General features: G+C 46.6%; 3 protein-coding genes across 5 annotated transcripts in view; 1 reads left to right on the forward strand and 2 right to left on the reverse strand.

Moving 5' to 3' along the window:
• Positions 1–1,166: 1,166 nt before the first annotated feature.
• LOC133339459 (centrosomal protein of 89 kDa-like) lies at positions 1,167–35,082 on the reverse strand. Its single transcript, XM_061547627.1, is given in 24 exon segments — positions 1,167–4,878; positions 9,902–10,071; positions 15,631–15,720; positions 16,281–16,422; positions 16,941–17,108; positions 17,347–17,506; positions 18,051–18,178; positions 19,029–19,141; positions 20,687–20,770; positions 21,027–21,077; positions 21,862–21,980; positions 23,807–23,870; positions 24,680–24,763; positions 25,824–25,877; positions 27,731–27,849; positions 28,708–28,744; positions 28,927–28,952; positions 29,380–29,458; positions 30,321–30,442; positions 31,157–31,215; positions 31,664–31,810; positions 32,741–32,850; positions 34,916–34,965; positions 34,968–35,082. Coding segments are annotated over 24 exon segments (2,424 nt in total). The 3' UTR covers positions 1,167–4,745.
• A 5,319-nt stretch (positions 35,083–40,401) lies between these two features.
• Positions 40,402–53,730, forward strand: LOC133339475 (troponin C, skeletal muscle-like). Its single transcript, XM_061547628.1, has 7 exons — positions 40,402–40,528; positions 44,812–44,826; positions 46,301–46,352; positions 48,537–48,680; positions 50,409–50,523; positions 52,387–52,523; positions 53,375–53,730. The coding sequence occupies exons 1-7, from the start codon at positions 40,526–40,528 to the stop codon at positions 53,410–53,412; spliced, it is 504 nt and encodes a 167-aa protein (XP_061403612.1). The 5' UTR covers positions 40,402–40,525; the 3' UTR covers positions 53,413–53,730.
• A 15,226-nt stretch (positions 53,731–68,956) lies between these two features.
• The window catches only part of LOC133339491 (cytochrome P450 1A1-like), an 11,088-nt gene continuing 7,955 nt past the window's right edge, over positions 68,957–72,089 (reverse strand). For all 3 annotated transcript variants that reach the window (XM_061547630.1, XM_061547631.1, XM_061547629.1), the window contains one exon: positions 68,957–72,089. This exon is cut by the window's right edge and continues 538 nt beyond it. The gene's annotated coding sequence lies outside the window, so the exon portion shown is untranslated.

Below are 72,089 nucleotides of genomic sequence, written 5' to 3' on the forward strand. Positions count from 1 at the left end.
GAACTTGGTGACCTTAATAAACACACTAATACATACTCAGTAAATGTTAAAGCGATAACGGGGTGAACCGGGGACCTAAAAATATAACCACGAATAAACTCTGGGAATGTTAAAGCGAGAATGAGACGAACCTAGACAACGATGCCGAGTTAATCTAAGTTAATCTTGCATACTTACACCACACCTGCATAACTGCATACGATTAATTGCCTTCTTCCGATCGATAACCCACCCTCGTCACCGAGGCGGGGTCTGGTTATCATAACGACTTGTATTATCATAATTACACCCACTCGCATAATTAATCCGATTACCTCTCGAATTGGCATAATTAAAATGTGCGTAATTACATAAATTAACATATTTCCGGATAATTACACATTTGGCCAAATTTCATTTAATTATTATTATTTCCACTGAATATTCATAACCCACATATACAACATAATAATTTCACCCACGCACGCATACAACATAACAAATTTTCATACCCAACATATACAACAGTATATACCGCTACAGTCAGTCAATACTGCTACAGTCAGTATATACTACTATACAGTCAGTACATACTGCTACGGTGAGTAGCTACTAGAGTCGGTAGATACTATTATAGAGTGAGTAGATACTGCTATAGATTTTGTAGTTACTACTATAGTCAGTGGATACACTATAGAGTCAGCAGATACTATACAGTTAGTCGTTACGAGTATATAGTCGGTAGATACTACTGTAGGCCCAGTAAATACTACTATGGTCAGTAGTTATTACAGTCACTAAATACTACTACACAGTCAGTAGCTACACATGGCTCAGTAGATACTACGGTACAGTCAGTAGATACTACTACAGAGTCAATAGATACCACTTCCTCTGTTGTATGTAAGGTGTTGTTAGTATATATACCTACGAGGGGTAAAGATATTTTTTGAGGGGGGGGGGAGACCACAATTTTCGGAAACATTTTGACATCAACTATTTACCCCACACTTTCTACAACTTTTTGGACTTGTGAAAGCCTCTTATATATTTGTTGGTGGAAAAATGTACAAACAGCCCACCGGGCTTTGACAATACCTTAGTATCTGTGTATATATATGTAAGGTTTTTAAGAAAGATATTTTTCACCCGGGCAAAGCCGGGTACTTCCGCTAGTGGCCTATAAATTAATGATTTTATATTAGTTTTTTTATTAAGGAAGCTTCAAACTCACATCAGGCAGCCAGGGATATACACAAAGAAAGCATCACCGAGTCTTTATGTCTCAGTATTATGAATGTATACCATAATGGAGAAACCCCGTGCATACGAGGGCACGCAAACTCCACACAGACTAGTTTGATACCTACTTTATGTGCTGCCCAATACAGGCAGCACCTGATTGCCATGAATGTGTAATGGCCAGTCGATTTATTTCACTTCACACAATACCTCAATTCAGGCCGGTGTACAGGTAATTGTGGGACCCAAGAGCAAACATTTCACAAAGGGCCTAAGGAATGTTTCACCAGTGAAAACTCACAGAGGGGAGTCATCAGCGAAATTCCATTTTTTTTTACAAATTATTATTGAGTTGGAGGGTGTCAAGGAAGCGCAAGCCAAAGTGACACACATAGGAGAGAACACTCGAGTGGAGCCAAGTGTGGGGTAAAGACGGCTGCCACTTGATTTTGTTCCAAGTCAAGTGTAAGCTCTTTGTGAGCATTAATGTATGGGTTTAATGTGAGCAACATCATTATCAGCAATTCTATTCACACTTCCAAAAGCCAGGTTTCCTGGGGGGCCTTATAGATTGGCTCCGGATAAAAGCAGTTACTTTTACTGTAATTTTTCCCCTATCATTCAAGTAAGAATACCTCCATGCTCATATGAGTGTGGGACCGTATTCATCTCCATGATGAAATTGTGCCAGTAGTGGAAATTCCACATTCCTATGATGGAAGCCAGTTTCATGAACAGTGGTTCAGTCGACCACGCCAGATTTAACATTGAAAGCACCCGATTGCGAGTTCAGTGATATAAAAACAGCACCACCTGGTGTAACATGGATGAAAGTTACTATACACATGTGAGTGAAAACGTGGCTGGAGTTTTCTAAACCAAAATAAGCTTAATGAAGAGACTACAGCCGTTTAAAGTGATGCTGGGTGTTATTTCTCAGTCAGCCTTGGTCTTTCAAAACTGTAAAATTTACTACAATAAAGTTCACCGCAATACCGGCACCAGATCTCGGTACAAATCAATTCCAGTCATCCGAACAAAGATGCCAATTCCTGGGCTGTCCGGGTCAAATCTGAAAGGGTGGCCACCATACTGGGGGCATGGATATCCATGGGTAGTTATTCCTGGCAGAAACAATGCATTTAACAACATCAACAGTCACTAGTAACCACAAGCGCCAGGTTGTAAATATGTGTAAGCACTGCGACACATACAACATGATTCGCAATTATGACAGTTAACATCAACAATTTTGTGAAGCAAAAAGACAAACACGATCATGAATTCACTCTCAATCACCGGTGCAAAATCACCAGATTCCATTGGCATAGCATAGTGTGCATCACATTACACGCACATCTTTAACGTCTAATGAATAAAATAAACAACTTTACTCAATTTCATTTGCAATTAAAACCATTTTTGATTGCAATAATATATAAACTTATTGTAAAATTTCAAACAATGTCGCACGTAACAATCTACTTTATTTTTCACCTTCAATTTGATGTTTTACATTTCAAAATGCGAGGTATTCAATAAATGTGTTTGGCATAAATATATAAGCATTAATCAGTATTGATAATCAGCTTTCTTTGATTGTTGTGCAATTCAAGCATATTCATTTTCAATGATAAATGATCACAAATACAATTCAGTTTAATGTGTTTCTGTTGAAGATATTTGTATTAATCTGTGGGTCAGGTAACCTTGTTGTCTTGTGTGACCTTTTTAGGTCACGCACGGAAGTAGTCCTCAGATAAACGAGTACACTTATCGACCTAGATTTAGAGATATACAAGGTGATTAAAAAATATTTGCCCCGATTTTAAATCGCTATATCTCTGCAACCACGAACCGCCCATGAATGAAACTCTTACCACTTGAAAGGGCGGGGCATAGAGAGGGCGGGGCATATAGTTTCAAATTATTACTGCTAGATGCCTCTCCCAGCGCACAAACAGCCCCTAGCCTCAGTCATTCGCAGGATGTCGACCCCGCAACACACAAGGGGCGTTTTGCGTTCTGCAGTTCAGCAAGACTGAATCCGTAATTGCGGTGCAACATGCGTTTTAACGACGTTTTGGCATTGATCCGCCAATGTCAAAGAGCATAGTGGCACAAAAGACCGTGTTTTTTGTGCCACCATTAGCAACTAATCTGGATGACCTCAAAAACAGAATCACGGCAGCACTGACTTCAGTGGAAGAAGCCACTTTGAAAGGTGTTTGGAATGAATTCAACTATCATCTCTATGTTGTCCGTACAGCAGGTGGAGGGCACATAGAGCAATTATAAAATGGTTAGGAAAACTAAATAACTCATTAAACCGTGTGTAACTTTTTGTGTAATTGTAACATGTTGCCATCGTTAAATATTCTGTTTTGAAATTGTGGCCATCTGTTTGAAACACCTTGTATATCATTCAGCAACATATCTAAATTAAAATTGTAACCTAGACCAATTTAATAAAACTCTTCACAATGGCTAACTTTCTAAACAAAAGCGGTGTCTTTTCGATTTAAAGCTTTCGTGACTGCAGGGATTCATCTTCTTGGTTCTTTCGGTAAAGTCACGTAGAATGGAAATAATAAAATAATAAAAATAAAACATAATAAAATAATTCTCACGACGTTTCGGCCACAACGCAAGCAGCCGTCCTCAGGTGAAGAACAGGTCTGTCGAGAAGACAGAGTCTGTCTTCTCAAGAAGATGAAAAAGCGGTGTCCTAACATGAACCCTGATCCATAATTTGTCCCGAATTATGAGCCTCATCTGGTCAAATAAAAATAGTTTAGTTTTTAGTTTACTTTAGAATAAAATCTCTGATATTTTTGAAACAGCCCAGTTGTTGTGCTGTAGCACCCAACACGTAATGAAAAGGAGCATCGCTTGGTTACCAATCTGTCGTTGAGTGTAACATGGCAATAACGGGTGTTGAACGGCAGACTCATTGGTCCTTGAATGCTGCAACCCCACTGAGAAAGCCATTTAAAAATAAAACGCATGCAACTACATAATTTAATTGGCAAGTTTGTCATCACCAATATTTTGATTTACGACACAAACCAACTTAGTACATTCAATATTTAACATTTTACATTGAGGCAAATGTTCAAGGTAAGGGGTGAGTGATGTCGATGTTATCGTATGGGTTAAACAGCAGGACTTTAGCAAAGTAACTAGAAAATAAATGTTGGACTTAATTTATCGGTACATGTGGAGAGGATGCTTAATATATTCTGTTAGGATAGGATAAGTACCATGGAAGTTCAGAATAGGAGATGACAGCAAAGCACTGTGTGAAGAGTAAAATTTGGGGTAAAAGTGCAGGAAAGAGCTCAGGTAACCAAATGGATGCACTGAGGCCAGTGATGAAACAGAAGATTGTGAGACGCTGCCACAGTGTCACAGGTCAGAGGTCGACGATGCAGAAGGAAAGAAGCAAAGATGAAGTGTGGTGACATCAGTGGCAACGGCGACGATGGCCTCTTGACTCTTGAGCGTTCTCACGGAGCTCGTGCTTAGCTCCGCTGTGTGGGTGATGGCGAGTCACCATACGTCTCCTTGCCCAGAGTGTCCCACAGAATGCTCTGGAGGTGGGCATCCTCCCAGGTCTTGATCTTGAAGACGACATCCAGGTCGGTTTTGAGCTGTCTGCAATGGAAGGCAAGCCAACCGTTACGCAAGGAGATTTGTCTGAGTTAAATTTGCTTCATTCCGATTTTGTTTGGCCCTGTTACTCCATTCTGATGTTTCCCATGCAGTTTACTCAAGCCAATGAGTTTTGAGGGCTATGCAGTGGCACACATGCACGTTTGAAGGAAGTGAGATGGTACCTTTGAGAAGCAACTTATGCATTTATGTGCACGGCTCTCAATTGGACACCCCAATGGCATTCGCTACTAATTAGAAACACATTTTATGGACTTTTTTTAATGCAGAACAAACACTACTTAAGATTTTTAACAATTGAATGTCACACAATATTTTTTATGGAGGGCTTTGTTATAAGCATTTATTTCTGAATGCACCACTAAACATAATGTTTACATGAATGATGGATCTCCATGAGACTTGTTTTAAATGTGGAGTACAACACATACGGCCATCACTGGGAGCTCAATGAAGGCCAAGTCTACCCGAGGACATCAGCACAGTGGCTGGAATAAAGCAAGTGTAGTGACAGAACGGTCACTACTGTGTTGGCCCGTACGAGGGCTGGGGGCCCCAAGGGGGTGCCTGGGGGGTCACGTGCTGGAGGGATCCGGACCTTCCCAGAGGTGGGGGAAGTGAGGCGTGGCCTGGGAAGTGAGGCGTGGCCTGGGAAGGGAGGCGTGGCCTGGGCGGAGCCGGCCACGCCAGAGAGACGAGATATAAGCGTGGTGTGAAGGCAGAGCAGGGCTGTTCCTGAGAAGAATGAAGACACCTCGTGAAGATGCCAGAAGAGAAGACCTACAGTGAGCGGACTGCCAGCAGCCACCTGGCTGGGTCACGCTGGAGCGGCTAAAATACAATTGTGTGTTAGCTAGTGTAGGTCGGTGGTCACCACCCTATGTGTAGAGTAAGAGTAACTGTTGAGTAAACGTTGTGTTAATTAATAAATGAGTGTTGCCTCCCAAGAAGTGTGTGCGCCTAAATTGAACCCATTACATTTGGTGTCAGAAGTTGTGGAAAAATAAATATTGCTAGGTGTTATCCTAGGGAAGTAAAATGGGCACACGAAAAACAAATACAAAACTCATCTGGACGTCTTCGTACGACGGGGATGGTGTGACGACCGTCCTTCGGACAGCCCCGGGGATGGCAGCCCCGGTGACAGAGAGAGAGAGAGATGGCGCTGCACGCGGAGCGGCGGGACTTGCATCGCACTGCTGCTTCGCCGCCATCGGGAACGGAGCGACGGAGCCGCGGCGAGAGGACACCATCGTCGCTGCGGTGACTGGCGGGGGAGGCCCGGGCATGCGGGCCACGCGGTGGGCCCGCCATTTCGGCGGCTGGTCGGGGCGCGGTTCCCGCCAAAACGCCGTTCCCGCCATTTCGGCGGCTGGTCGGGGCGCGGTTCCCGCCAAAACGCCGTTCCCGCCATTTCGGCGGCTGGTCGGTGCGCTGTTCCCGCCAAAATGCCGTTCCCGCCATTTCGGCGGCTGGTCGGGGCGCTGTTCCCGCCAAAACGCCGTTCCCGCCATTTCGGCGGCTGGTCGGTGCGCTGTTCCCGCCAAAACGCCGTTCCCGCCATTTCGGCGGCTGGTCGGGGCGCTGTTCCCGCCAAAACACCGCTCCTGCTGCCGAAATGCCGCTCCCGCCGACATCAACGCCTGCGGAGGGGGAGTTCCAGCCTTCTGCTCGAGCGCGAGAGGTGGATGGGTTCGCAAGAGCAGGCCGTGTTCACCATCAAAGATTCTTCGGGCCAATCCAGTGCTCCACCTTGCCGCCCTCCGCTATTCACAGTTTGCCAGGCGAGTTGTGACTTGACAAGCACCCGGCCCCAATAAAAATAATAATAATAACTTCACCCATCTTGCGTGTGCCGGGTTGCGATCGCGGGTGTTTTTTTTTTACTCGCTGGGTTGCGGAACGTGTTCGTCCGGTTGTGTGCGTGAGAAATTGACGCGGCGATCAGTGTTTGTTGTTAATTACGGCGTCGAGATCGGTATCTTCTGGGGGTAGTTAATGATTAATTCGTTGTTGGTGTCCCGAGCTCCGTTGATATCCTGTATGTTGCCGTGTTAATGACTCGTGTTGTTACATCGTTGTGTTGCGAAATCGCCATTGTTATTGTGTATACTGTATGGAGTTTCGCTCGTGATTGTCACTTGTAACTGTCAGAAACTTTGATCGTCATTGTTGCCAATGTACAGACCGTATGGAGCTTTGCTTGAAATTGTTAACAGTGTATGGACTGTTGGGTACTTGCTGGTGATTATTTACTATGTACGGATTGTCTGGAGTATTGATTGTGTGTGTTGCCATGTGGGGACTGGATGGAACATTGCGCCAAATGATTGACTGTACGAACTTCGTATACTGCATATGCTGTATTAATCAATTCGGCGATTCTTGGCGTTTGTGTATAGTTTTTTTTAATTCGAATGCCCTGAGTCCCATGGTTAATGTTGAAGGGGATTTTGAAATTACAGGTTCGGTTTGTTTCAAACTCACTGGTTGGTTCCTGTCCGTTGTTGCACAGATGATGTTTTTTGTGCGGGAATGCTCCTTGTGTTCTACATGGATCGGGGGTGCGTTTCCGTTAATTGCCGTCAAATTGCGTTGCTCTCTCCACTCGGTTGGTACAGCTGCATTGCTGCAATGCGAGTCTCGGAGATGATGTGTACGGATACGGCATGTGAGGTGTATTGTTGTGACCATTGAATATTCGGGATCGTCACAAATTGTGCGTACCTGTTCGGCATTGGATCAGTTCTGTGGGGGATCATAATTCAAATTGTATGTGTTGTGATGGTGTTAAATTGCGATGGTGACATGCTGCCAGGGATTTGGAATTGTGGTGCTGGCTGTCACTTATCTTGGGGCGCAGATCCTGACCAGGATGGCCCAGTGAGTGTTGCGTGTCTAACATGAACGTTGTGGTCCCGTCATGCAATGGCTGACGGCTTGACCTGACAGCCCGGAGATTGAAACACTCCTTGGTATGTCTAGCCTAGTGGGCTGTGTGCTCACGTGGCTCGGAGTGTGTGGTCCCGTCATGCAATGGCTGACGGCTTGACCTGACAGCCCGGAGAGCGAGACACTCTGTGGCTTGTCTAGCCTTGTGGGCTGTGCGCTCACATGGCTCAGGGAGGGTGGTCCCGTCATGCTATGGCTGACAGCTTGACCTGACGGCTCGGAGGTTGAGACCCTCTGAGGCGCGTTGAAACAGTGGGCTGGAGATTCGTAAGGTTCGGGTGGAGTTGGCCTGTTACGTTGAGACTGTTTCCCTCAGTTGTTAGGGTGCATGTTGTGCAGTGAGTGAACGATGGGTCGTCTCAGCTCGGTCGGTACAGCTATATGCTGCGATGCGAGTCTGGGAGAGAGACTGGGTCGTCTCAGCTCGGTCGGTACAGCTATATGCTGCGATGCGAGTCTTGGAGAGAGACTCGGTTAAAATTCCACCGATATGGCCTACGTGTGCTACTGGTTGCGACGCCGCGCGGTAAGGCGGTGGGGTGGTAACAAGGAAATCCCCCCCCGATATGGCCGACGCGTGCTACTGGTTGTGACGCCACGTCGGAAAGGCGGTGGGGTGGTAACATGGAAATTCCCCCCCCGATATGGCCGACGCGTGCTAGTGGTTGTGACGCCACGTCGGAAAGGCGGGGGGGTGCTAACGGGTGACTGTCATTGCATGCGTGATTCTAACGGTGGGGGGGCTGTGATGGAGCGTAAGTGGGTTAGCCGGTTTTCATGTATATTTGTTGTTAATTCCCCGTTTTCTATGCGGTTCCCTTTTACCCTCGTCGATTCTGTATATATTACGTGATTGTATTTCTTATCGGTCGCCGGTCATTTATTGATGTTGCTGGTTCGGAGGCACACCTTTTCGATGTTCACAGTTGTGTTACAGCCGGGGACGGCTGTGTGTTTATACAGGGGGGGGTGATGTAGTGACAGAACGGTCACTACTGTGTTGGCCCGTACGAGGGCTGGGGGCCCCAAGGGGGTGCCTGGGGGGTCACGTGCTGGAGGGATCCGGACCTTCCCAGAGGTGGGGGAAGTGAGGCGTGGCCTGGGAAGTGAGGCGTGGCCTGGGAAGGGAGGCGTGGCCTGGGCGGAGCCGGCCACGCCAGAGAGACGAGATATAAGCGTGGTGTGAAGGCAGAGCAGGGCTGTTCCTGAGAAGAATGAAGACACCTCGTGAAGATGCCAGAAGAGAAGACCTACAGTGAGCGGACTGCCAGCAGCCACCTGGCTGGGTCACGCTGGAGCGGCTAAAATACAATTGTGTGTTAGCTAGTGTAGGTCGGTGGTCACCACCCTATGTGTAGAGTAAGAGTAACTGTTGAGTAAACGTTGTGTTAATTAATAAATGAGTGTTGCCTCCCAAGAAGTGTGTGCGCCTAAATTGAACCCATTACACAAGTACCACCTGTGGCAGCGCACACACCTGTACTTCAGCGCTTTGGACAAGGGGTTGGTGGGTGACGCATATTTAATCATGCGCCGTGAAACTAAAAAACACGCTCGGCAGTGAGATGGGCAGAATATAGCAGCGCAGCAAGTTGGATTTCGGCTTCTAACGTTATTGTCACCCCTACGCAATGCTGGGTTTAATCAAGGCAAATAATCATGGAAAAACAGATCTCCGGACTCACTGAGGCAGTCTTAGACAAGAGGCATTGCGATTGTTCGTTGTAATTCAGCCCAGCACCGCAACCACCACCTGCCGCTGGAATGTTCAACTTCCACTTGCTCCTAGCTGCCAACGGCGATGACTTCTACCCCCTGCTCATATGAGCAAGGAGGAGGTACTTTGGTTTGAGTTAGATGCGTTCTGTCCCACTGTTGCCTGTTTCACCATACACATCGCTCTGACGTTGTTTGTTCTTGTTCTTTGCTACTGCACTGTGGATCTCTCATGCTAAAATAGCTGGGTAACTGGCTAAATGGGACTGTCCGTCTAACAAATAAACAGGAAAGCCTCTGTGGATGGCGAGGCTCTTTCTCAGGAGGGTGTCCATACCGTTCTTGGGCCGTGACCTCATCCAGGGCACATTGCCTCTGCTGCAGCAGAAACTGCAGCTTGCGGATCTTCTGTTCATACATCAGCCGCTTCTCTGCCGTGTCCCCCTCCTGCTGCTTCAGACTCTGGGAGAGCTTCTCCATGCTGACCAACATCTGCTTATTGGAGTCCTGCACAAAAACAGACACATTGCAAGTTTTGTAACAATTGCCTTTTTACTTTTTTCCCCACCACATTATATGCCAATTGTGCTATGGGTGTCATATCGTGAGATCAAGACATCTCCATTTCAGAGCTCTTGCAGTAAGAAGTGCATTGCCTTGTATCAGAGAACAGACCCCAGAAGGCAACACCACACAGCGGAGATAAGCACAAGCTCCCGAAATACTTCTAAAATCACTGCACAAGCATGCAGTTATTGATGATTTGGCTGAGCCAATCTACTCATATCGTACGTGAGAATCCGGTTTAATATTGGGTGGATGCCCTGCATTGAACTCAGAAACACTGCAGTGCTTGCTCGGTGCTCTGATTTGGTATTGGAAGCTGAGTTTCCCAGCCTAACGTTATAGTGTGATTCTGATATTCAACAGACACTATGTTGCAGTCGTAAATCTCCCTCTGTGCATGACGTTGTTTGTCCATAAATTCACCATTCATAACATGCAGTAGGTGTCTGGTTGGCAAATATATGGCTGAGGCACAGAAGCCCACGGGGGAGGAGGGGGAGTGTTTACAGTTTATAATCTTTATAATGAGCAGGTCACCCCTGGAACTTAAAGAGAAACCACCACTGTAAGCAAGGGGTTAAAACACAGCGTGACCGTACAGGTGTACAACGGCCGAAAATATAAGGTTAAAATAATCTTTGGTTTTTCGGTAAAGTCACGTAGGTAAAAAATAAAATGAATGAAAACAACTAAATTAAATCACGACGTTTCGGGCACAAATCCTTCTTCAGGTGGGGACAACGTAGCGAAAGCACAACCGCTTAAGTGTGTCTAAGAGATGGCTGTGACGAGGAACATATAGTCGTTATAATTCCTCGTCACAGCGAAACGTCGTGATTTAAATTAGTTGTTTTCATTTTTTTTACTTTTACCTACATGACTTTACCGAAAAACCAAAGAGTATGAATCCTTGCAGTCACGAAAGCTTCAAATCTAAAGTTAAAATAATCTTTGCCGAACACAAGATGTGTTCGGTGTCCGTGATGCTGCTTGATGCCAAAGGCACGGTTAAACTCGACCCAGTGGTAATAGAGGAATCATTATTGTGTAGGTCCGTGTGCGCTCTGTCACACATTGCTGACATTTTCAGTGGTCCCCCGCTGGTTGTCGTGTGTGCTGAGAAACTACGAAATGTGTGATCATGGTTGTGGGCGCACACTACCTTTAGAGCGAAAGTAATTTCCATCTTCAAAGCGAAGGGAATGCAGCAAATACATTTTGTTGCTTTACTTTAATGTTCTTCACAGTTCATTGATGAGTATGCAGAATATAATTTGGATACGAATCATTTACATGCAAGCACACATCAATGTTTCAAATCGCATGTATATGAAGTACCGGTGAAGACACTTGACGCCGAGGTGGAGGCACACGGATATTTATTCAACACAACTCGTATGTGACATACAGCACTGGAGGGGGTATCGGCCCCCTCACCCGACTAGCTAAGGATACACTTCCTGGCTAAGTCCTAGCCTACCTCACAGTCCTCCACTACTGGGCTAGGGGAGGCTACTTGGCCCGACACTGGTAAGTCGGGCCGGTACCCGGAGTCCCAGACCAGCTCTTAGAAGAGCACCGGCTCTGGCTTCGGGACCACGCCGCTGGCTCGGTCCTGTTCGGCCCTGACAAGGACATCGAACGAGGGAGTCCAGGGCTCTATCTAAGACGTCTTCAGTCTTCTTAGTTAACTATAACATAACTGCTCCCGAGCCCATATAACGTCCCCTTTTATACCCAACCCTCCTTGAGGGGTGGGGCCCCGGGGGATCATAACGCCAAACCAGCCCCCCCCCAGGGTGTCTGGCTCGGACGTCGCAGAGGGCATCTCCCTGTGCACACACGTAGCCCCGCCCACTGTGTTTCTTTCCCATAGACTGCCATACATAACGGCCCTCTCTCTAACATCCCTACATCACTCCCCCCTACATAGCTCGCAGCCGTCCCGGCTGCCAACATACAGAATGACAATAAAAATGAATTTTTACCGTAACCGCGCGTGTGCCTCACTAATTTTCAACAATAACAAGAACGGCAACAAGAACACAAAAAAAATGCAACAGCAAGAAGAGAAAACAACCCGACGCACCCCCCCTTTGATAAATACGAATTCCGTAAAAAAAACAAGCTATATACAATTTGCAGGAAACCCACCATACACACAACACACAATGAACACAACCTATATACATGAAAACTGGCTAACCCACTCGAACTTTACGAATCTCTAGCTCACTGTTTCAACGCGCCTCAGAGGGTCTCAACCTCCGAGCCGTCAGGTCAAGCCGTCAGCCATAGCATGACGGGACCACCCTCCCTGAGCCATGTGAGCGCACAGCCCACAAGGCTAGACATACCACGGAGTGTTTTAATCTCCGGGGCTGTCAGGTCAAGCCGTCAGACACAGCATGACGGGACCACACTCCCTGAGCCACGTGAGCACACAGCCCACTAGGCTAGACATACCACGGAGTGTTTTAATCTCCGGGCTGTCAGGTCGAGCCGTCAGCCATAGCATGACGGGACCACACTCCCTGAGCCACGTGAGCACACAGCCCACTAGGCTAGACATACCACGGAGTGTTTTAATCTCCGGGCTGTCAGGTCAAGCCGTCAGACACAGCATGACGGGACCACACTCCCTGAGCCACGTGAGCACACAGCCCACTAGGCTAGACATACCACGGAGTGTTTTAATCTCCGGGCTGTCAGGTCAAGCCGTCAGCCATAGCATGACGGGACCACCCTCCCTGAGCCATGTGAGCGCACAGCCCACAAGGCTAGACATACCACGGAGTGTTTTAATCTCCGGGCTGTCAGGTCAAGCCGTCAGCCATTGCATGACGGGACCACAACGCTCATGTTAAACACGCAACACTCACAGGGCCATCCTGGTCAGGATCTGCGCCCCAAGATAAGTGACAGCCAGCACCACAATTCCAAATCCCTGGCAGCATGTCACCATCGCAATTTAACACCATCACAACACATACACCTCACATCCCGTATCCGTACCCCTCATCTCCGAGACTCGCATTGCAGCAATGCAGCTGTACCAACCGAGTGGAAAGAGCAACGCAATTAACGGAAACGCACCCCCGATCCATGTAGAACACGAGGAGCATTCCCGCACAAAAGACATCCTACCATCACAACACATACACCTCACTTCCCGCATCCGTACACCATATCTCCGAGACTCGCATTGCAGCAATGCAGCTGTACCAACCGAGTGGAGAGAGCAACGCAATTAACGGAAACGCACCCCCGATCCATGTAGAACACGAGGAGCATTCCCGCACAAAAGACACCCTCTGTGCAACAACGGACAGGAACCAACCAGTGGGTTTGAAACAACCCGAACCTGTAATTTCAAAATCCCCTTCAACATTAACCAAATAACACTCGCACAAGCCAAAATGCAAAAAGAACAGAGGGAAAAACCGTCCGCGAGGAACACAAAACCGGAGAGTCAAGGTGAAAAAGTCCCTCCCAGCAGTGTCTCCATAGTCGGAAGCCTCTCTTCAATCACGGACCCCTCTCGCTCTCACCACCGATGCCCTCCCCCTCTCTTCTTACTTCAATGGGGGGAGGGAGGCCCGTAATCACAGGGCTGCAGTGGTACGCCGCCAGGCCGGCACACAAGGCCCACAAGGCCGGCACACAAGGCGCAAAGCACACAAGGCGCAAAAGGCGGGAACGCCGGCACGTTGAAGTGGCGTGAAACGCCGGCATGGTGCAAATGGCGGGAACGCCGACACCGCCGAAACGGCGCGAACGCCACAGCCAATTTCGCCATCACTCACCAACACCCGGCCACTCCCTTGCCACCAGCAGCTGGTCGAGTTGACGGGCGACGTTGTTCCAACTCGCCGTCGATGGCGAGCAGCCCGGGCCCGCAGCCTCTGATGGAGTGCAGCGGTTGTTGTAGATTCCTGCGGGCAGATGTCACCTCCACTCGGCTGTGCGTCGATGCGAGCGGCCGATGGGATCGCCCGTCGCGGTGGTGATGACGTCGCAGCCTCAGCGACGGCGATGCCGGAGTGGATGTGTAGGCTGGCCACGCCCCGAACAGCTGCAGCGTCGATGGCGGGAGATTCAAACTCGGGCCGCTCCGAAATGGCGGGAAGGCGCCCTGGTCGCCGGCCCGCCTCAGCCCGTGTTGAACCACCGGCCCCCAGCCGCGCGATGGTCTCCAGCGCGGCGGCAGCGGCACACAGCAGCCCCGCCAGCCTCCCGTGAGCCAGCCGCAACGCGTCCGGCCGTGGTCCTTCCTCACTCAGATGCCCCGGTAAGGAGACATCAGGCCCCGGCTGCACCATGGCTTGTGTAGCCGTCTCGGGCTAGACGATCTCGGCAGTATCTTCCTCTTTCGGTACTTTGGGCCGCGCTGTCTTCCGCGTGTCCATGTTCGAGTTTTACTTCTGACACCAGTTGAAGTACCGGTGAAGACACTTGACGCCGAGGTGGAGGCACACGGATATTTATTCAACACAACTCGTATGTGACATACAGCACTGGAGGGGGTATCGGCCCCCTCACCCGACTAGCTAAGAATACACTTCCGGGCTAAGTCCTAGCCTACCTCACAGTCCTCCACTACTGGGCTAGGGGAGGCTACTTGGCCCGACACTGGTAAGTCGGGCCGGTACCCGGAGTCCCAGACCAGCTCTTAGAAGAGCACCGGCTCTGGCTTCGGGACCACGCCGCTGGCTCGGTCCTGTTCGGCCCTGACAAGGACATCGAACGAGGGAGTCCAGGGCTCTATCTAAGACGTCTTCAGTCTTCTTAGTTAACTATAACATAACTGCTCCCGAGCCCATATAACGTCCCCTTTTATACCCAACCCTCCTTGAGGGGTGGGGCCCCGGGGGATCATAACGCCAAACCAGCCCCCCCCCAGGGTGTCTGGCTCGGACGTCGCAGAGGGCATCTCCCTGTGCACACACGTAGCCCCGCCCACTGTGTTTCTTTCCCATAGACTGCCATACATAACGGCCCTCTCTCTAACATCCCTACATATATACCACAATGTTAAAAATTTTTTAAGTCCTTTGTTAAACCACAGTTAGATGAAGACCTCCCCATGCTGTATCAGTTATGGAGGTTGTTTGACCATACTTCATCATGCTGTCGGTGAAGGGGGACCCAGGACCAGATCAGATATCACTTGTAACTGATGTTAGCTGAGAATCACTCAGGTTACCCTGTTTCATTACTCTACTCTCCGTAAAATAAAAATAAAAACCCTATGAAGCTTTTTGTTCCAAAAGGCTATATATTTTAATACACAAAATATGAGCCAATAATTTTTTTTTTTAATTACTTGCAAATTTCTTGATTGGTGAAACCCACGCGGCGACATTTCCCCCCCGAGGGATCGACTTAACCGTGGCCGTAGTACCCACAGCACGGTAATCTGTGCTCAGGGATGTTAATCAACACACATGAAAAGCGGTGATTTTAAGCGGCAGTGAGCGAGTGTGGGCCGGCTCTCACCTGTAACTTCTCTGGCTGTTCACCGTCATCGCTGCTCCTCTTGATCAATTCCTTCAGCGTCAATCGGTATTCATCAGCGATGGTCTTTGCCTGCCGAGAGAGCAAAGGGATTGCTCGGGTGTGGGTGAGGATCTGGTGTAGGGTAGAAGTGAGACTCACGCTGAGTGATAAGTGTCGTCAGTGAAGGTGTTGACCATGACGACGAGGACATTCAATATAACATACTGAACTACGATGATACAAATTAAAATATTGTGGTTCATCAGAATCAGACCTGAATCTTTATTTAGACTCGAGGAATCCGATGAGCTATGAAGCTCTTTTTCACAGATGTCCAGTATGATGAGAAGGGGACGTGAACCCAGACCAATTAGGTACCCCACTCCACCGTCTGCCAGGACTTGTATCCGAGTTCAATCCCAAGCTCAAATTTCCCAACCTTTCTTAACCTTGCTCAATTCAGGACATGTGTTGACACATATTTAGTACGAATTTGACAATGCTGTTTGTTGCTGGCTACTTGACATTTCGGGTCTTTGGGCCCATGCTCAGCGAACGTGTGAATAAAAAAAACCCGGTACATTATAAAGAGTGAGACTTTTGAGGGATCGTGAGCGCGCGAGAGTAAAAACATGCAACTCACGACTTACCAAGCGCTTGACTTTGGATTTTTCTCTCCGGGCATTCTTGGCCACACGAACCATGGCAGAGAGGTGCAGGGTGGCTGTCTCATCTACGTCACGCACTTCCTCCACTTGCCGAGTCAGCGTGTTCGCCGTCTGCTGCACAGACCTGCACACCGCAAGTGTTGGAGACGGATAGACAGATATATGGAGAAAGGGTTACAGTTATGTTTATTGTTGGGGACAAATACAGTTAAGGCAGGGATAGGGTGAATGTGGTGGTATGACCATTGTGGGTTTCAACCTGCACGAGAGTGTTGTCATAACCGGGTTGCCGGGACAAGGGCCAATTATAATACACAAGATGTTTGAATTTAAATACTCTGTAAAATAATGACGCTAAAGTCCATGGATTATCAGATTTCTTCATACTCACCAGGTGTTTACGTGGTGAATGTGCAGAAGGCACATCAACCAGCCACTCACAAGAAGTGGTTTCTTCCTCCAACCTTTGAGGCTCCATACCCTTAGCAGGGTCAGCTTCCCCCTTTTAACCACTTCTGCAAATTTGTGCCAACTGATGTCGATCCCACTTAGGACTTCATCTCTATTCTCGGCAATACATGTATTGCACACTGGCATGTACTGCACATTAGCCCCCTATGCAAGGTCACAGAGCCGTCACACCTCAAGTTCTTCTTGATCAGGTTGAGGTCATTGATCAGCTCTTTATTGTCGGCAGACAGCTCGGCATTGTCCAGCGTCTGTCTGCGCGCCTCAGCCTGAGCCTCCACGAGCCGCTTCTTCAGCAGCTGCTCGTCAGCCATGTGCCGGTCCACCTCCTCCTTGAGCTCTCTGTAACAAATTGCAACCGCAGCTCACTCGAGCCCACCAGTGGGACAGCTCGACCCTAGTTGTGTAGTCACGTGGTGTCCGCGCGACGCGACCACCGCAGGGCTCCGCGCACGCTTGTAAGATGGGAGGTGCGGCATCGGTAATTGTCGACGTGCGATGCACGCAGGTACAGACGGCGCTGCCTACGCCCCCGTCGGTCTGTCCCGCTGTCCGCCCCCTCCTGGCGCCCGCCGCGTACCGCGTGAGGGAGGCGACCAGGTGCTCGTGCTCCTCCTTGCTGACGCGGCCGGCGAGTCGCTCGGTGAGCTGGGCCCGCAAGCGCCGCTCGCTCGCCAGATCCTGCTCCAGCGCATCCCTCTCGTCCTGCTTGGCCACCAAGAGCCGCGTCATCTCGCCCACTGGAGATCGCGCAAGCACAGCAGTTCGTCACGACAGGAAGGTCTGTATCACTGCATGGATCGCAGAGCTGGGGTTTAACATGGCAACCAGAAAACGCGTGCAAGGCTTGATAGAGTGGCAGCCGAGGAATGGTAGGCGTCGGAGAAAGCGTCAGCGAAGGAGATTGAAAAATAAGATGAGTTGATGTGCAGGTGCTGGGTGAAATATTACATCGCAGGATCGTGAGAGGTGATGATGGAGGTCTCATGTGTACAGTATTGTACGCTACATGAATGTTTTAAATTCTATGCATTTACGCGGGAAAATATCAATCATATTTTACATTCAAAATACTTCCCGTTTAATGTTTTGGTTGATGTAGGGTAACATAAGACAAAAGGAGGGGGGTGGGGCGTCGTATTACGAACCATGAACCAAACCCTCATCATCCCATTCCCCTTTGAGTTTGCGGATCGCGGATTTGCCGATTGCGGCAATCTGCAAGAACGTAACCCCCCCCCCCCGCCGCCCCCCGTTGACGGACAAGGGGCTTGCTGCGTTTACTTGCGCTCTCGTGCTTGCGGCGCATGTCCTCGCACGCCTCCCCGTGGGCTCTCCGCTGCAGGCCGAGCTGGTCGAGCAGCACCTTGTTCTCCTCCACCACCAGCTGGGCCTGCTCCCGCATGAGCCGCCTGTCACGGGGTCACAACCGTCACAGCGGCGTGAAACTCACCGCCACCCGAGCCCTCGCGTGAGTTTCACTCCCGTCTCCCGAGACCAAATCTTGTCCAGGAAACAAATCGGCATTGTAAGCGATTAGGGTGTGTGGTGGTGTATACAGTTAAACATTATATAAACGCACAGGTGTCTTGGCAAAAAGAGTACTTTTAGTAACGTTGAAGGTAGGTCTGCCCAAAATATAGTTACTACTGGCCAAGACTAATTAGAGAATCGATCAAAATTGAGAGAAATAAAAATAATTTTAACCGTTCGGATAGTTACAGGCTTAGAAGCGATTTATCAAATAATACAGTTAAACTGAATGACCATACAGGTCACCATACGTCGATGGGGATGACCTGTGAGCAGGCAATAAGAGATACTGCTATTTCCGTGCACACAAACAACCTGGCGACCGTAGTTCGATTCCTACTCACGGCCCAGACCTGTGATGATTATCTAAACTGATGTTCGTAAGTCGAGGAATATCCTGTATACATAATTATGTATATAGAAAAAAAAAGATTTGACCTGAAGAATAGAAGTTTTAAGTGAGCAACATTTCTCCGATACTGTTATTGTAATTTTCTGGACAGGTGGCAAAGTGGCAGAGGCCTTGACCCACATTTGGAATCGTTGTGAATTCTAATTGGAGTCAGAAATTCAGCTCATCATCCTTCAGGGGTCACTAAGCCGAGTATCTAAGCGGAAAGACAAAACTGGTTCAGGATGAGCATCGGCCAGTGACCACTTGCTTAGGAAAATCAGGCCGAGGTTCGGCTTGCTACCACGGGGAGCTCGCGATTCCCTCCTCATCCTCACCGCTCCTCAGCACGCTCCTCGCTCTCCGCCAGCAACTTCTGCAGCTTCAGCTGCAGCTCCTCGTTCTCGTCCGCCACCTTTTCCGTGCGCGTGCGCAGGGCCTGCAGCTCCTCCTGCAAGAATTGTCAGCCGGTGCGGCGACAGAAACACGACTGTGAGAGAGCAACTGGCGGCACACACACGCGCGCACTCAGGTGTTAAGACCCAGAGTGGACTACAAGTGATGTTAAGAACAATGAACCAACCAAACTCCATCTCCCTTCTCCCTCCATGGTCTCCCTTTATAAGGTTGGACATGAATCCCTTATTAAGCGATTTCATGCAAACAATATTATTTTTACACCATTGGAACCTCCTTTGCCAGTAGCTAAATATGATAATTGTTTTTTTACCCTTTTATCTGGCAACAAAACTGACACCTTTTTTACAAGGAGTCATGTTTGCATAGACCACAATATCTGCAGTCGGAATGCAGACAAAAAACACAACTCTGATAATGTTATTATATTATTTTTATATTAAGCTGGGGTTCTTCTCTAGACATTGGATGATAGTCAGTATAACAGATAGGCTCTGAGCCTATGGGTCTCTCCTGTGACATGGCAGTATATATTAAAAAAGACTTCCCTTCATCCCAGCTATTTAATACGTTTCATCGACAACTCAATATCCTTTTGCATTAGAATGATATATGAATTCTGTCATGTAATCTACGAGCTAGAATAGGGCTGGGGCCAATGAAGGGAGTCAAGATGAAGTGGGACCTTAATGAACTGTGAACCAGTCAAAAACGTGGCTTTTGGGTTGAGAAGCAGAGTGCACAGTTTGGGATGCTGTATTTGGGTGTTTGATTTGTAAAGAGGTGTAATAGTAACTAGTAACAACTTTTTAGTGCTGTAACCATTGCAAAAGTGCTGTATAGTTTGGGACTCGGAGTAATATCTCAGGTGGGAGGATTAAGTCCAATGTGAGATGAGCATAATGCGGACTAGTGCTTCCCAAAATAAGGCAAGCTTCTGCTGGAACCGCAAATATATATCCACAATGTGGACTTATAACATTTCATACACGGAAACCACCATAACTATCTAACATTCAAGGGAAACCTTAAACAACCTAACACAGAGTTAAAATTGTTAAATATTAATTTTAACAAAAATATTAAATGAGGCTGAACACGTAGGTGAAGCTAAATATTTGCAAAATATTTTTTTTTAATTGCATTTTACTCAAAAACAATACGACACAATGCAATGTTGCTGTACTTAGCTACTTAATGTGACTGCCATCTCAAGATGCTGTGAGTCGGGGAGGTTTACATGACAGAGAGAAGGGGGCCACGATGTATTGTGAATGAAGTAGAAGACATTTGATGGTGAGAGGCAGGAGGTGATAATCAGAGAAGGGGAATGTCTGCACTAAAACAGGGACACAAAGTTGGCAGTGCAGACCATAAGAGTGGAGTTTCATCAGCCAGAGGGGCAGCAGAGGAGAAAGAGTGAATGCCCACTGAAGGATATCGACAAAAGTTCTTGGGCCCTGGAGCAGAGGGTATGCAATGGGTAGCCAAGTGGGCTGAGAGAGAAGAAGTTGACAGGAATGAGCAACATGCAGGATTTTTAATTGAGCCTTTTAATTGTGGTCAGTCGGCACTTTACCTTGAAAAGGCAAATTATGTCTTCCTTCTCTTGAAGGACAATGTCATACTCCAGGATGAGAGGAGACAGCGTCCTCACATCCACCTGTACACACAAAGCCCAAGTACATTGGCAAAATAATAAAACATCACTTAACCTGTCCTCTGTACATTAGAAAATAATTATTCTGCCAATTCATGGCAGAATTGTAGCCAAATTGGTGGAATTTATGGAAATGTGCCCATTTATCGTGTTAATAGCTACCATTCCCTCAATATGCAGGGGGGTCATGTTAATTTACAACTGTGGGTCTGGACTCTGTTATAGATTAAGAAAATAAGTAACTAGGCAGAAGGATTACCAGCCAGGGAGGGATTGGTCCTTTGAAGCGCAGAACATTTGGCGTCTTATTCTGTGAAATGAAAGGGCACCATTGCATTATAGGTAACAACACAGCAACAACGATGATTAGAATTCTAATTATTGAAAGATTGCAACATTTGTGATCTGTAATAATTATACAACTATGAATGTATGTTTTGCCATTCCACTTATAAATTGAGAACCAAAAATAGTATAAGAATGAACGACATACCTAAGAGCAGCAAAACATCCCTATCAACATTCTAATTTGTTTTATTTGAGAACGCACGGCTTGACCTGAAGAGCAAGAACATTTCATGCAGTGTTTGGATTGTTGTGTTTGCTCAATAAAGACACGTATTGATGGATGGATGAATTACACTATTTTTCATATCATTCTGTCAACTTAGAATATCAATAATTAAAATATCTACTGAAAGATATGTATTTTCTTCATCGACATCACCACACACTTATTGATGCAATGCGAGGTGTTTGTCAATCGTTCAGCTTTGACCCGGGGAACCCAAAGTGGCGCAAGGACGAGGCCCTGTGTACACGGGCGCCTTGCTGTGTACACGGCGACGGTGGAGGGATCGCACGCGAGGCGCTGCGAGAGCAAATACATTCATATTGACCGCAGTTTATGAAAGGCAATGTATACAAGATAAACACGAGTACACTATCTATTCTGTTTGCTAGATGTTAGTCATACAGCAGCACATTATTAGATTAGCCCAGCAAGTCAAAGGGTCTCCATGCTCAAATAAGCGTGTGGACGTTTTATGGCCAGCGATGGAAATTCCAGACTGGCAAATGAGGCAAAGGGTCACCTCTTCTCTCGTGAGAGGGCGGAACGTGGCTTGGTAGCGGCTCAACACCACGTTCAGCCTGTGCACTATCTCGTTCAGGGAGACCACCTCCTCCTGGGCACGGTCATTCGACTCCTCGTCTGCCGACGGCATATCCATAGGCAAGCTGTTAGTGCGAGCACGCGTGTGGGAATCGGCAAAAGAACGAGCAGGTCTCCTTGCTCCGGCAAGCACGCCTATAGAGCACCAACAGCCGCCATTCGCCACTAAGTGGCGGTGATGTCACCATGGTGCCTGTGCCAGGCCAAGTGCACTTCGAGGCCACGTGAAGTGTCGAAGGCTCGCTGCTGGCAGGAGGTCACAGGACAGACCCAGCTGCCATGGGTTGACTGACTGAGATGACTGGCAGATGCACCACCTGTGCCCGCTACTGTGACAACTTGCTGCATTTTAACTGCCCGGCGCTCCGTTCGTTGTTGTGAGCATCGCTCCTCTGCCCTCCTTTATTGCTGGAAGGCGAGTGCCTCCAACTGCCCAGAAGCGTCCTTCACGAGCCTCCTCCATACGAGACATGCCCTCAAGCATCCGACACCTGTTGTACACAAACTGCACGCCCTTCTCAGTTCAAGTCCAAAAGAGTACTTGATCATATCCACCCAGTGTGAATGGCCCACACCTGTGCAGATCCCCACTCAAGCCGTGAGCAATCGAGCGAGCCGCACAATGTGCAGGACTGCCAGTCCTGAGCACAGAAAGCAGGTAGGGTAGCCCAGCCTGTATGAAGGTGAGATGTGCAAGCTGTTGCGACTCTGGTGGCTAATAATTGCTTCTGAAAAATGCTGGTGATCAATTACAAGTTGCCCCCTTTATGTATATTTTAGACAATCAAAACAAGGGAATATTTCAGGAACTGCAATGGCAACGGAGTACGAAACACAGTCAATAATAAATCCACTTGTATCATTAACAAGCAATGGTTGAAACACTGATATATAGAGTAGGTTTTTTATATATATCTTAGGACTCATTGAGTCTCAAGATTATTTATCATGAGGATCCTAGATTTGGATTTTTGCACAATGTCCCTTCTATAAAATCATATTGAAGCTGTGGCTATGGTTCAATACGCATTGGGCAGTGCTCCTCCTGAATGGTAAACATTCCACATACATATGGGGCCGGTTTCCCTATGGGACAAATGCTGTTGATGCCCCAGAAAGTTATACTTATTTTATCGACTGCAGGAGGATGATGGGCTGCATCAACCGTCAAATGGGATTTAAACTCACAAATTACAAGCGGGAATCAAGCACGCTCGATCAATTGATAAAAGGCATTTGATTCATAACAAAATAATCAAAAACATACAGACATTCATCGTGGGCTTCCCCATGCTCTATCAGTACAGCAAAGCAGGGGGAGCCAGGACTGGTTCAGGTATCATTCGCCACTGAAATTAGCCGTGGCCAAAAATCAAACTCATGTTGTCAATTAAGTAAAGTCACGTAGGTAAAAAATAAATAAATGAAAAACAACTAAATAAAATCACGACGTTTCGGAGGCAACACAAGCTTCCGTCTTCAGGCGGAACCGTTACAGCCAAAATCACTGTCGTAAGTGATTACAGCCAAAATCACTGTCGTAAGCCATCACTTACGACAGTGATTTTGGCTGTAACGGTTCCGCCTGAAGACGGAAGCTTGTGTTGCCTCCGAAACGTCGTGATTTAATTTAGTTGTTTTTCATTTATTTATTTTTTACCTACGTGACTTTACCGAAAAAGCCAAAGAGTATGAATCCTTTCGGTCACGAAAACTTCAAATCTAGAATCATGTTGTCAAGTTTATAGCACAGTGTACTAACCCACTGCACCACCTCTCCCCTGATCAACAACGAGCATAGCATTCAGGACTTGTGTTATGGTGTGTGTGTTGCTGCCATTGCGATGAAGTCAAAAGCTCATTACCAACTCCTCTTCCTGCAAGCCTTCTGTTCCCCTTCATCTGTTCACGCAGGGCATGTAGTTCCTCCTGCAAACAGATGGCTCGAATCATTCCCAGAGAATGAGGTGGCCGAATGGGGAATAGTCTTGGAAGGAGAAGAACTTTGTGTTTGAAGAGACTGTCATTTAACAAAATGTCTCTCTGTTATAAAAGTGTGTTGTTATTTGACATATCTATAAGGTGCATCCGTGGCATCCGATGAGCACAGAACACACTGAGCATGGTTGAAGAAGTTCACCAAGAATCAGTTTCGAGCAATGAGCCCAGTGGATAAGTAACAAATACCCTGCCTTTGTATTACATATTGCACTGTTTAAAAATTAACCTGTAAAAACAAAGTTTTTCACTATAAATCCTGTATATGCGTGGCGGCTAGAGTCCTCCTGCCACCATTAAGCAATTGGTAATTAAATATAATTTATTTTTTCCTAAAAAAAAAAAAATTTCACGAAAATAAATTGTCACGCACAACGAGTCTGTGTGCAAAATGTCAGCTCGATTGGATCACGGAAAGATTTGCACGGTCGTAAGCGCGCAAGCAAGTGAACTTAATATAAAGGTTTTAAAAATATACACCGTTGGATACGTAATAAATAGCATACGTAACAAATAACTTTTTATTTTATATATTGCACTTGTTTGAATATATTGTACATTATAATATGTGAACCCAATTTACAGGTCTTATCTTATAAATAGTCAGTGAACTAAGCTCTAAATGTTTCCAATTGTCATATTTGCATCACAAAATGCACAATATTTACACGTACCCATCGGGCTATAGCAAACATGAGATTTTCAGAAGGTTGTCCATAGAGTGTAAATATCAGCTGTACCTCGTAATTGCGTATCATCTCTTCCTTCTGCTGAAGCTCCTTGTCATACTCCAGCAGAAGAGGGGGCATGTGCTGCACGTCCACCTGCACAGGACAGATGCTCGGGCCAAGGAAACTCGTTGTAGCATAAAACCTGGGCCTAACCGGCTGAATAAGACTCCAGCTAGAACCAGGCCTACACCAACCCCTCTTTAACCTCTCCCACCTGTTCTCCTAACTAGCACCATAATTACTACACTATAAATTCCCACATATGGTATAAGCCACTTCGATGACCTATCATGTGTGGCCAGGTTACCTGTGCAAAAGAGATAATGGCTCAGTGGGTTTTACCTGGTAAATAAAATACGGGAGTTTATTCATGTTTTAGCTGAGGTACCTTTTCAGCTGATAATTGGGGGAGACGTTCCAATTTCTCCACGTACCGACAATGCGGCAAATCGCCACAGGTGATTTATTTTGGCAACATGGGAATATGACCCAAACTATCTCAAGTACAAGCTATGAAAATAAGTCCTAACAACCTGCTGTTAGCCTCATTCTGACACTCCATGTTCTAATGATATAAACTATATGAAGTATTCATGCATGGACACATAAGTGTGTGTAGGCAGGGTTGGTGTCATAGAATTGCACTTTTTCCAAGTCATCAATTCAGCACTTTTAGGGGTAAACGAGTCGGTGCTTACTCTTACTATCGTTGTTATTTTAATTTTAATGTTTTTACTCCTGCTTCAAGATGATCTGTGATACATTGATGCTAGGTTTTTAAGAAGTTTACTGTACAGCATTTCTCTTTTCCTATTCATTACACAAGCTGACAGTTCTTTGGATAAGCAAAAACGTGGATAATTTGAATTTCAGCCTCTTATCCACAATATAAAAACATTGTTTGCAATTATCAATAAAACCCATCACAAATCACCACATAAGCACAAAGACACGACCCTAAAAGTAGCTATAGTTGAAAAAAGAAGGCAGTTTTCCATCTCGGTGGCAGACTCATTGGTACAACACTGTACTGCAAAACAACCAATGAACCTTCCGGCTTGAAAAAGATGATAGGCTGTATGACTTCCGTTTAGAATGGAACCGTCTTGAAGCCAGGTGTGTGAGAAACAACGAATAAGGCCCAGAGGATTACCAGCCATGGAGGGAGGGGCCCTTTGAAGCATAATCCATTTGCCTTCTTCTTCCTCTGTGGGATTAAAGGAAAAGGAGTCAACTTATGTCCCTGTGATGAATCACAGCAGGAAAGCTCAAAGTGTAGCATGCCCTATGGTCCTGAGCAGGTGGACACAATTCCACATTCCTAGCTAGGCAAGTAGCTGAGAAACATGCTTCCCAGCATGCACACGTGTTTCCCTATCATGGAATCCTCAAGTTATTTTGCATATATTTAACGGAATGGCCAGGAGGACAATTGTGTACACCTGGAAGAATCATGAACCTCCATTATTCTCCGTGTGAACTAACACACTATTTCAGTCGAGCATCCATAGAACATTTAAGCGACAGTAACTTGAATAAGCAAGGGAATGTTGGCACAGTGGTTAGTGTACCCTGATACGAAATCGACAACCTGAGATCAATTCCTGGCTAACATCAGTGGTGAGTGATTTCTGCACCAGTCCTTGGCTCCACATCCATTCACCAACCTGCATTCACCAATGTAGTGAGGTATGGTCAAACAACCACCATGACTGAGACAGAGTGGGAAGGCCTTCATCCAACAGTGAACAAAGGCTGTACGTTATCCCTACTCTCATTCACTTAAATAAAATGGGATTATGGTCTCCGTCCATTTAAACTCCTGCTCAGCATCACTCCCCAATAAAATGTAATGCTTCTTCAAACAAACTTCCTTTTATTCATATTCTTCCTCTGTGGGCTATAAAAAACATTTCCCGTTCTCAGTAGAGAAATTTATGCCACCCATCCTTCCTCTTTTCCTCCCCCACAATTTCCCATTTTAAACCGCCGTATCTCTTGCTGCCGTTATGAAATTGAACATTATCTAGAGTGAAAGTCAATTAGCACACATTTTGTGAACGTCGAATGTGCAGGTCAGCATAGTGTTATATTTTTTCATTGATGGTGCCTGATTCCAGCGGCCTTTAATGATGAGACACCACTGGGTTATTAGTTATTTTAGCGAACACCTGCTCAATCAATTTCACCTGGTATCTGAGTTGATGATCTTAGAATTGAGTGACGCACTTTCCTGGGTAAGCATTTCGTGTTGTTTTTAGAAGTTAATAGTGAACGTTGTTATAATGAGCATGCCAGTGACTTTCTAGGATGCATACAAAAATACAATTTCATATTTTCAGCAATCATTTTCCTGTGTGAACGGTAAATATACTTAGCTTCACCTAATAAAAGATATTATCATAAAATATATTCAAATCACGTGTTTCTCACGTGGTCGCAAAAGATGTGAAAATTTTGAGATTGTTTCTAGAAAATGATTACACGTACACATTACCATAGTTAAATTAGAAGACCCATTAATACATAAATACAATCATTTATTTTTACCTACATATCTCCAACATCCACATTTATAAGTGTAAAGTACCTTCACCAAGGCTCTTCATGTCCACCGTGTGTGCACAAATAAAAAAAGCCAACAACCCACAATGTGTGGGGGTCACACAGTATCATTGTCATAATTGACCCTCGAATTGACCTAAGTCTTTTCTACATTCAGGAAAATGTAGCCGAGATGTTAAGAAAAAAAATCTAACGTGAGCACTTCCTCCTGGTAGTAAGCATGTACAGTAAAACCTTGGATTGCGAGCATAATTCGTTCCGGAAACGTGCTTGTAATCCAAAGCACTCGTATATCAAAGCACTCGTATATCAGTTGTGGTCACGTGACGCTCGGCAGACAAAGCGTATACGTACTACTCGTATTGCAAGACCTCGCTCGTTTATCAAATTAATATTTATAAAAAAATGTTGCTCGTCTTGCAAAACACTCGCAGACCAGGTTACTTGCAATCCAAGGGTTTACTGTACATACACAAGGGGGGGGGGGGGGGTTACCTCTTCTTTTGTCAGAGGGCGGAAGGTGGCCTGGTAGCGACTGAGCAGCACGTTCAGCCTGTGCACCATCCCCTTCAGAGTGGCCACGTCGTCTGGGACAGAGCCACTGAGCGCATCCGCTGGTGACCGCAGGCAAACAGACACGTGGTCAGCATCTGACGAAAAAACACGAAAACCTACAGAGGATTGTGAGGTTTCACCAGTTAGATGTCCTCTACAGCTTTAATATCATGGAGGCTCAAGGAACTCTAGGCCCAATGTGTTTCAGTTTAATTTATTTGGTATAGCCCTGTGAGCCATTCGGCTCTTGAATCGGGCGCAACCGCAACAAGCAAAAAACAAAAACATGAACAAGAAAACATCTTAAAGTGACTATGTGCAAACAGAAAAATCCAGGAAAAAACTGCAAAGTCTTCCAGAAAAAAAGCACCGTACACCAACGCTGTGCAAAAATCCCAGTGGGATGCAAGTCAAACAACAACAACAACCACAAGACAACTTAGATTAAAGCCATCATTCTAACTCCGTACTACAACAAACAAACATGGCCAAGCCAAAAAACTTTTCTAAATCAAATGTGAAGATAGCAACGTCAGAAAATAAGTTCTGAGAGTGGCAAGTGGTCCACATGGATAAACAGTGGTCTCCTTCGATTGCAAATCATAACTGTGTGGGTAGAGGTGGGCAATGAGCTGCAGAGTTTAGCAGCACACACATGGAGGATGAGGCATGTATGCCCATGATACAAATCACACCAATGCCATTTGCAACACACTAAACCAAGGTGGTCCAATAACCCCCATAATCCACATTGGCACAGGGAGACTCCCATCCAGTGGTGAATGAACACAGAGCCGTAAATGTCAATGTACAGATGTTGAGGTGTAGGTTTGTGCCACAAACACATGCCTGCATGTTTTGTTAAGTCCTCTTAACTGTGCCCACGTTGTGAGTGAGCTGCTGCTCTTTGCTTTTACCTGGACGTTCCTCATCCCTTAGTGTGTTCACAGTCACCTGAGGATCATTCCAAAAATATCAAGATTACTCACAACACACACAGCTGAGCTACCATTATAGTTTCACGTGATCATGTCCCAACTTCGATGGTAACCCCGAGTTTAACTGACATTAATATGCACAGGGCTTGAGTCGTTATAGAAAATTCGTGAATGTTAAATTGCGGCAGCATATCACACCTCTGGATTAATTTCGGGCTGGCGCTCTGTTACAGGAAGAGAAACATTAAACCAATTAATACACAAATGATTGCATGCGTACTCTTAAACGAATGAAACAGATTATGCGTTTAACCTCAAAGTGTTTCCACATGAGCACTGAGCTGTGCTCATCTTTGCTGATGATCCTAAGACAGTCGTGGAATTCCCCATTACCATGGCAAGAGCCGGTCTCCATCGGATGAACACTGTTGGCTTAGCCATAACGTGGTACTCATTTTATCTATCCTTGAGATATGGTGGGCTGAGCTGATGTCTGAGAGATATTTTAATTTGCAACCTTTAAACTGCGAGTCATATACTACAACCATCGGTCACCTTGGCAGGCTATGACCATTAACTAACACCATGTAAATGTATCACAAAGCCACCAAGAACAACACAAAGTATGGTTGTGTTGGTGTACAACCTTACTCTTTTTGGGTTTCTGTGCCTGCTGAGTGTTTGAATGCCCTTCACTTGAAATGGCTTCTGTCACTTCTGCAACCTCAGCCTGCAAGCAGCAACAGAGTAATTGAAGAAAGCAGACTGATTAACGAGATTATACATATGTAAGCACAATAGAGCTGGACTTAAAGCTTTCGTGACTACAGGAATTCATATTATTTGGGTCTTTCGGTAAAGTCACATAGATAGGTTCAAATTAATAAAAATAAAATAAACTACGACGTTTCGATCACAACACAAACGATGGTCATCCTCCTTTTTATTCATTTGCACCTATCTACGTGACTTTACCGAAAGACCCAAAGAACACAATAGAGCTACCATTATAGTTTCACCTTCATAAGGGCTCATCAGCAAGTCATACCCAGCTATAGACTGCTATGGATGTTGAGAATGGTACAGGGAAACTAAAAGATTAAAACTTTTTTTTTCTTTCTTTGTGCCATTTTTGGTTAATATCACTAAAGTGTGGACCAACTTTAATAAGTCATGAATTCACTAAAATTGCCTTAAAAAAGGTTAAAGAGAGAATCTAGGGCCCAGGATTGGTTCAGATATCACTCGTCACTGATGACACCTGTGGCTGGGAATCGAACCACTGCTCCCTCTGCTAAGAATCTCCTCTATCGTGGAGACTCAAACTTTAATAAACAAAATAAATAGATGGTATGTGTAACACCAGTTCACAAAGGTGAGCTTCTGGACAACAGGAATTGGACCGATGTTGTTGAAATTATGCATTCCCAGAAGGCCATGTGGCTGATGAGATGTGTAGAATGTCGAGGGGCAGATATGCGAAGGTGTTGTCTGCTTCTTTATCAATTTATGGTTTGTGTTTTCCTTTAATAAGGCTTTCTCTAATCTTGTGAAGGAAATAATGCTCAGACGTGCTGATCGTTGGCACGTACATGCTTATTCTTGTTCGGCTGGGCGTACATCTCTGACAAATCCTGACGGATGGCTGAGCTCTCTCCCAGGTTGCCTTGTGAGTCGGGGTCTGGAGACATCGTCTCTGCGCGAGACTCCACTGCTGTTGTAACACAAATGTAAAAGGGCACATTCTCGTGAATCAAATGATGCCTCTGGGCACAATGGCTCCAAAGACGCACATCTGCAATTTGCCTTTTTGCACTATCCTGTAGAGAAGACGTCAAACCCGAGGCATAAGTACAATTCTAAATTATTAAATTGCGATGCCTTGTAAGGGTATATCATTAGTTCTGTTTATCATCAGTTCAACCGGATTTTTACTACAAAAATCTGAATGACTTGGGATACTTTGACTGAGCCCACGTGACTCAAACAACATGAGGTTATGTCCTGATTAGCAGATGGTTTTTTTTTATGTAAATTACTACATGAGTTACAACATGACTTGCAAATTGAGCGGTATTTTTTGATCACTGTGGAACATTACAATTAATGGCAGCTGCAGAGGTCCTTAATTAATTTACGAATACATATTTATTTTACCATTGTGAAGTTTTATGATATGACTATTGAGTTAATGAACTGTAATTGTCAGTATTATCTTGGTTTAGAACAGGATTTTGTATATGATCCGAACAATGTGATCGAATCAGCAACCTCTGGATTGCAAGTCCCGACTGAACATCTGTGAAAAAGAGCTTCATAGCTCATCGGATTCCTCCACCCAGACAGATCCCGACCAGAGCATGTACGTGTCACATTTAAGTTAGTAGTTTTGGTGATCATGTACAAAACGTGTTTTCTGCTGAAGCACCTTGACTTCTGGACGTCTCCTCGCCATCAGAAAGTGGAACTTCAACTCCGTCCAGGTATCTTTGGAAAATATGAAAAGAGAAGACATGGTATCAAAGTGGACATTTTGATATACCTGTTTATGGGAATGAAAACTATGAAATTTGTTACATTTGCATTTAAAATGATTGAAAATGTCTGTAAACAATCAATAAAACTGTGATTACGTGCTTTGGTCTAAAAACCGTGGCTTTGAAAGTATAGCTTTAAAAAAGGCTACTCAACAAGAGTCTGGCTCTCCAATGTGTGCTTGCATTGTATCACATGTTGTTCAGCATAATGTTCGACGTTTCCCTCCACTTGCTGGAAGCTTCTTCAGAAACTGGAGGTTCCATGAAACCGAATTTTACGATTCGGTCTCAGGAACTATTCAGTTCCTAAAGAAGGTTCCAGCATGTGGAGTGAAACATCGGACATCACGCCGGGCAACACGTGCTCCAACCCTAAATCAGAAGGGCAACAAACTTACTGGCCAGTAGGGCCGTACGGCTCCACGATGCTGTACGTGTCCGAGAAGGACCAGGAGCGAGGCCGTTGACTTTGCAGATTCGCCAGGGGCATGCCCACGACACGTCCCGTCATCGATGACACAAACACGGCCGCTGCCAGGGCAGAGCTGGGATACACACATGGCCACACAGGTTAACGGTTGGCGATGGATGGCCCATCTTCTGCTGAATGGTGGTGGTGACAAAACCACCGTGATCAATGCTCTGAAATAGGCCACTGCCTTAAATATTGTTCCGGCAAAAAAAAAAGCATACGTTCATATAATTATGCATGCATTTAACAGTTGATAGATTGATAAATTAATACTGATTTTCATTCTATAATGTATTCTTCGTGATATGTAAGAATAAATGTAAATGCGGATGTTAGGATAACAAAAAAATAGACCTCATATCAGTGCTGCGGTGAATATTGTTACATAGCTAATATATTTAGCATGTGCTTAATGAACAAAAAGCAAAATTGTCCAGTTATCTGTATGCATATTACTCATTTGGTATTTAGTACAGAATATTTTGTGCTCACATTACTAATGGGGCACACACCATAAGATATTTTATGAAATTTAGGAAACACTAGATTTTATTTAGATACACATTTTGTGCAGTGCTTATTACAATTGAAACAGATTGTTTAGTGATAAAATGGATACATGTTTATCAGAATGTCAATTTGTTGTGTTTAATTGAACTGCATGTGCACTCCTGAACAAGCAAAGATTGTGCCAGTGCTTTATGGCTTAATGTTTTGTTAACCATAAAATTGTGCACACATTAGCAATTCATATCAGCCTGGTCTATTCGAGTGAGCCTTCCAGAAGATTTTTCCACACCCAGCACACCACATCAAGTATATGGCTGTGGCTACTTACAGGCCACCGTGGTTCTGTCTAAAGTCCACTCTAGAAAATATTCAATGTGAAATGAAGCCCTGGCACATCCCATATTCTGCTGCATGAACCACCATGAATGTGCGGTTACTAAATGCCACCAAGAAGTGCCCTGCTCGTGTGCCCTCAATGCTGGCCATGTTGTACTGGGGTTTGCGGCGAAGGATGTTTTCCGGGACGCGCGGCGACGGGGAGATGGGCACGGCCGGGAGAGGAGCCAGCGTGAGTGCTGGACCAAGCCCAGCACAGACATGTTTCTAGAAGTAACAGAAGGAATAATCATTGTCAGCCACGTTCAATGCATTGGTGGATAAAGGCCTCTCCAAGCCGTCACGGATATATTACGTTTCTCTAAGTAACAGAAGGAATATGACGTCTGCCTTTGACTCATCATGTCCCTGTATTGCCTATGGCTCAATCACCCAGAATACAGGTAGTCCCCGAGTTACGATGGTCCGACTTACGATATTTCAATCTTACGATGGTGACAGCGATATGACAAAATTGCCATCAACAACCTAACATCGTTCAAGTATGCAGACGACGGATAGAATCTTGGTGAGTACAGTACAATATGATACGTTACGATACGTTCAATGCATGTGCGATTTCATTTTAGTGTTACCACGATACGATACGTTCAATGCATGTTAAAAGTTTTTTATAGGAGATAGGATTATTTCCTGAAAAAACTTTCTATTAAATTGCAGTTCATATAGAGAGGCTAAGAAGTTACCTTTTTTTTACTTTACATTTTACTATGCAATACAGTATTGTAATTAATAAATACATACAGTATATAGTTTATACAGTACGGTACTGTAAATTGCTCTGTTTTGCTAAATGAGCTCCATTCTTTAAGACTTCCGGGTAGGCTAGGCCATCTTTGATTTACGATATTTTTGACTTACGAGAGGGTCGTCGTAACGCATCTCCTTCGTAAGTCGAGGACTACCTGTATTCCCGATCTCATTAAACCTCAGAAGCGAAGCAGGGTTGAGCTTAGAACAGGTGTTGTTAGACTGTTGCAGGACTACACTGTCAGCATTTACCATTGTTGGACTGTACTATGCTCCCTGCCTACCCCAACGCTACCTGCCTACCCCAACACCAACGACACGCGCAGTGTGGGGAGGTACTCATCCAGCAGTGAATTGACAAAAGGGATGTACATGTACACACGTGTATCACTGTACTCAAGTGACATATGGGTGAGGCATGTGCGCAGTGGTGGAGCAGCACATGACAGGTTACCAAGGCGGGCACTTGAGTGACACCCAGAGGTTGGCTTCCAAGGAGAAGACTTAAAGGCAGATGCCATGGTGAGATAGATGGTGCAAGAGCAGACCTTGGATGATGGGTAAATGTTTTAAACCCACGAGACAACCTTGAAGAAAGCGATGCTGGCATCATTCTGTGTGTACTCAGCAATACCTTTCTCAACTTTGTTCACCGAGTGTTTACCAATAGCCTTATTCGTAACGGTAGGTTTCCACCAAGATAGTGAAGTGTAAAGACGGCTAAGGGGCCGTCCATAAATGACGTCACGCGATTTTGGACGATTTTTGACCCCCCCTCCCAAAATAAAAAAAAATGCTTCAAATCGCTTTAAACTATTGTCATTGTAGTGCGTATTTAATGTGGCGCTGCACTCTGATGTTGTAGGAGAAAACATTTATTAAAAAGTCTATTTAATTAAGTAGAACGTGTTGTCTATATTTATTTAAAGTTACGCATTTTGATGTGACGTCACATTTCTCCCCTTCCCCTCGTCACAAATGTCTCATCCCCTCCCCTAGGTGCGTGACGTCATTTATGGACGGCCCCAAAGGCTTGGGCATATTCATCCTGAAAGGTGTTATTACAGTACTACAGTACGGTATAACATCAGCGATGGTGCAAACGAAGGAGGATGAATGACCGTGGGCTCTCAGACTTCGGTTTAACCGCTCAACTTATAGACAACATTTTCCCGCGACTAAAAAGCGTGATTAGCTGACTAATTAAAGTCACTGTTGTTCCTACACTGCGATAAAAGAACATCACGTACTGTACACAAATGACAGTGCCTCAACACGCTCTCAATAGCTCCTCATCGTTGACGGACATTGCACATTTCGACAAGAGACGTGTCAGAACTTCCACGGGACAACACACTGCTGCTGGCTTCGCACAAGTTTTGTTTATTTTCTCCAACCGAATGAAATGAAAGTAAACGCAGCGCGAACGTTAATTTCGCGGCGAATGTGTAAACAACAACAGCAACACCACCACCTCCACGACGGGCGATAAACAACGCATTTACAACCGCACGCGACTTACAAACTCCCACTTGCTTTTGCCTTTGGAGAACATTGCGAGCGTCTCACGCCGAGACGGACACGAGGCGAACGAGTCGCGTCGTCGTCGTCGTCTCGTTGCGAACGAAACGCGACGAACGAACGAATGAATGAAGTCATCACCCCGTGACGACCGTACCTGGTTGCCATGGCAATGGCTTCCGCGTTGCCAAGCGAGAGCTTCCCATTGGTTCAGCGTCGCGTGGGGAGTGGGGGGTGGGGGGTGGGAGATTGACCAATGGGAAGGCGTCGTTGCCGGGCTTCGTTGTTTAATTATAAATTTGAAATTTTTTTTAAGTTTTAACATTTTTTTTAAATCATGGGACATCCCTTACCAGTATTAATAATATATATCTAAGAGTAGATTTTACCCTTTTTGGCTGTCTCTGGTGTGGACCTATCCGTTTCAGAGACAATGCACATACTATCAGAGCATGTTTTTTGTTTGCATGTTCGACACAAGTAAATGTGGTTAATGCAGACGTGATTCCTTGCTAATAAGGTTTGGTGTTGTAAGGGGCCGTCCATAAATGACGTCACGCGATTTTGGACGATTTTTTGACCCCCCCCCCCCTATTCACACGGCGTCACAAAAAGTCATACACCCCCCCCTCTCTCAAATATGACGTCACAAAGCTCTGCCCCCCCCAAAATAAAACATGCTTCAAATCGCTTTAAACTATTGTCATTGTAGTGCGTATTTAATGTGGCGCTGCACTCTGATGTTGTAGGAGGAAACATTTATCAAAACGTCTATTTAATTAAGTAGAACGTGTTGTCTATATTTATTTAAAGTTGTGCATTTTGATGTGACGTCACATTTCTCACCCCCCCCCCCCTCGTCACACATCGTCACAAATGTCTGACCCCCCCCCCCACCCCCCAGGTGCGTGACGTCATTTATGGACGGCCCCTTTACACACGACTCGCTTACGTGCGCGCACACAACTGTGCTTACTGCACGTGTCCACTGCAATGCGTCACGTGTACACGCTGCACGTGTGCGCATTGCGAATGCAATAACTGCACGTGAATACGCTCAACATGAAGACGTCGTCACGGCCCAAAGCCAGTGACGGATGCCAACCCAATGGTGCCAGGTGGTTGCGGACGGAGTCTCGAGCGAAGGGCATGGAGACGCTGCAACAACACCCTCAGCGAAGTGTCACAAGAGGGCGCAGCGTATACTGTAATCGCAGCCAATGCCGGATTATACTGGTAGGAATCTCCTGGTTACACCAGCCCACAGGGGATTATTGTGTCCGTCGTGCAGGGAGGGGCTGGGTGGGGATGAAGGGGTTGGGTGGGGAGGGGCTGGTCACCCCGTGGTGCCCTTATACAACTCAACGTTTAACCTACTCACGCCGGCTTGTGCCCGCCCTCACAGTCGGGCATATTTGAGGAATACACCACGCCGCCGTTGACCCTGACCATTGACCGAGCAACCCAACGTTCCTACCAGCTCCCTCCGCAAGAATGTGTTATATCGTGCCCCGTACTTTCAAGGGCCCTGCGCTAAATGCTTTCAAGCTTTCAATTCAGGTTCAGTGATTCTGCACTTGCTCTATTACTATAGTACTATACTGCCTTCAACTTTTTTGAACGACTGGGTGTTTAAGGTTAGCGATTTGTCGTATTATCTGGCTGTATAGCAAAGGAAAAAATACAATTACTTTGCTATGCAAGTAAAACATGTATGTGTTTTAATATTGATGGTTTTTGGGCCCCTTTATAACATATGCTACAGGCCCCGAACTAGCTTAATCCGGCACTGATGGCAGCATCGTCTGAGAAATTACCTCACCAACGAGAATATTAATAGGACTAGGACCCCTCTCGTAGGGTAGATATGGGGTCCTTGCCTATAATATTGGCAGTTCATCGGCATTTGTCCGAGCAAAGCAGGACTCTTGATGCGATGAGACACTTGGGTGTCTACACCGGTGCTTAGTTTTGCTTGTCCTCAATCAATGCTGCTGAAATTGTGCACTTCCAGAAGGCCCTGCGGCCAATGGGATGTGTAAAACATATATACGGTAATTGTTTACGCGGAAACGGATATGCGAAGACGTATTGTCTGATGTTTTATCTTGGTACAATAGTAATAATAACTTTTGTTGTTGTTGTGGAGAATATAAGTAACAACGTCCCCCCACATATCCGTCACACATCACATCAGCCACAGGGCCTTCTGGGAGTGCAGGAACCTCATGTCGAAAAACCCCCAAAAAACTCAACACGATCGTCAATAACACTTTGGCTTTGAAATGAAACGTCTTTAATAGGCGACGTTTTAGGCAATGTCCCTTCTTTATAAGACACGAAAAGAGAGGCCAGAGATATAGAATGATAAGAGTTTCAGACTGCACTTTATAACATGAGGTGATGAGTGGGTATCAAGTAGCAGACGACTCCTTCAGTAACCAAACATTTATTACTAAATAAACCAACTAATTTGTTGTTAAAAGTAAAATAAAAATGTTTGTTGGCACATTACACTATGGGTATAACTGCTACAGGAAGGTCAACTAGAGAAGCCCTGATGAAAAATGATCAAAAGTATCCAAAAACACCCTACAATCAGTAAATGTTTTACTACATTGTGTTTTAATATACAAGTCGAGTACTTTTAATGTTTCCAATAATTGAAGTAAGCAGACAAAACCCCTTATAAAATTAAATGTCCAGTAATGATATTTGATATGTTTTTATTTAACTAAATGTAAGGGATTTGGAGAACATCTACTGTATACCACTGTAGGGTTCCACAATGTTCTATTCTTGCGCATGATGGCAATATGTTCAGAAGCTGACTGCCAACGTCGAGTTCTGTGAGCCACGAGAGGGCTTCAGGAGGGAGTTCGTGTACTTTTGCTGTTCCTCCTCCGTTGAAAGAGCGCATACCACAGTGGTTCACTATAGTTTGGGATGCAGGAGGCTTCTGAACAGTGGAGGCATCTCAACAACCTTGCCTGGCCCCATTCCCCTCTGGTCACTCGATACCGCCCTCACATCTTTACAAGCCTAAGGAGAGCAGTGGACAGCACAGCTGATGGACATGGGTGGAATGTAACCGACTGCTGCACGTGATGGTAATGGGTCTTCTGGGGACGTTTCAGTGAGGGAATAGTCAGACCCAGACCTGTAGATTAAATAAAGATCACAGGGAAATCAAGGCTACGTGTGTCCGTGCTCAAATGAATGTTCATCCCTTTTGGCACTCGTGAGTGATTTGTGGAAGTTCCACATACATGTGGCAGGATCCAGTCTCTCCACAATAAACCATCTGCGCAGGAGAGATGATGGGATGAGTTGACCCCTTACTGGGGTTTGAACTTCTGATTGTGAGAAATTTCTGACATTGTGTATTGATAAACTGTAATATGTTTGTTGGGGTAGAAGCCAGTGTTGCAAGGGGTTGACAGGCAGTCTTTGGGGAAAGCTGCATAAGTGGGTGGTAAGTTGTGAGTACTGGAAGCCATGTGGTTTGGACTTGTCTGTGCTGATGGCCCTTGAGTTGCACTGTAGAATTGAGTGAGAATGTTGTACTGATGGGGTCAAACACACCAGCATAGAGAGTGTGATGAACGATATGCCACCACTCTCTGAAACATATGCCATCAATCTCTGTCCTGATATGTTCGACACATCTGTAAACATCACTCCATTCTGTAGTGCAACTTTCTCCTGCTCAAAATTAATTAAACATGTTGCAAGACAGTTCCTTCATCAGTGCTGTCAAAGTCAGTATGACCGACAAGAAAAACCGCCGTTCATCACTAAGTCGTGGTGACGTCACCACGGCGCTTGTGCCATGCTAGGTGCACTTTGAGGCCACGTGAGGTGTCGAAGGCCCGCTGGCAGGAGGTCACGGAACATACACGTACGTGGTCACATCACTGTATATGTGTTTGCATCAGAATATTATTTTATTATTTCCATTCTACGTGACTTTACCGAAAGAACCAAGAATATGAATCCCTGCAGTCACGAAAGATTTAAATCAAGAGAGATATAGCTGTTACTTCAGTGAACTTTTATACCAGACATAGATGTAAGAAGGTAATAATCAATTACCTCTAAATATATTTGCTACCTACTGGTCTGACCACAATGAGACAAAAGTTTATTCCAAGTGAACCTGAACCCTGCAGTAAAATACGAGACAAATTACGGTAAATAAATCGTCAACAAGCCATTAGAAAAAAACAAAGTGAATATTTGAACGGTAACATTTCGTGAAATTCATATCCAAGGTGCAGGGACAAAACAATTATTTGTGGAAAGGTCACGGAAAATGCGCTTACATTTTATATACAGTATATGTCATACTATATAATTGTTAAAGTTTTGCTGGCTGGCTGGCGGGGCGGGCAAGCTAGTGGCCCTCTGGCCCTCCACTCCCTCCGCGGCTCTCTCGGCACCGCCACTGCCCCGTGCCATGCTGCTGAGAATAGAGAGTTGTATACAGAGTTGCATTTTCAGCGCATGACGAGCGGCATCTTTACTGGGAAAGCCATTTTCAAGATTTTATGGACTCTACTCACGTTATAATCTCCTTTGCCACGATTTCCATATGGAGTTTGCAAAACAATCATGACTGCCGATGCACAGAATAGTCACGAATACGCTTTAACTGTCAGGTCCACTATAACTTCCCATAATCCACACATTTCGATATTTTTAGTCTGAGCCGCAGAATCTATGAAGGCTTTAGCGGGAGCAGCTGACACGTGGAGGGAATTGGGTTTATCAGTTTTGATTCATCATTTGGTTACGGCTCATTTGGCTAAACAATGTTTCATTTGACAAAGCGTGCGTGGTTTTAATAAATCAACATCGCAGTAGCAATGGAGTAACCATTGACAAGTTCAGTTTGCCAAACCTTGAGCGGTTGTTTAATGTTCAGTTACGTGAGTTTTTTCAGTCCGTTAATATTTTTGATCACTTTATGATCGGTATACTTGATTTTTCTAAGTGTCGTTGTGTCGAACAAACAGCTGCTTCTGTACTCTTTGGTTCCTTCGGTAAAGTCACGTAGGTGAAATAAAAATAAAATAAGAATAATTTATTTCACCCACGTGACTTTACCGAAAGAACCAAAGAGTATATGGATCCTTGCAGTCACGAAAACTTCAAATCTCGAATTATCTGCTTCTGCTTTTTCTAAATAAATTGTGCGTTTGTCAAATGGAGAGGTGTGGAGTTGGCTGTCATGGTACACGTGTGTTCATTTGATTAAAAAAAAAACATCCTACCAATGTGCTACTCAAACTTCCACGAAGTCCTTAAAGTTGTAAGATCATATAATGAGCGAAGCGCGATGTTACAGAACTCCAACTCCCGAGTGCTGTCTGACCGAGCGTGCGTACGTCGCCTCCCATCAACGTGGGGCCACGTGCCCCAGCTTCTTGCAAGCTCATGCTTTTATAATAGGACAGGGAGCTGCGCTAACTTGGGCAGCCCAATTAAGGAGGTGGCAGAGGTTACTTAAGAGCGAATCTCCTCGGACTCGGCACTCAGGCAAGAAGGTTTGAGCAGCTAGGCGGTCCTGAGTGTTGGTAGAAATCAAGACAACCCCTTACCAAGTACCATGGTGAGTGCTCCATCCGTGTTTCTGCGATCGCGTAATCGTATTACAACACGTGCAAAGTTTGTGTTTTAAGAGTTGCTGTTTAAGGTTACACGAATTGCATAGTTTCGAACTCATGGTTACGTAACTGAAATGAGATGTAATTCGATTTAAAATGTTCAGAAATGTTAATGCGTGCACACGTACGATTGAAGGAATTGGCTAAGACTATTTTGTTAATTGTACGAATATGTTATGATTGTATTAAACATTTTAAAAAGCATTTATGATTACGTTTGAAAATATATTACGATGTATTGCGTTTAGAACTCTATCGGTTGATATTTCTCTTAAAATAATGATGCACCTCTAACAAAGCATCAGGTTTCAGATTCATGACTCTTAATATACAAACTATACATTTCGTAAAAATTACGCTGAATGATGACATTTACAGAGAAAATTAAGTGTTTCCCAGCAAATATCCCTGTAAGTTATTCCTTAAATATAACATGACATCTGATTTGTGTAAAAGGACAAATTTAGATCGTAAGTAGATAATCAACATCTTATTTATAGCCTTCAGTCTTAAGGCAAAAGCCCACACGCTGACATTTTTGTGGCCGATTGTATTACACGAGTTCCATAATGATACCGATTAATAACATCAGAGTATGATTTGCCACCAACTTTACAAGTATTTGCTTTTAACTTCTTTGCAAAACGCTCCAATAATTAACACGTGTCACTTTGCACGACGTCAAATTGCAATTGCCTTCGGTGCATGTTCGGTATTTCGGGGCCCTAATTAAAATGCACATGCTAGAATCTATTTACGTGAGTCTTCTTCGCTTTATGGCGTTTTCTACTCGCCTGCGTGTTCTGAATAGCACGCTGCTGCTGCTGCTGCTGCTCTAAGCTGAGACGCGTGGGGGGGGGGGGGCTCTAGGGGGGGGGGGGCGCTGCGGGGGCGGGGGGTAAAGCTTCACCATCGTCTCGGACACGACACCCGATCTGCTGTCACAGCAGCCGTATCGCCCCGTCCAGCCCTCAGCGCCTCCTTATTAGGCGGTCCGTATTCGCCCACTAAAAATACAACATGTGCACACGCAGGCAGATATGCACGTTCGTATATTAAAAAAAAAGGCCCCGCGGATTCAAAGTGTTGACTGTGGTGAATGTTGTATTGGCCAAACTAAGACGTATTTCCATATATATATAAAAAAACATTCAGATATAGTATAAAGCACCACAGGTAAATATTCGTGTCGACAACGGTTGATTCGTCAGCCACGGATCATTCCACTGCTGGATGAAGGCACCCCCCCCCCCCTCAATCCGCCACCATGTGTCATGATCGTGAGATGGAATATCCCACTCAGGAGATCTCATCACTCACCGCATCTCCACGGTGGTCGTCATCGTGGGGCGCGTTGCCTCCTTTGGCTCCCACTCCGTGCTTACTCTCTCTCGCCCAACCGGCGGTCATCGGCCCTTCCAGTGGCCACGACGCGGAGCTGCCTAAACCCACGTGCAACACAAACAGAGGGACAGGATTCATACTCTTAGTTCTTTCGGTAAAGTCACGTAGGTAAAAAATGAAATAAAAATTAATAAAAATAAAACAATAAAATCACGACGTTTCGGGACAGGAACTTGCGGGACATAAGTTTTGTTTTAACTCATCTTGAGTTCAACTCTGCAGCCTTCTTTACTCAGTTCTTTTAAACATTTGATGTAGTTATTTCGCAATGACTATACAATGACTACAGTACCTCGTCAGCAAATCTGAGATGGCGAATGTTTAATCTATTCAAATCTTTGACCAATCATCTTCCCGTGTTGCTGTGAATAACTTTGGCATACGCGTGTCACCTTGCCTGGCTCCCCCAGCTATATGTACTGTGGCAATTATTCATGGCATATTATTTATGCATCAACCGAGCGCAATTTATTTTTTTCAGGTTAAAGTATAACTAACTAACGTTTTTCCACAAATCCATAATTCGTGTATTAATTTCGTTGTTAATTATCATTGACATAATAATTGGTTTTACCCTTCCTGGCAATAAAACAGGTGTTAAAATGTTAAAACACCAAACAGAAACCTTTAGCAAGAGGTATATTTTGATACCGGCAAAGGAGGTCCCATGTTGAATTCTCTTTGATATTTAAACATTTACATTTCACCAAATTGAGGTTGTATAAATGTTGAACTTACGTCGCACCGTACGTAGCCAACCGTGCTAAACAGATGTTAGAAACTTACACGACCGGAACTTAGAACATTGAGATGGCTCTCTGTCTCTCTCATCGTGTGGAGCGATGCTGGTGGATGATGAGCCGTGGCCGCCTGGGGGAGCGCGCCACCTCTGCATGGGGAGCAGACAAAACGTGGACAGTGCTCGCTGCCGATTGATGCGCTCCGTCTCTTCACGGGAATCGCGTCACCTTTTGTATATTTCACAGCCTCTAGAACCTTCTACTGTACTGTGCATTCCATTGCCGTATACATACGCCGTAAAAAAAATGTAATAAGGAAAGCTTCACGAAAAACTGTCCGTTATCTCAAACGCTCGTGCAGTAAGCTCCTTATCCATAACTCTCTAATTCCACATCTCCAATTGACCACATAATTAAGCAAATCCACAATCCATCATGTTCTCAATGAACAGTTTTCCCTCCTTAATGTCTGAGAAATGGTGGATAGGAGGAAGGCTGTGGAAGGACACGGTGTAACGCGGATACAAGGCATTGGCATGATATATCCATCCCTTTATCTGTCATTGTCCACAACGCAACCGCTGGAGGTGACGTCTTTAGAGAGATCGTAGACTCCCCCAGGTTGGTGCACGCACGTGCCCAGCCAGAGGGCCTCGTGAGCACTGCGTGATACACGCTGCTTGCTGGTTACTTGTAAGCCTGGTTTGTTAATCGTCTAATCAACAGCCGCCCAATATGAGGCTTTGTATTCATAGGGCACTTCAATGCCTCGGCAACCCAAAGCACCTTGCGCCAACGTATCTTCGCACTCATACAAATGCCCAGTTGTAGTTTTAGCCCAGAGGGGAAATCGCCTGGTGGCAGCTGTTCCTGCGCGGGACAAGGCGAATGACGTCCGGCCGGCGAGTGGGGGCATTCCACTCTGCCAGTAGGGGGGGCGTTGGCATCGGTTTTCCCACGATCAGAAGCTAAATTTAAGATGGTGTGAACGAGATTGTTTAAAAAAAACACACACAAATGCAGCGCGTGCCGCCCTTATCCCGATGTCCATGATATTCTCTCCGTATGCTCGGGGTGAAAGTCAGCGTGGGTGATTTCAGCAATGAAATAGGCCCTGAGGTTATCACACTGCACCGTTTACGGGGCTGGTTCCAATGCAAGACATGCCAGCGTGCAGGCGGACATTTGGGATTTATAGCGAATTTTATATAAGACGGCATCAAGTAGGATAAATAGACATGTCTGTTTTGCAAGGTAGATAATGATAGGAAAGTGTGTTGCAAGTACCTACTGAGCATTTTGTACATTGGCTGTGTTGCTGTCAACCAGATACCACGACGGATTACAGGAAAGGCTTTCTACTTTAAATTGGATAGGAGCTACAGGCTAAATCGTTCCCGTCAGGTGCAAGTTTGCGGATAAGCCATCATCATAGATGAAAGGTTCTTATTTATTTATAGCAGATGCCTATAACACTTCTCTCGTGCAAAATAATCTCCTTATTCACGACTAATTCCGTGCCATACGATCAAAGATAAAAGCAACGTCACAGGTGAGTGACGGATGGAAATTCTACACAGAAAGGGAACCGGGTCAATCCCTCTTCAGAGCTGAACATAGATTATACGCAATCCCAAAAAACGGTGAGTGTAATATACCAATGCTATGTGTGTTGTATACATTCTAGATTTGAAGCTTTCGTGACTGCAAGGATTCATATTCTTAGGTTTTTTCGGTAAAGTCACGTAGGTAAAAAAATTAAAATTAATAAAAGTTAAAATAAAAATAAAATAAAAATCACGACGTTTCGGAGGCAACACAAGCTTCCGTCTTCAGGTGGAACCGTCACAGCACGATAGCTGTATCAAGTGAGAGAAATTCCAAGAAATTCCAAGAAAACAGTCCTTGTACATATGTTGTATACATGTTGAACTTCATTCGCACCGTACGTAGGCCAACCGCGCGCATCGGAGGCGTGCTCTTCGAGTGCCACCTGCGTGGCTCTTCAGGCTGTTCATGAAGTCGCTTCGCTCGGCGTTAATTTCCCGTTCCTTTTCTCTCTTTTTTGTTTTTCTCTGGTGCAGGGAGACGAGGGCGCGGTTTGTCACACACTCAGCAGTACACTGCCTTGCATGCGACTGCATGGCCAATGCGTGCACAGTGTGGGAGCTCGGTGAGTGGCTCTATGCGTGCTGGCAAGTCCAGGCGGACGGGAGATGGAGGAGCGCCTTCTATGGGCTCATTCCACGCCCCGGCATCACGGAGTAGGAGCGGGGACGGCGCCCGAGTGTGCCCGCTCTGCTTGGGTTGCCGCAATATCATTTTTCACGATACGATATCAATTTCCGCGAGAGGACGATCATCGCGATTTCGGTTTTGCCATAGTTTTGCAACTCTATATGTGGTACATATTGTTTTCTCTACTGTGCAGTGTTGTTCTTATGCTTTGCCGTACTTCCAGCACAACTGCATTTCACTCAAACTAAGCCTGCGACGAGTTTTATCATCACTGGAACGTCACGACTTTAAATCATTGTAACGCACGTGCTGCCAGTAACGCACGCGATATCGACATAATTTGATCTTTTGCTATGAAACAACAATTTGTGTTGATTATTTAACGTTTCAGAAATAACAAACACACATTTGCTTTATCCTAAAATATTCATGAGGATTTTTGTTTTAATTCAAGTATGAGCAATGGTAATTATAATGACCAGTGAGCAATGGGTTTAGCAAATACATTGCTCACTTGAGCAGGGATAAGTTAGAGCGTGTATCGGCACAGCATTGGGTTATATACGTGAACACGTGTTCTCAGTGTACACGGATATATACCAATCCATGCATGCATCTAGATTTGAATATACGCTGGGGAAATGGGTTACATGCCTTCTCAGTTCAGATGCACGCGTTCACTGACCGGGAGGAAACTAAATTTGACATTTGAGTTAGCAATAACCAATCACCTTCACCGGCCAATGACACAACTTTTTCAGCGCTTATAATATATGGGGTGGGGGGTTTGTATATGAATTATCATGACCTTTGGAATTACATCTTTTTTACGAGGAGCTTTTCCTGCTGTTAGCTGAGACAACGAAAATTTACAAGCGCCAAACAGAGCCGCGTTCATCAACACTTGGACCGATTACTAATTTGATCGTTGAAGGCAATATTTAAACACATTACATGCCGTAATGATGAAACACGCTCTCCAGTGATAGTGTTAATTACATAAAGCACCGCAGTGCAAACACAATACGTCCGGTTCTGCAAGCTGTGGCTTCAAACGTTCGGTTACACTGAGCGCTATCATCCATCCCGATCAGTCCATTTGCATTCATTTCTGCTTTGACGACCAAGTTTGTGAAGTGTGTGTTTTTGGTCCAAGTTCGTAGCATCAAATGAAGCGACAATGCCGCAATGGCAGGCAATGCACGTGCTACAACCAGCATGATTGAGTTATTTATTGTATCGATGACCCCAGCTTGCTGCCAGAGCCAAAGTAATTGATTCACAAGCAGAATGAAGATCGCGATGTGTGTGTGTGTGCGTGCGTGCGTCCTGCAGACAGAGGCACAGCACGATGCTCGTGCCTACCTCAACGAAGAACAGATCGCTGGTAAGGCCGGAGCGCTCGCACGTGGCAAGACGCGGGTGTGAGGTCGCTGATAACGGGGGGAAAGCAGAAGATACTGGTAGACTGGCAATGGTTGACATCGCCGTTGTCTGATATACATGACAATAATTGAGCTTTGGGTTCAGTTTTGGGAGGAAGTGTTGTCTGTTAAGTGAGTACTGCATACAGAACAGTGGTATAATTTAGCAATGAGTTGTTTATAGAGAATACATAGTCCTATCTAAACGCAACTCACAACTCAATAAAAGTTAAGTCAAAAGTGTAACTCTGAAAATATGCTGCGGCGTTGATGCCCATCTCTACTGGCAGCCTGAAGCCAGGGATGACAATTCTACATTACCAGTGGCGAGGACCAGTCTATCCATAGGAAAACCACCGTTATACATTACGTGTCCCTCCAGTTCGATACCGGTGGTGTGATTCGCATTTGCCATGAGACGAAGTGCCCATTTTGGAAATCTCACGGAGGGCAACCTTTTGAATTATGGGACGACCCGCGGAAGTAGATATCAGCGAGCTACCTGCGGCACTTTGGTCCACACAGGAGGGGAATTCAGCAAAATTAAGTGCAGAATCAAGTTAGCGTTTTCTTCTTCTTGGTTCTTTCGGTAAAGTCACGTAGAAGGGAAGTAATAAAATAATAAAAATAAAACATAATAAAATAATTCTCACGACGTTTCGGCTACAACGCAAGCAGCCGTCCTCAGGTGAAGAATGAAACACCACCAAGCTTGGAGCGTATATTTAAGCTGGGTTGGAGGGGGGGAGGTGGGAAGAAGAGCGCCTAGACAAAATAATTTGCATATCAAAAGGAATTTAGCATATGGAAAATGCGTAGGAGATGGGCGGGGGGGTTCTACGTGACTTTACCGAAAGAACCAAGAAGATGAATCCCTGCAGTCACGAAAGCTTTAAATCGAAATCAAGTTAGCGTTAGGGATTTAAAAAAAAATGTGTGTGTGCAGTCATTGGTGACCGAGATGAAACCATCGACTCGCTACACTCGAGATCTCGGTTTAACCACAGGATCGCTGAAGCCTGGAATCTTACCCATGTTCTCATAAGTACTAGCTCTGTGCTCTGACCTCTGAGCCACCCGGCCACCTCAGGAAAGCCACTGTTGATTTCCACGTAAAATACGAGTAAGCATCTTGATTTGAAGCTTTCGTGACTGCAGGAATCCATACTCTTTGGTTCGTTCGGTAAAGTCACGTAGTTAGAAATAAAATAAATCACGACGTTTCGATCGCAACACAAGTGGTCGTCATCCTGATGATCCTAATGACGACCGCTTGTGTTGCGATCGAAACGTCGTGATTTGTTTTATTTTATTTTATTTCTAACTACATGACTTTACCGAAAGAACCAAAGAGTACGAGTATACATGTTATTAAAAACTAGCCACCCCCACGTTCTTTGGACGTTACCTCCATCTGTTCGTCCATCCCTCCAGCCATCAAAACGTTGTTTCTTCTAATAGCAGTATAGTATGACAGAGTACTGAGGCTCAATAGTTGAACTTGCAAGCGCCTAATCATCTCAAAATGTGGCCGCATCTAGACGCAATTGGAATACAACATTGTCATTGCACCGCGTCCCGTACATGTCGAGTTCAGTAACCCAGAAAGCTTGGCCTGTGTAGTACACATTGTGTCGGTGACATCGAGAGAGAGAGACCTTGCAGTGAAAAATGCGACTGAGTGTAGAGCCGCACGCGCGCGAGTGAACCCCATATTCATCGCTTGAGTTGCAATCGGCACCCTCTTGGCAGTGTCGTAGTAACGACGTTATCAGCTCACGTGGGTGCGGCAATCGGTCAGGTGGGGTGGCCCCAGTACTTCTCCAATAAAATAAAAATTCAAGTGGAAACGTAAATGAAATAATTTGTATAAAAAAAAGCAATTGAAACCGTGATTTAAATAAGCGTTGTTGTTCTTTTACACTGTTGTTGAAGAGATATCTCGTGGTGGTTGTTAAGAGGGCCCCAAACTACGTGGCTTTAGCCACCAGGCGGGAGGTGGAAGCAAGGCACCCCCTGCCCCCCCTCGCTCGTTACGCTACTGCCGATGTCGCATTAGAGGGGGGGGGGGTGGAGGCTGGGGAGAGGGGAGGAGGGGGCAGTCAGCAGGCGCCATGAACCCACGCGTCTCCCCTCTCCGCGAGCAGAGTTCAAGGCTGCCTTCGACATGTTCGACGCGGACGGTGGCGGTGACATCAGCACCAGCGAGCTGGGCAAGGTGATGAAGTTGCTGGGACAGAACCCCACCAAGGAGGAGCTGGACGCCATCATTGAGGAGGTGGACGAGGATGGTACGCCAAACGACGTCTTCTCACGCTCACGACGTCTTCAGCGTGGCGCGGCTGCAGACGTGCAGACCGCGGTGCCAGTCTACCACTCCCAAGCCCCCCATGACCTACAGCAGGGGTCGGGAACGTCCGGCCCGCGGGCCGTATAAGGCCCTCGAAATTATTTGGTGTGGCCCTGCCAAGGCAACCGCAGGCAGGACTCGAAATTCAATAAATCTAGGAGCAAACCTGGAAAAGCAGTTGCGTGTAGCAACATCATCAATACCTGCTAACATCACACGCCTCGCCAAAGAGAAGCAGTTCCAGCCATCGCATTAGGGGTTGAGTTAATTAAATGTTTGAACAAATATAACGGGCTCATTTTTAAGTTGATAATTTTGTATGGCCCGTGAATGATGTTACAAATATCCAAAAGGCCCTTGGCAGAAAAAAGTTTCCCCACCCCTGGCCTACAGACTCATTCCCTTGCTGCTGCTGCCTCCGCCACTGGACGAGAGGTATATTTGTAGTCACGCTGCCTGGGCTTTAGTGTACGAGACGAGCATTGGCATTTGACACCAGGTGGATGGGATGACCATGAGCAGACGCATTGCACGGGAGCAGCGAGTTGCTTCAGAAGCGACCTGGCTATCGCAAATGATAGCTCAAGGAAGTGGCTCATCGTGTGGAAATTTCTAGCAGCCAAATACACTAAACGCGTGATGTTGATTCGAAATGCGGAGGGGAAAACCGGAGGCCCCGGAGAAAAAAATCCAAGTGACCATGGGAAGAGAGAGAGAGAGACATGCAAACTCCAAATACAGCAGGCGTCAGGGTTGGCATCGAACCCACAACCTCCTTACTCCTGCATACCAGGCGAGGTAGTTAACATCTGGCCACCGTGGCGAACCTCCAACCCTCTCATCCAAGGGCGCTCACCGCTCCCAACACCGAATACACGGTGCATGTCACACGAAACAAAGATCCCCCGTATAGCCTTAACAGATTGTAGGGGCAAGTGCTGTTAGCGAGCACTTATGAAGGACTGAACGGTACACGAGGGGGTGGGTGGCCAGCACCACGCCCGACCGCCTTTGTCTCCCCAGCGGCGATGTTTACACACCGCACCAGGTACTCATTTGAGGCTGAGCCGACCTAGGGGAGGCCCAGGACCGGTTCAGATAATCGTCACTGGGTGTTGGCCGTGAGCGGGAATCGAACTCGGGTTCATAGCGCAGCGTGCTGACCGCTACACTACTGCCCCCCACCACACACACTCACAGAGACAAAATAAATAGTGTGGGACTGCACTTGTGTAAGAGTAAACTGGCGTGTAACGCACTTCAACTGATTTGTATGCCAATATCGAGTTAATATTTAACGATTCGTCGAGGTCAAGTTGATGTCCTCGTCGTATCTCCGCTATTCGAACGGGCCAATTCACCTCCCCCTGCAAAACGTCAAACTCCCGTGGCGAGTGAAGAAGCCACCCCACCGAATGCCCCCCTCGTTAACCAAAGGCCTTTCCATAACATAATTTGAATTTGGGTGGCAGGGGGGCTTGGAGCGCGTAAATATAAATGTGTCATAAAACCCGCCGCCACCCGACGCAGCCAATTAGTAATGTTTGCACACGTAAAAAAAACAAGGCAATTCGTCACGCGTTCAGCACACCGGTTGTGTGCTGGAGAGTGAACGCAAAACGACATTGACCGCTGGCCTCCCGGTCTCCCCACGCGCGCGCCGTGGCAGGCAGCGGCACGATCGACTTCGAGGAGTTCCTGGTGATGATGGTGCGGCAGATGAAAGAGGAGTCGGCCGGCCAGACGGAGGAGGAGTTGGCAGAGGCGTTCCGCATCCTCGACACGTGAGTGGGGAGCGCGTGGCATACCTTGGCCATCGATTGTCGCGCGCACGTGTCTCGAAAAAGTCTCAAGTCGTCGATGGTTGTTTGACCAAAAGCAGTGCCGGATTAAGCTAGTGCGGGGCCTGTAGCGTATGTGATAAAAAAAGGCCATACATTAAATAAAATAAAACACAAATATTAAAACACAAAATTTTCACTTGCATAGCAAAGTAATCGTATTTTTGCCTTTGCTATACAGCCAGATAATACGACAAATCGCTAACCTTAAAAACCCAGTCGTTCGTAAAAGTTGAAGGCGGTATAGTACTATAGAAATAGAGCAAGTACATAATCACTGAACCGGAATTGATAGCTTGAAAGCATTTAGTGCGGGGCCCTTGAAAGTGCGGGGCCTGTAGCTACTACACGTGTAGTAGCTACATATGTAGCTACTACACATGTAGCTACTACACATGCAGCTACTACACATGTAGCTACTACACGTGCAGCTACTACACATGTAGCTACTACACGTGCAGCTACTACACATGTAGCTACTACTCATGTAGCTACTTGTGCTGCTGGGATAATCTGGCACTGACCAAAAGGGCTGCGAACTCTCGACTGGACATCTGTGAAACAAAGTGGACAGCTGTGAAAAAGAGCTTTATAGTTCATCGGATTCCTCCAGCATAGATAAATATTCTGATTGCGATTCGCGAGAGTGACCTCCCTGGGGGTCACCAAAATGACAAAAGCAAAATGATCAATAAAGTAAAAGTACAGCAATGAAGCAAAGAGAAATGAGCACGAAAAAAACCAACTGCGTCGTCACAGGGGAAATTAAAAACACTGCACAAACACAATTCAACGTCCAATAATATCATTCCCACTTCCCCTTGGGAAATTTCTCGACAACAATACTCGTGATGATAATAAAAGAATACACCTTATTTATAGAGCGCCTTTCAAACCACAAGGTGCAAGGCCCATTATCACGAGTTGGGATAAAACGAGCATTTACACAGACAAATCTTGTCTTTATAAATGTATTTTAGCAACCGCAAAGCCTGTAGGTTTGGGCTGCATAAAAGGGATTCTTGCATGTTAAAGCCATGCCCAGTGGACCGGTCAAGGGAGCAATCCAAATCGAACGATTAATTTTAGAGAATTTCCTCGTTCATCCAAATTGCATCTCAAATTCGCTGAGTAGAAACCACAGACCAGACTGGAAGGCTGCTGCCCGGCGGTGAGCCGGCACCACCAATTGCTCTGTAGTTCTCTACATATTAAGTTGTTTTCAGCCAATCGGTGAGTGTGTATACCAGTAGGAGGCAACCGGAGGACCCGGAGAAAACCCCACGCATGCGAGGGGGCAACACTCTATCCCATACAGATGGGACGGACCATATCAGTCCACACTTGCTGTACTGCATTCCGCCGGCGAGCCAGGGCACGGCACCACGATGCACACGGGAAGGAACCCCCTCACTGCTGCCTCCAGAGCGCTGTACTGTTTACGGCGAGTGCAGAGGGTCGAGAGCCCGCGTCGTCGACGGTATTCCTCCTGTCGTTCTCGTAGAAGCCGTCACCACCTGACGCGTCACGTGTCAACCTCGCGGCTCCACGTGCAACGAGTCCGCGTAGAGCTCGACTGCAGAGTTCAGGGGCAGCAGGGGGGGGGGGGACGTTCCGTACTGGGGATACGTTCGTTGGCAAACATTTAACTTTGAAAACATCGCACAGATAAATTTCTGGCGCGATGCGAATTTGTGCCACAACCAACCCCTCGCGCGCACGGAGTGGCAGCGCAAGCTCCCCGCTCGTCGGACGAATCCCGGATTAGGACGCGCACACCTCTCACACAACCGCACGTGTTTCCAGGAACGGCGATGGCTACATCGATCGGGATGAGCTGAAGGACATCCTGCTGAACACGGGCGAGAACGTCACGGACCTTGAGATGGATGAGCTGATGAAGGATGGGGACAAGAACTGCGACGGGCGTCTGGACTTTGACGGTGAGTGCAGAGCGAGATCCTCTGCACCGCTCCCCCACTTCGCGGGAGCGTTATTTGATGAAGTGTGGGAGGTTGTTGATGTTGTGGGATTTGTTGAAAATAATAATTATTATCATAGGATGTTGGGATGACCACATTGTTTTTTTCTCAATGTTGGTCTGCATAAGGCTAACGACACGAATATGGCCAGCTCATTGCGAATCAAATTGGCTGCGAAAACCCCACGTGCCACCGATCGCAACCCTCCAGTCTCTTATCGCGTGGGCGTGTTGCCGGCCTGCGTCTCGGCCTGCCGGGATCATAAGACGTTGACGCTCCGTGAACGAGGACCTTGACGATGAGCCGCCCCAGTCCACGTCGCCGGGGTGTCACTCGCGTTCCCTCTCGTGCGGTGTCCTGCGAATGCGGGAGGACGCGAGTAGACGCCTGGTTCTCGCCCCATTTTTAAGCTTTTATCGGGCACCCTAGGACGCAGCCCAAGCAGGCGTCTACAAGATATGGAGACTGCTATATGCATAGATTGGGTTGCATGATCCTTTACACACGCGCGAATGACAATTGACCCACACTACACGCATACGTTTGGCAATTAAACACAATTAGCAATTCAAACAACTAGAGGCGAAACTGGGGTGGAGTGCCCTGTACTGTGAACCCAGACACCTGCGTTTGATTCCCGGCCATGGCCGACACGAGTGGCGAGATATATCTAAACCAGTCCAAGGACACTCTTCACCAACCTGCGCCGACCAGCGCGGTGAAGTATGGTCAAACGCCGCTGTACGGGGATGCCTTCGTTCGGCAGCGGATGGACGCGTGGACTGACGACATTCGTGGCCTTGTGCTTGCAGAGTTCCTGAAGATGATGGAGGGCATCGCTGCGTCTTGATCAGGTGGACCGTGGACCGACTCTTCCCCAGAACCCCCTTCCCCTGTGATCCCCGTCTGATGAGTCCCATCTCTTGTCTGTGTGAACCCATGCAACAACCCCAGTTGCTGATGCCACCGGTTTCCGGATGTCGTATACAACCACACCAACTTCACTGCCGTTACATTGTGCCAGCTCAGAAAAGGGTAACTTTTGATTTGTGCCAAAATGCTTCGTGGGCACTCGGTAGCATCTAGAAGAGAACACATATGTGTTCACGACCACGAAGCAAGCGCTTGTCAAGTCAACATCGTAAATAAAGTATTCAGGGCAGCTCTGCATGTCCCGTGTGGGTGTGGTTGTCGAGAGTGTGAATGGATGTGTTCAGGTGAAATTAGCTGCTTGCGCGAATGTTGAACCGTGTGGCACAGGGCATCTGGGAGGGTGGAGGGGGACATTCCCACGTGGAGAATGAATGGCGAGAAGCACAACTATGGGTGACGCAGCACATGAACATCACAAAATGGTCGAGTGTCAATCATTGTAAATTATATATGTTAAAACAATAAAGTAATGTTACTTTACAAGTCGTATTGAAATGTTTCAAAATTATCAACAGTTATTGTGTAGGAAACATACGTCATTTTATATTGGGTTTCAATATCAACTGCAGTACAGCCTGCACAATTATATTTAACAATCTGCAAAGCCAATCCATTAAGCAAGCCTCTGTGTTGTTAGAAACGTTCACATTTCTTCGTACGCGAGAATCCCCTATTAAACATGCAAATATGAGCATAGATCGGGCTCACCTGCTCAGAGTCACAAAGACAAAGATCCCCCGTATAGCCTTAACAGACTGTTGGGGCAAGTGCTGTTCGCGAGCAACCTATGAAGTCTGACACTGCACACTAGGGGTGGGTGGCCAGCACCACGCCCGGCCGCCTTTGTCCCCTAGTGGCGATGCACCAGGTACTCATTTTTGGCTGAGTCGACCTAGGGGAGGCCCAGGACCAGTTAAAATAATCGTCACTAGTGTTGGCCGTGAGCGGGAATCGAAGTCGGGTCGCAGGGTTCGTAGCACAACGCGCTAACCGCTACCCTACCTGTTCCCCCATGCACACACACACACTCAAGAACCACACACACACTCAAGAGCCACACACTTAGAGCCACACACTCAGAGCCACGCACACATACTCAATCACGCTCGCTCACACACCCGACCATGCGCCCACTGGTCACATGGCTACGCAGTGTAAAGTTACATTTATTAAATATAGAAAAAAATTAATATTTTATTTTCTGTAAGCATGCCATTGCGCACCCTGTCTCTAAAATTGTACAGATCTTAACTCTGGAATTGGTGAGATACCTGGTGAGGTTCACGAATGGTCGAGAGGGTTATGAAATTTCCATGAAACCATCACAACTGTAATTGCTAATAAATGGAATAAGAAATAGTAGCTAAATATATGACTCTATGTAGCTGTTAAGCACACGCTAAAACATTGTATCAACTCTAGTGTTCGCCTTTGGGGTAATGTTGAGCGAGGGTGAATCACATCACATTATGGCACTTCGCCCATGGACTGTTCTCTGTTCGAATTTGGGCATCTGCCCGTGGTTAAACTGGGTTCTCGATTTAGTGAGTTGATTAATTTATCTCATCACAGTCACCCAATGACTGTGCACAGAAACAACCATAACATTAAATAGGGGTTGGCAGATCGATTTCGCTAGATTCCAGCTTTGAGACGTTAAAAAAAGATATTTGTTTGACTCACACAATAATAATTATTGTGTAAGCTCTGTTGTGAGATTATTGAATAATCCCACAACAGATCTTGTGTAAAAATGTGCCCCTTACTTTGAGGCCACCGCCTTCCTGGGCGACACGGGGTGCACTGCTCTTATGATACAGTATTTACAAATGGATTCCTCACCTCATAACATGAGGCCAGACGTATAACAATTACACTCCAACCCACCAGAAACGTGCATCTTTATCAAAACATGCACATACACCCAATGCTTGTACACACACCGAGACACAACGCTTTTACTCAACATGCACCCACGCTCAATGCTTTCACACACACACCAGGACACACACAGGCCATGATCCTAGAGCAGACACTCGACTCGGCGCTGCCACACGAGGTGGCATCGCTGTGGTGGCTCCAATTTCTCAACTGAGCCAAGATATTCTCTCCCACACATAAACCCGGTCCTGATCTTCACCTCCACAGTGGTAGTCTCCACTCTGTACCTTGAGGTGTCTCTTCAGTCCGTCTAGGATTGCAACAGGTAGATACAGATGATGGTCTGCCGATTGTCAATCTTGTGGATAATTGTCACCGTAAAATTTTGACAAATTAGAAAAAAATCACACGTACTTGGAAATTAATCAATCGGGAAAACCCAAATACTAGACCGCACTGTGGTTACAACACCCCCCTACTGGCAGACTACATCCATGCGCATTCTACACGGCGTGCCACGTCGAGACACATGGAGTCCCCTTGGCCAGACTGACATTGGGCAATGGAATGGTTGAGATGTCGAAAAATCGAATCCTTATGCCTATCACGTGTCCCATCTGCTGAATCACCATACCCGCGTTCATTGCAGATGACTTGCATTGATGTGCTGTGAGTGGGGGATAACTGCTGTCCGCTGATCAGTTTTGCTTCAAAGGTAGCACGTAGGACCGGGTTTAGGGGAAGGTTTTCCAAATCGAGCGAATGCTAGCGGGATCAGCTGGCCACGCTACCCGACACTTGGTCAACAAAGCAAAGCAGGGAAAGGGTCAGCAGAGCTCAGTGTAAATAAAATAAGAGGTGGTCCTCGATAGTAAACCATTACCCGATCACCCAGAATACGCTATAGGCTACGGAGTGAGCAACGGAGAGCAATGCTGCAACATCATTTGTTCCACTGTACTTCTATGCGCCCTGAGCAACGTGGTGAAGTGGGGTAAGGGAAAGTACCGTGCGGGAAACGTGGCGTAGAGATGCCCTCATCCAGCGGTGGAATTCGCAGGGCACGGTGCCGCGCAACAGTGCGTGTGACAGACACCGGGACACGAATAACCGGGCCGTGGGATGGCCAAGTCCGTCAGCGCATTCTCGGCTGGGTCGTTTTTCACGGTGGCGGTGACAGTTTTGATCCCGCATGCAACCCAGCCGTCACTCCCATTGGGGAAATGATCCGACTTAGCCATCTGCTGCCAAAGGTCAAAGGTGTAACGAGTCAGCCCCAAGAGCATTCCATGAATGTTCATGATATTCAGTCACGCCTTGATTCAGAAATGTATTCTTAATCGTCACGCAGTACTGTTGATTTAACGGGCTCGCATGTGCTATCTTATCTGCCCCATTAAGCTCAATGTATATATGTATGTACACTGTTGAACTTATTACGCACCGTACGTCGCGAACCGTGCTAATCGGAGGTGCCACTGCTGGTAGCAGGGCCCCTCGCCAGAGGGAGCGCTAGAGCGATAGAGCGATAGAGCGCCCTCCAGAGGGCATTTGTCGATTTGGCATTCTCTTGCAGCTTGCAAGGGGTGCCTTGGAAGAAGGCAGGAGCCCCCCACACTCTCTTAACACAACAAGTACACCGCCGCCTGCCCACAGGACTGCGGTCGAACCCATCTACACCCCTGGGGCGGGGGGGGGGTATAGGTGGTTGGGGTTAAGAGTGTGCCACCTGCCCACGGACTGTGGGCGAACCCATTTACACCGCTGGGGGGGGGGGGGGTACATCAGAGGTGGTTGGGTTTAAGAAACTCGAACCACTGCTTCAACTGCCGCGCTCGGAGATCGAGCCGGCGACCTCTGAACTGCAAGGCCAGTGTGATAAGACATCGCAACTGGCGAATAATAGAGACACGTTGGCGCATCATTTGCATGTAATGTTGACGAATCGTAAATAAATCATTCCGAGCTACGAGATGTGATGTAAGTACCATGGAGTAAGAAGAACATTGAGAAGGCCACGTGACGTTGAAGGAATGAGGTCATAAATTGAGAAACTATATGCCCAAGGAAGAGTGACCTAGGTGACCCTTAAAATACAGCTGTCAGTTATTTAGCATTTACCCATCCCAAAGCACGTTGATTAGACCGAGACACAAATGACAAAGAGCTCAATATTGTTGTTTTCAGAATGCTCAATGGACACTTGCACAGTTACTGTCTCGATTCAGCGGGTCTCGGTGTGTCCGTATGGTGTTGCACAGAGTTGATGATGGTGGCACAAATCGGCACACAGCCTTGCCGTGCCGGACAGTGCCAGAGAAAAGCGATGTAAGCCAGTCGGCCGTGTGGCTATGGAACGGGGAAGGGAGGTGGGGAGCCGTGTCTGTCCACACGAGGTTTCACCGTCGCTGTGCGCACTGACGGCACCGCCCCTCCGCTCCAACCACGACCTCCACGTCCATCCCGCGGTCCCAGCGTGGCCGCGCGGTGTCGCGGTGAACGTCACGCAGGGAGGCTGCACAGCGTTCACAAGCAGTGCCGGATTATCCTCGTAGCGAAAGTAGCCACATATGGTTGGGGTCCCGCACTTTCAAGCTATCAATTCCGGTTTTGTGATTCTGTACTTGCTCTATTACTATAGTACTATACTGCCTTCAACTTTTACGAACGGCTGGGTGTTTAAGGTTAGTGATTTTCGTATTATCTGGCTGTATAGCAAATGAAAACATACAATGACTTTACTATGCCATTAAAAAATTTGTGTTTTAATATTTATATATATATTAATTTGGATCCCCTGTATAACATATGCTACAGGTTCCGCGCTAGCTTAATCCGGCACTGTTCACAAGAGCAGTATTCTCCGTCTCTCCTTGTGACAATTTAGCTTCGTGATCTTTTAAGGTGTTTCTTTTCGTTTTCCATTTTTATTCCAAACATGAGGTCTGTTTGCAACTTTCGCAGAGCACTGCATCACCCCCCGTGTGTTACCCAGAGGACGGTTACAGAACGTCTTCCCATATCCACACGCACCCTGCTACGGACAATACCCGCACGGCGCACAAACGAGTGTTTGATATTCCTCAGGCCGCAGACTGCGGGACGCGTTAGGGGCCCTGTAATGCCACCAGCTGTTGCAAGGGCGCAGTGGTCGTGCAGCAGAGCTCACGTCTCCCGTTAGCCTTGCGACCGAAAGCTGCCTCTGCTGACTGATGATTGCCTCTGCACTTGACATCATCATTAATTATAGCTTCTAAATGTCTGGGAGAGAGGCGGGGGTGGTGGTGGACATGAGCTCAAGTTGATGCTCTCCCGTTGCAGGCCACCTAGTCCTGCCGCTCGAAAGAATGTCAGCGGTGACGTTCCTAAAACGAACGAGCGGACTTGAGCTGCTGCCATTCACCCTCCTTGTACAAGAGTCGGGCGACCAAAATAACAAAAGGAGACATTTTTTTCGGAATTCGGTAAACAAAAACATGAAAATTTGAGATTCAAGTGCCGCAATGCACGCGAATAACGTCACGAAGCGGCCCTTACAGAGGCGAACGCGGGATGTTTGCCGACCCCTGTCTTCGTAGGTGGCCACGTGGGTCGATTTCATTCTTGAGTACAACGGCATCAGTTTGCCAATGTCGGGCGGGTTTTGCACGCCACGACGAGAGGGCTTCACCAGAGAGTTCGTGGAGTTTTGTTTTTGCTGTCCCCCCCTCCTCCTCCTCCGTCGAAGGTGCGCAGCCCACAGTCGGTCCCCTGTGCGGTCCTTAGTTGAGTCGCATGGCCACCGTCACACCAGCCCTGACTTGCGTCTTTAATTTCCCATGTATGGAGGTGTAGTCACACTACGTGGTGACACAAAGACGCGTTCAACAGTGCACGTGTCGCACCGCTCCTAAGTCTGTGCAACTCGTATTTTAGCTCATTCATTTATTAATTTGTATTCATCACGTTGAGTTTTTAAATCGTTTATATTAAGTTCGCTTGCTTGCTTGCTTGCGCGCTTACGACCGTGCAAATCTTTCGGTCGTTTTTAAATCCTTTATATTAAGTTCACTTGCTTGCTTGCGCGCTTACAACCGTGCAAATCTTTCGGTCGTTTTTTAACCCACTTCCCGTGATCCAATCGAGCTGACATTTTCCACACAGACTCGTTGTGCGTGACAATTTAATTTTCGTGAAAAAAAATGTGCAAAATTTAACACTTTTTAGGATTTTTTTTAAAATATTTAATTACCAATTGCTTAATGCTGCCAGGCAATCATCTGACCCATAGGTGGCAGCCATCTCAAGCCAGAGGACGCCACGCATATAAAGGATTTATAGTGAAAAACTTTGTTTTTACGGGTTAATTTTTTAATATTATGGTTGCCTTTAACAGCACATTGAGAACCCCCAGGATTCAGGATCCATCGGCGTGCGCAGTGGTTCACGAACGCTGCGCTATGCGCCCCTACGACTTGAATTCGATTCCCGGTCACGGCTAACGGCAGTGGGCGAACAATATCTGAACGAGTCTTGGTACCCTAACCCATCCAGCCTTTCAACAAGACCGCACGGACCGGCGTGGCGAGGTATGATTAAACTAGTCCCCTGACCGAAATTACACGGGCGAGACCTTCATCCAGCAGTGGAGTGGCACAGGCCTGCGGCTGTGACTAAGTTGTAGTTATTGTTATACGAGCAACGCACACTGTTGAACGCCATAAATATTTGCAGAACGCGTGGCCAAGTGGTAAATCTTTACCAAAGACAGCAACACCCAACTCGTTTCTCTTAGGAGCGACTTTCCGCTCACTCGCATCAGTTTCAGTTTTTCAGTTTCATTTATTTGGCAAAGCCCTGTGAGCTATTCGGCTCTTGAATCGGGTGCAACCGCAACAAACAAAAACCAAAAACATGAACAAGGAAACATCTTAAAGTGACTATGCGCAAACAGAAAAATTCTAAAAAAAAACTGAAAAACCCAGGAAAAAAAAAAGCATCAACTTCTCCCATCGTTAAATCGGCTCATCAGACCTCTCCACCGCGACTCCTCTGCTCCGTGTGCGAGACAAAGCAAGCGCGCACTCGCCCCTGAGTGACAACGCAGCGCTGCGCTTGTGAAATTGAAAGTGCTGACCACCACAGCCTTCTTGCGTGGCTACGCGCTGATGTCTTGCCAGTGTATTTCTGCTCTGACCCATTGCGCCCCACCCCTCCTCCCCCCCCCCCCCCGTCTCACTGGCACGGTCCCTGTTCTCTCGTGCCGCTATTATTACCTCGCGTATCTGGCACGGACACCGAGTCCTTGCGGGTATCCATAACCACCGGTCCGCAGGCGCGGATGAGGCCCCTTTAGCCGGAGCGCTGCCAGCCAGAGGTCGCAACCGGGTACCCGATACCCGTACCCTACCCGATACCCGGCTACCCGTTCCCAGCCGAGTACGGGTACCCGTTTGCGACCCTGGTGCGGCCGGGTACGGGTACGGGTAGACCGTGAGTCACTGGTGAGCAACCGTTTGTCACTCATTTCCCAACGTCTTGTATCTTCTCACAATTCAAGTTCCTAGAATCAACCCACCCGCGCCTGGAACGTGGCTTCATCCCAGAGGTCGCAATCGGGTACCCGATTGCGACCCTGGTGCGACCGGGTACGGGTACGGGTAAGGAATCAAAACCCGTTTGCGACCCCTCCTGCCAGCCCTCCACGGGCCCTGTGAAACGAGCACCGGTAGAATGCACCTTACCTTACCCTCGCCTGAAGACGGACGCTTGTGTTGCGACCGAAACGTCGTGTTTTATTATATTTTATTATTTTTTCTTCCATCTTCGTGAATTTACCGAAAGAAACAGAGAGTATGGATTCCTGCAGTCACGAAAGCGTCAAATCATGTATGATGATGAACAGTGCTGTCATGTTAGGCAGCTGCTGCCGTGGCTGGCATTGCTGTGAAGTGGCCTCTGGCTCGGAGAGAGACGTTATGAATGCGATGGTCATTAGCAAAGACTGCGTATCAGTTGGGATATCGAGTGAGGCCGATGAGCAGAGTCATATTCAATGGCACGAGAGGACCTGTCAAGGAAAAGGGCGGAGGCGTTTGCGCAGCTGTTAATAATTCACTGCACGATCAACCAGGACACCTGAGTTAAATTCCAGCCCATAGCTAGCATCAGTGATGAGTCTCATCTGAACTTGTCCTGGGTTCCCAGTGCTGACGAGTGTTGGTGAAGTATGGTCAAACAACCCACCTCACTGACGCAGCTTGGAGGGGCCTTCATCCAGCAGTGAATTGGCAAAGGGCTGTATATACATTAATATTACTGTTCTATCTGTCCAGTGTTTATTTTTCATCGAACATTACAAAATATAACACTATGCAAAAATCGATTTCGAATCAGCATAAGACTTAATAGTGGCAGTGATGTTGCAAAGATTTAACCAAAGACTGCTCATGTATGGCCAGATTCTGATGGATAGAAATGTGTTTGTCCTTATCAATGCTTTAACATCTTAAATGGATGTCGTGATTATTCTTTACCATGCAAAAAGTAACGAGGTTAAAGATTTTGTTTTTACACAAGCCAACGTACAATGTTGTACTCCGAACGGACAACTTTCAACTTATCGAACTCCTTGGGGGGCACAGAGGAGTGGTGCAATAGGCAGTACATTCAACTATTGGCGTTACTAGGGTTGGTGTCACCCAGTGTGGTAACTCATGGTGTCACCCCCCCCCCCCCCCCCCCATGGACCTCCTCCCGTACCAGGCCATACAGAATCCTTAGTAATGTGTTTTGTACTAATGTTACTCGTAAATCGTAATTCCCGGAGATCAATGAATGTAATGGCAATAGTAGTGACATAAACAAGTAGCAAATTTAAATTACACCTTGAAATTACAATATCATACGTACAGCCTAAATGTACTTTTACATAGTTTCATGTGGGTGGATTCCACATTCCTAATTCACGTTGAAGCACAGCACTGCCCTCACAGGATAACAAAACAACGTGCAGCTATTGTCTTTACGACAATGATAATGATCATGACGCATGAGGCCAATCCGTGAAGCAGACATTCTTCACGCCTGCGGCGGGGGGGGGGGCAGCGTGAAGAGCCGCGCGCAGGAGAGAGGCAGGGCTGCGTGAGATACAGCTATCGTGCTGTGAGTGTTCCACCTGAAGACGGAAGCTTGTGTTGCCTCCGAAACGTCGTGATTTTTATTTTATTTTTTATTTTACTTTTATTAATTTTATCAAGTGATACAGCTATCGTGCTGTGACTGTTCCACCTGAAGACGGAAGCTTGTGTTGCCTCCGAAACGTCGTGATTTTTATTTTATTTTTTATTTGACTTTTATTAATTTTATCAAGTGATACAGCTATCGTGCTGTGACTGTTCCACCTGAAGACGGAAGCTTGTGTTGCCTCCGAAACGTCGTGATTTTTATTTTATTTTTTATTTGACTTTTATTAATTTTATCAAGTGATACAGCTATCGTGCTGTGACTGTTCCACCTGAAGACGGAAGCTTGTGTTGCCTCCGAAACGTCGTAATTTTTATTTATTTTTTATTTGACTTTTATTAATTTTAATTTTTTACCTACGTGACTTTACCGAAAAAAACTAATAATAAGAAAGTGGAACATTCGTATCGGAGGGTTGGCTTCAAGACCGCGCACCTGGGGGGGGGGGGTCAGACATTTGTGACGATGTGTGACGAGGGGGGGGGGCGGTGAGAAATGTGAAGTCACATCAAAATGCACAACTTTTAATAAATATAGACAACACGTTCTACTTAATTAAATAGACTTTTCAATAAATATTTTCTCCTACAACATCAGAGTGCAGCGGCACATTAAATACGCACTACAATGACAACAGTTTAAAGCGATTTGAAGCATGTTTTATTTTCAAAATGGAAATATGGTTTTGGCGAGGGGGGGTCAGAGCTTTGTGACGTCATATTTTAGGGGGGGGTCTGACTTTTTGTGACGCCGTGTGACGAGGGGGGGGGGGGGTCAAAAATCGTCCAAAATCGCGTGACGTCATTTATGGACGGCCCAGACGGCAAGGTTTGTGGGTCTCGCGTTGGGCTTTGCGGCCACCTCGAGAAGACACGGGACCAAAGTGGTGGGGCGGCGGGTAACGAATCATCTAAATGAGTATCAGCACACAACCAGCGCGCCCTAATTACTAAAGAAGAGGAGCGCATGCGGTGTGGTAAATTAATTAGGAAGTTTTGGCACAACTAAATTTCATTCCGGTGCCAAAAATAGTCGAGAAACGGGGCTATTAGCGGAGTCAGCCGGGTGTCGCGTTACGGCCGGCGGCGGCCTGCACGGCGGTGGCGGTGAGGGTGGCGGTGAGAATGGCGGTGAAGGTGGTGGTGCAGGTGGCGGTGAGGGTGGCGGTGAGGGTGGCGGTGAAGGTGGCGGTGAGGGTGGCAGTGGTGTCGCGGCCAGCGACAGCTGCGTGGGACTCAACGCCGCCACGCGCGAGCGGCGTTAAATCCCCGAAGTTCTCTCTGAGTCGCACGCGCCACCCACGCACGCGCCACCCACGCACTCGCCACCCACGCACTCGCCACCCACGCACTCGCCACCCACGCACGCGCCACCCACGCACTCGCCACCCACGCACTCGCCACCCACGCACGCGCCACCCACGCACTCGCCACCCACGCACGCGCCACCCACGCACTCGCCACCCACGCACTCGCCACCCACGCACGCGCCACCCACGCACTCGCCACCCACGCACGCGCCACCCACGCACTCGCCACCCACGCACTCGCCACCCACGCACGCGCCACCCACGCACTCGCCACCCACGCACTCGCCACCCACGCACGCGCCACCCACGCACTCGCCACCCACGCACTCGCCACCCGCGCACGCGCCACCCGCGCACTCGCCACCCGCGCACGCGCCACCCGCGCACTCGCCACCCGCGCACTCGCCACCCACGCACGCACTCGCGTGTATGGCGCTGGGCAGCGCACAACGGGACGGCTGCGCTGCGGTCAGCGGCTGCGATCGACGGACTCGAGTGTCACGCGCGCCTGTGCCAGGCTAGGTGCACTGTGAGGCCGTGGGAAGTGGCAAAGGGCCGCTGGTAGCAGGTCCACGGAGCAGACCCCAGGTGCGATGGGTTAACTGAATGCGGTGACCCCAGAGTGTACACACGCGTACACGTGTACACACGCGTACACGTGTACACACGCGTACACGTGTACGCAATATAGAAATTGACGTGGATTTGCTGCTGCCTGTAACAGAAATATTCAGTGGTAAATGTATCGTGAAGAATACCGTTTGTAAAGTTTTGCTGATCGTACTACCTGAGTTGGTGAAGTGAAATTCCTTGCAGGTTCGCACTATCAGTATTCCCACCCGCGTGGAATGCGTCCCTATGAATGAGAGCGTTGATCTAATCTTATCTGTGACATTACCATCTGTGGCCACAGTCTACCCAGCAGCGGATCGACGATGGCGATGATGACTACGGTGACGGAGTTGATGCCACGGGTGATAGTGATGTTGATGATGGAACAGCAGTCCGCACTCAAGAGAGAACTCGCTCCTGTTCCCCGCGAGTATCCGCCGCTGAGTGGCACCCACAAACGGTATCTCTCTTACCTGCGGCCACTCGGGAGATGATAAGCTCTCAAGCTCCGAAAGGATGTGTGTAGAGTGCCTTCAATATCGCGATGGATCAGAGGAATTCGATAACAGTAAAGTAGAAAGCTACAAGCTAAAATCCTATACAACACTATAAATTTGACGTTTTAAGGTCCACCAAGCTCAACTCAACTCATACCACTATTTGACACTGGGCCATGAAGAAGGCCGTCTCTGGTGTGGACCAATCAGTTTTAAAGACAATGCATATATTACCAGAGTATGTTTTTGTTTGCATGTTGACCACAAGTATGTATGGTTATGCAGACATGATTCCTTGCAAAATGTTTCTGTTTGTCGTTTAAACATCTTAACACAACTGTTCTATTGCCAGAAAAGGTAAAACTAATTATTTTATCATACGAACCTCTCGTGCAGCGCTGTATGACATCCGTACGATGCAAGCCACACACAGCAATGACAGCGCTCCTCTGAATTCAAACGTGTCCCTGGAGATTGTAAGAGGATATCACGCATCATCCCACAAGTGCGATAGCTCTGATTTTGAAGTTACTCGCCTACGCTGAGTGGGCCCTATAGGGCCCTATAGGGCCCACTCAGCGTAGGCGAGTAACTTCAAAATGGATTCCTGTAGTCACGAAAGCTTCAAATGAAGATTGCATTTAAATTCTGTCCTCGCACGAAGACTGACACGCCTTGTGTTGTTGGCCAGCATATATGCATCCATCCTCTTTTCTTCTATTGGTGAAGTCACTTAGGCAGATTAAAATAAAATAAAACAATATATATTTTATATATTATTTTAAAATAAAACAAAAAATATATGTTTCATATATTATTTTTGTTGCATTTAATTCTACCTACTATATATATATTTTTTAAATTTTATTTTATTCTACCTACGTGACTTTACCGAAAGAACCAAAGAGTATAGATTTAAATTAACTTTCAAAGTCGCTGCCAATAGCCCCCTCTAGCGAGGCCGCTGGAGTATAACTGGTGAAGGTTTTAATGGACAAAGGCAAAGCCGCCCCTCCCCCCATATAGCCTTCGACGGACGTTTGGGCTAAGTGCTGTTAGCGAGCGCCTATCATGGCCAGCACTGCCCACGAGGGGGAGAATTGCCAGCACCACGCCAGGCCGTCTTTTTCTCGATGTTTACACCCCGCACCAGGTACTCGTTTTGTTTAGGCTGAGTCGACATAGGGGAGGCCCAGGGCCGGTTCAGATACTCGCCCCCGGAGTTGGCCGTGAGCGGGAATCGAACTCGGGGTCGCCGGGTTCGTAACGCAGCGTAGCGCTAACCGCTACACCACCGCTCCTCATTTTTGAATAGCGCACACACATTGATGGAAACGTCAACATGCATGGGATATAAATGGCACGCGCTCACCAATCTCCCGCTGTCGTGTTTTAGATCCCAGAGAGCAATACGGGGTGCTTGCCAGGTTCAGGTGTGTGCAGTGTGTGCTCTAACTCACCGTAGAATTTGGACCCTGGGGTCTGAATACGACTTACCGTATTCTCCCGATTAAAGTCGAGTTGATTTGTTACACGGATGGACCCGTTCAGCCAGTTTCCAGGCTCTTTTTTACACGGGACATCTATGGTGTGTGAGCACAGCAGTAGCGACAGAACAAGTGCAGGGTTCTTCAGGAATATGAAAAAATCTGAAGAGGTTTTACCTTTTCTGGCAATAAAACAGGAGGTGTTATGATGTTCGAACGCCAAATAGAAACATTTGGAAAGCAATGTCTGCATTAACCACACGTACTTGTCGTGAACATGCAAACAAACGAGCTCTGATATGATGCATGGTCTTTGAAACTGATTGGCCTACACCAGAGACAGCCAGGAGGCGAACAATACAAGGACAATGCCACTATCAAGATATTCATAGCTCGGGGTGAGCAGCTACAAAAATGGTACCTTTTTGCCAGTGTCGAATATTCCTGTCCTTTGGGAATATTGCACCACCGATGGTAAACGAAACGCACGCGAATCGATAAAAACAAACACGCGCTAACGCCGTGCAAGAAGCAAGTGGGGCCAGAGGAGAAAAAAATACATGTTAGGTACAGGTGCGAGTAACCTCGATATTGAAGTCTAATATGGGACGTGAATGCGTATGTAAGGACGACTCGTCACACTTCTCTTGAGATGTCACTTTACTGAAGACACGTTGACACTTGACATCAGGCGGAGACCCCCACTGCAACAGCCCCGAGTCTCCCGCGCATCTCCCTTTTATACCGACACGAGGCCACGCCCCCCTTCTCGATCATTCTCGCCGACTCTGGACGCTCGCTCCACCGGCAGACTCCATCGTCCTCTTCCGTCGCCTGACCACGCTCCCTTCTCGATCATTCCCGTAGCCACCAGTCACTTCGCACTCACAACTGATACCCCCTGTCATTCAAATATGGGACCTTTACTGCCAGTATTAAAATAGAATTGATTTTAACCGTTCTGTCAATAAAACAGGTGTCAAGATGTTGTCTCTGTTGTTGACCAATCAAGCTTCAAATACAATGCTTATACATTTTGATTTAAAGCTTTCGTGACTGCAGAGATTCATATTCTTGGTTCTTTCGGTAAAGTCACGTAGAAGGGAAAAAATAAAATTAAAAAAATATAAAAACAATAAAATTCTCACGACGTTTCGACTGCAACACAAGCAATCATCCTCAAGTGTGATTAAAGCGGACACGATTCCTTGAATAAGGATTCTGTTTGGTGTTTTAACGTCTTGACACCTGCTGTATTGCTGGAAAGGGTAACATCTATTGTTATACCCCTGGCCACTAGTCCACTCTCACCGCATGGGGGCCGTCCATAAATGACGTCACGCACCTAGTGGGGGGGGGGGGGTCAGACATTTGTGACGATGTGTGACGAGGGGGGGGGGGGGTTGAGAAATGTGACGTCACATCAAAATGCGCAACTTTAAATATAGACAACACGTTCTACTTAAGTAAATATATTTTATAATAAATGTTTTCTCCTACAACATCAGAGTGCAGCGCCACATTAAACACGCACTACAATGACAATAGTTTAACGCGATTCGAAGCATGCTTTATTTTCAAAATGGAAATATTGTTTTTTTTTTGGGGCGGGGGGGGGGGAGAGCAGAGCTTTGTGACGTCATATTTTAGGGGGGGGGGTCTGACTTTTTGTGACGCCGTGTGACGAGGGGGGGAGTGAAAAATCGTCCAAAATCGCGTGACGTCATTTATGGACGGTCCCATGCAGGCTCTATTGTCATTACGCGCACAACGCGGCTCAGAACAAATGAGGTCGTGGATCACCGCCGCATTCAGTCGGTGTCGCTTCTTCTGGGAGTGCAACTCGCAGACGGTCTGGAGTGGTTCCCACAAACAGCAGCAGCAGCAGCATGGGACCGCGACCGAGCTGAAATCATCATCCCGAACCTGTCCTTCGACTCCCGGAGCAAATGTCACCTGGCGTGTGCCCTGACCCTCCACTAGGCGGCGCCAAACTCCACCAGGCCGATGAACCATTGATGCTCGCGTGTAAACAATGCTCGCTTGTAAACAATGCTTGCTTGTAAACAATGCTTGCGTGTAAACAAGACTAGTTTGTAAACAATGATCGCTTGTAAACAATGATCACTTGTTTAACAATCATCGCTTGTAAACAATGCTCGTTTGTAAACAATGCTCGCTTGTAAACAATGCTCGCTTGTAAACAATGATTACTTGTAAACAATGATGACGTGTAAACAATGCTCGCTTGTAAACAATGATCACTTGTAAACAATGATCACTTGTAAACAATGATCACTTGTAAGCAATGCTCGCTTATAAACAATGCTTGCTTGTAAACAATAATCACTTGTAAACTCCGTCACACTTTCCCATTGTAACTTTCTCTTTTGACGATAACATTGGTGATTCTCTGCTCAATTATGTAGGTGTAAATATGACACAAACACATTTGATACAATTATATATCACCGGAGAATGTTTATTAAAGAAAAATACATGGGATGTTTCGTAATTGCATATGCGATTGTACAGCAAACCATAACAATAATACTTAGTGATCCCATTCCTTGAGAACCCTGCACAACACGCAATATCTGGACAAAATTAGTATGTTTAACTTCTTTCGCACCGTACGTAGCCAACCGTGATAACTGGAGATGCGGGAGACGGACAACAAACGAATCACAAAATAACTGTTCTAAAGAAATACATTTTCAAGCTAGATTTAAAAGTGCATAGCTCCAGTGGCTACCTAATATCGAAAGGAAGAGCGTTCCAGACGGTTGCAGAAGCGCATCTAAAAGCGCGCGATCCAATGACCGTCTTTGTTCGATAGTTCGCTACACAAAGTAGGAAAGATGATTAGCAGCGGGGTGCTTCAGAAGAGGACCGCGCCGTAGACACCACTCTACACCACACTACTCTTAATCGAGATTTGAAGTTTTCGTGACTGCAGGGATCCATACTTTGGTTCTTTCGGTAGTCACGTAGGTATAAAAATAAAATAAATCACGACGTTTCGGGCGCAACACAAGCGTCCGTCATCAGGTGGGACAACCACAGCAAGAAACAATTGCTGAAGTGGGCAAAAGGGCTTCTGCAACAAGAGGCTATATAGGTAAGAGAAGGGGGGGGGAGCCAGGGAGGAGAGACAGGGAGGGTGGGAGTGTGGGGTAGGGGGAGTGGAGGCTCTATCTGGCCCATAGGCACTACTCTACTCTATCTAAAAATGTGTCTAAATGTTTGTGTGTATCCCTTGTGATGTTGTAGGATGAACGTTGAGATTTATAAGGCCACGGGGTGACCAATAAAGTCTGACTTGGTCTGTCATAAGGTAGGCACTGATAAGGGGTTGACAGGTGTCTATATAGAGTATATACAGAAACAGGATTTCGTCGTCAGAAATGATGACTTCCCAAGCTGTCGCCATCCCTCATCATCATGCGATGTAAACATCGAAACTGGATCGGGTCAGAGATGAAGCGTCAAGGAAGAAGGCAAGAGTGTCACCCATCTCTGACAAGCTGGAAAGGAGGGGAAAAAAAAGAAGTCAACTCGGATGGATAGAACGCCGCGCAAGAAGAGCGGAGACCCACGCGAGAAAAAAGGTGGTGATCACCGGGGCACCAGCGTGGAGGGCATGAGGGCAGGCGCAGGGAGCGGTGGTCCAAGTGGCGACCTCGGACCACGGGGCGGAGGAGTTGGCCTAGGACGGCGATGTGCGTGTGTGTTGCAGCGCGAGGACGCAGGGAGGCAGAGCCCCCTTCCCTCGTGAGGGAACATCCGTGAACACTTACTGGGCATCTGTGGGGGGAGCAGAGGCGTAGCTAGGGGGGGGGGGGGGGGGGCAGGGGGGGTACAAATGTCCCCGGGCGCCAAGGTAAAGGGGCGCCAAAATGAGGCATACAACGTTACATGATAACTTGTTGCGGCGGGCGCGGCAGCCTGAAACTACTGCACAAATCTACACCTCAACCTAAACTTTAATATATCCCGCCACACACAGCCGACATGTCATGTAATTACATTTTGGCATGTGATTAAACGGGGGGGGGGGGGGGGGGGCGCCAATTTTATAGTTCGTCCCCGGGCGCAAAATATCCTAGCTACGCCATGGGGGGAGGGGGGGAAAGAGCTTTATCGCTCAACGGATTCCTCCTTCGTCAATAGGTGTTCTGGAACGCCAGGGAGGAGACGTTCGTTGCGAGGGCTCGCACCGCGGCGCGACTGCCGAGCGCTCGAGGGACGGCGAGAGACGTCGGCGCCCCGTAAGCCGGCTTCTCCACCACGCGGCGGTGTGGAACACGCGGGCGGTGGCTGATGGCCACGCATTTGGGTTAAACTCATCGACGTTTGTCTCGGTCCGTTAAGAAACCGGCGCTCTTTGGTGCGGTCGAGGTGGTATGGTGTTCCCGGATTCCTCTTTCTCTAACACCCAACTCCTCTCTGCTGTCAGAGAATCAGGAGTAATGGTTGTGCACACCGTTTGTATTTTCACTCTCGTATCGTCGATAGTTTGACCGCACTCTGATGTCTGATTCAGTCTTTAAATAAGCTTTTCATTTCAATGTAACTATTCACCAGTAAAACTACACGAATTTTCTCCTGAAGTCCTCTCGTGGCTGGCAGACCTCGACATTGGAATATAGCTCCTGAACATATTGCCACCATATGGCAACATATCGATAAAATGGAGGTAACACTGGATGTCAATGGGAAGGACATTATCGTCCATCACTGTGGCACAGAAGAGGTGGCATTCTATAGTGGAGATGACAGGTTGATAAACGAGCCTTAGACATGAGTGAGAAACATGCATTTAGATTATTTTGCTGCTATAATTTCAACAATGATAAGCCACTTTGTTGAGCTATCATTTGTGGCCAGGTCGCTTCTGAAAAATAAGTTCATACCTCAGTGGGCTTTTCCTGGTAAGGTAAAAAAGTTGTTTATTTTAATTTGTATTTTTTTTCCAGTGAAATGTTTACCTTTCCTTTCGATTCAAGAGCCGAATGGCTCACAGGCTATACCTAATAAATGAAAATAAATTAAATGAACTCCTATTGTGTTGTTTGTATTGTTTGTTGCAATGTTCTGACATCTGTGACAAAGAGCTTCATAGCTCATCCGATTTGAGCATTTTAGCTCATTGGATTTCTCCAGTATCAATAAATATTCTGATTCTGAGGTTGGTAAAAAGAAAAACATTGAGCTTGTTCACATTTCACTTGTGTCCTGCACAAACTGCAGGTGGTGCCCTCCGTGGTCTCTCCAACAGTGACACAAAAATCGTATTGCGCATTGCGAAGAGGGAACTGAAAACATCCTTCTGTTTCGATTGAAAGCTTTCGTGACTGCAGGGATTCATATTCTTGGTTCTTTCGGTAAAGTCACGTAGAAGGGAAATAATAAAATAATAAAACTATTAAATTCTCACGACGTTTCGATTGCAACACAAGCAATCATCATCAGGTGTGAAAACCACAGCCAATAGAGCAGCCCAAAAACACATCGTCTAAACTGCTCTGCACTGGAGCGTGACGGTGCAAGCAAGCACAGCAGTGCAAGATCCCAAGACTTT

Source organism: Lethenteron reissneri, chromosome 9, assembly GCF_015708825.2.
Source record: "Lethenteron reissneri isolate LAM-NWPU_2019-01 chromosome 9, ASM1570882v1, whole genome shotgun sequence".
In the NCBI taxonomy this organism is placed as follows: domain Eukaryota; kingdom Metazoa; phylum Chordata; class Hyperoartia; order Petromyzontiformes; family Petromyzontidae; genus Lethenteron; species Lethenteron reissneri.

What these genes read in the sequence shown, in the direction of transcription:
- LOC133339475 (XM_061547628.1), top strand. An exon ending in CAACGAAGAACAGATCGCTG is followed by an intron (nt 46,353 to 48,536) that starts GTAAGGCCGGAG and finishes CTCCGCGAGCAG; the next exon opens with AGTTCAAGGCTGCCTTCGAC. An exon ending in GCGTTCCGCATCCTCGACAC is followed by an intron (nt 50,524 to 52,386) that starts GTGAGTGGGGAG and finishes ACGTGTTTCCAG; the next exon opens with GAACGGCGATGGCTACATCG.